We start from the raw sequence: 72,089 nt of genomic DNA, 5'->3' as shown, positions 1-72,089 counted from the left end.
GTTATAGTTCTAGGCCCAAAATCAGGAGGGGCCACAACCCCTCCCAGCCCTCAATATGGTCCGCCTTTGTACACGTGGTCTAAGTACCAAAACTACAACGTAAGTCCAAACTTATATACAAACGTAACACTGATCGTTTACATGAATGGGGGTTAAAATTTTGTCTAATTTTTATAAAAAAGACTAGAATACCCTAAGTTTAAAAATAAAAATAAAAAATTGCCCGCACCACCACTAAAAAATCCAGCTACCACCAAGATTAAACATTTGACCACAACCTGAACACGAACATCAAATTTTGCAAAAAGAGAGTGTAGTCATAATGTCTCACCTTTGGGCATTTAAGTATTACATTAAAATAAAAACATAAAGTACTCGTCTCCATCGTCACCCCTTCATCATCGTCTTCATCATCGATATCGTATTCGTATTCATCGTTGCCCTCGTTTTGGTTTTCATTTTCACCTGGAAAACGCCGATTCATCCAAAGATATTGGACCAAATCCCCCTTAAGTGTGTTATGTATTTCTCTTAACCGCACAAAATACACTTTTTCAAGTCTTTGCTCCATACTTGTTGGAGTTCGTGGTGGATCCGAGTCCGCTATAGTTGGACATATTGTTCTTCCCTCGTATTCGATGATCATGTTATGCATTATGATACACGCATACATAGCACTTTTAATTCGTTCTAACGACCATAGACGGCAAGGAATTTTAACAAAATGCCAGCGTTGTTGAAGAACCCCAAAACACCTCTAGATACCCTATATTTTATACAATTTATAAAATAATTAAATAAAGTAAACAAGTGATATAATTATTTAAAAAAATGAAATGATCCATAAAAAAAATACTCCAGGGTGTCCCAAGTTGTTTTATCGGCCATCTTTAAATACTCGTCGTTAATGTCAGACGTGTTTCCGTAGGCGAGCACGCGTATGGCTGACGTAACCTTATGAATAGCTGTGAATCCTAGCGTCCCTCAGCTATCAGGTTTTTGCTTAAAGTAATCAAGCTCACGCTCCAAATCTTTGGTGATGCGCATAAATCAATTTTTAGACATCCGAGAGCGACACCTAAAAGTCTTCGGGTTCTTCTATCTCGGCGAGTCGTTGAAGTAATCCGCCATTAACCGGTCGTTGGCGATACAGTCTCGTTCGATATATGTTCTTTTTAAAACGTCAGGTGGATGAGAGTTAATAGAATTCATAGAAGTTGTCGCAAGCACAATCGCACTCATAACCGCTTCTTCTTCCGCGTCATCTTCAACTTGTTGGTCGGGCCCGGAAAATTGGTTATATATAGAAGTGGGAGAATCCATAGATTAGGTTTATAGGGAATTTGAAAGGTTTATAAATTTGGTGAGTTTTGATTAGGGATATCATATATAGAAAAAAATTGTTTTAAAACAAAAGGAATATGACCATTTAAAACGGTCGAATATTCAAAAGGTTTAAAAGTTTGGGCCATGTTAAGCGTTTTCTACAAAACGCCTTGCCAAAATTTCCAAGCCAAAATGCCCCCCGGGGGGGGGGGGGGGGTGCCCCCGATATTTTCACCCCCAAAACGCCACAGCTTTCTTGGCTATTGATGGTCTTATTGTTTTAATTGAGGGTCGTCTTGGAAAAAGAGTTTTATAACAATCAAAAATATGTGATTGAGAATATGGTAAAGTGAATTTGTACCACATTGAAGAAATGGAAAAATAACTTATCTTACATTGCTAAAAAGATCAACTTGTGAGCTCCTTATTATAAGGAGGGTTCACAAGATAATGTTCTTGTATGACAAGACACACTTTGTGGACTTAGCGATGGTGCGAAGGCACCCCACGAGCATGCGCACGTGCGAAGTGCGATGGACGCAATGTGACGCTTTGATGATGCACTTTGCATGCACTAGAAACTTTTTCAGCTATCGTGCTACGCGACGGGCACTCAATTAACCTATCGTGGTAGCAACGTGCTAGCTACGCAGCTGTGACACGTTGCATGCCATGTGTCATGCCACGTGGCATAGCTAGGGCTGACTCGGCAAGGCTATAAATCCATCGCGTTATGCGATAACCTCCTTTTTAAGGCGTCGCAATACGTAATCAACTGCAAAGTCATAAAGGGGGAGCTCAAGGCCTGTTTTATTCGTACAAATTTTCTTGCTCTTTCTCACTTTCTCATGTATTAGAGTGTTGGTATAATATCACGAGTAGCTGAGACGATACCCTGTCCGATTGATCGAGGAATTATTACACGAATCCAAATTTCTTCCTAAACAAAGTGAGACTTTCTGCCATCGTGTAAAGTTTTTAATCTTGTGATTATCGTTAATGTTTTTTTGGTTTATACTAATACATGATATATTGTATTGAATTAGGTGCCTAATGATGAGCGGTAAAAGTCGTGTGTTTTATTATATTGACTGTTTAGTTTGAATATTGGGTAAACATTGGTACTTCAAGCGTGTTTATGTGTTTCAGACTTTCAGGATACAAGACGTGAAGGTTTCATATCGGGTTAATTTACGGGCTTGGAACGAGGACTTGGAAGAGCGGAATTGATCGGCACGCTTTCTTATGCAGAAAACAAGAAGAAAACAAAATCCATGTCAAGTGTCCCCTCGCGCGACGCGAAGAGATTCTAGCCTAAATTAAACCTAATTCTAGTATAATTAGTTTTCAGCCCCCATTCGACAGATCCTTCATTCCAGCAGTCAAGAGAATCCCTAGGAAGATTTTCCACCATCCCAAAGCTTCTGGTTCGTCAGTTCATCACATGCTTTCATCCTTTCATCATATAAGCGAATATTTCATGATGCCGATGTCATGCTAAACCCATTGTATTCACTTTAGGCTAGGGTTTTGTGTAAACTAACTTTGATCAGATTCTATGTGTTTGAATGATTATAAACTTGATTGAGTGTTCTTTAATCTTATTTTACATTATCAGTTGATTGTATAAAAAACTTACGCTTTTTACTATCAAACTTTGCATCACTTTCTGGTTGTGTTCATCAACATTAGGGTTAGCTCTTATGTCATTGAACAAATAATCGTTTGTCATTTCTTATACTTGATTTTCATAAATTAAACTGGTAATTGGGTAAACCGGGTTTAGTTGTGTCAACAATTCGGTTAGGGTATCGTTTGTCATCACAAACCCAACTATTAGGTTTAGTAATTACTACACAATTAATTTATCTGTATCTGTGATTAGTCGGTCATCACATTACCTGAACCTGAAGTGAATCGTTTTCTCATAATTGTTTAACCTCTTAATTTATAATCGTGTGTTTCCAAATCATATTTCTAAACTACTTGGCGTCGTTTGTCTGCCTAACAAAATAATCAATTAATATGAGTTTTACGTACACTTTCCATTGATTCCCTGTAGAGACGACCTTACTTACCCGTACTAGTTATATGTATCTAAGTTAATAAAATACTTGTTTTTTGTTAGAGCACGACACCTACATCACCTAATACCAGGAAACTTTTTATTTGTAAACTTTCAAGGTGAGACATTCGAGTTTTTATACAACTCACATTTGTGTGAGACAACCAGTTTTCCAAACCTGTCATTGAGATTTTCAAACATGTATAACTCATGAGAGAGTATAACGGTTAAAATGTTTTCAAAATGTTTTTAAACGGTTTTCATTACATCACAGTGATTAAGTCTTTGAAGACTTACAAGATGGTTATTACTGGTATTGCGGTGTTTTGTATACAATTCTTATTTATATTGTTACTTATTGGAAAAAGAGTTAGCCAATAAGTAATATAACCATAGTCACACATACGATCGAGTGACATGTACCGTTTGATAATTTGTAACCAGAAAAATGTAAAAGAATTTTAATGTTGTAAATGTAAAAATGTGTCATTTACAAATGAATGTGCTTGCCAATATTTCCCGTTAATCAAATATTTTTATACATATTTCAGGTGACTTGTTGAGCATGGAATAGAAACAGTGCTACATGGCACTTCTACCTAAATAAGTGGCATGTCACCAGAATAAAGAAATATGATCTTTTTTGTAAGTTAGGGGTTATCCCTATAAAAGTTATGTTTGTGTAAATATGGGTTTTATCCCCTGTTTGTGAAATAAAATTCACGAGGTTTTTACACTCTGATAATTTTCCTAACTACGGTCATGATGAATTTTGTTTCCCACTACCAAATATTTTAACAAAACATGTATCAATGCTTGCGTTCGTGGAACTTGCTTGGGATATAAGGTCGGGGGCTATGACAGATAAAGTGGTATCAGAGCCACCGGATTAATCAAAATAGGTATTTTAATAATATCTAGTCTTAAACATAAGAGTTATGAAATCAGTGTGTTAACTTTTGTGTTATTTATACAGATAATAATGTAACAATAAATATAATAATATGATTTCTTTTTAGAGTTAGTTGTTTTATTGTTTTTTTTATTAATAGTGTTTGTGAGCTGGTGGAAGCCTTCTAGAACATATATGTTACAAACACATATATGGAAATAGTTGACCAGATAGAGGACATCTAGTTTGAAAATGGAAATAAATCTATGGTATTCCAAGCTCAAACATCAATTGTAACAATTCGGATTTTTCAAATTAATATTTTTATTAAATAGTACTCGACCCATTTCGATGTTCAGGAAATTTTATCGCGTTTATCGAGTAAATTAACTATTATTATATTATTGTTTAATTAATTATATAATACATAATTATAACTTTCAATATATGAAATTTTAGCCCAAACTAAAACTATTACCCAAATGTGTTGCCACCTTCAACCCTTAAGGACTAAAATGCAAATGTTATTATTGTTATCATCTAACCCGTTTAACCCAGGATCCGACCCAAACCCATACCCGTATTACAAACCCGATTACAATATAGGATGTTTTGGATCTCAATTCTCGTAGCTTTTATAGAAATTGAATCAATGGATGTATTATACATTCCAAAATCGGCCTAACCGACGTTTTAATTACGTTAAATCGATCAATTTGATTCGTTATGCCCAAAATACTTGGCCGACATATCTCGTAAATCATTATACATCATAACAACCGATATAATACAATTAAACTTACAGACACCATTCTTATAACCTCACCATCCAAACCCTAAGTCTAATTTGATTATAAAACCCTGCAATTACATGTTCTTCACCTTATTATTGCCAGCTCTGTTCTTAATCGATTAACCATCATATAACCATTATTATAGGTTATAATCATATGTTTCTACTCGTCGTGATGCCTATTTCATTAACCCCAAGGTTAATAGGCCAATCAATTAACGAATTGGCGGATTGATCTTGTTAAGGATCTTAGGGTTTTCTGGTTATTTCACATGTTGGTTATAAATTTTCTTTCTGATTCATAACACGAGTTAGACACCAGCATAGTTGGCTGGTGCACTTGGTTTATGGCATAAGAGCATTCCCATCCAACCCCTTACCCCTAAATCCAAAATTACACTAAAACACACTACATTTTCTCTCTCATTTTCAATTAAATAATATTTTTTTATACCTTTATCATTACCATTTACTTTCAAAATATACTAAAAAATTATAGGGGGTAAATAGTAGTTTTTCAAATATACAGAAAAATCACTACTTTTTCTATAATATAAAAATTCTTTACTCACAATACCTTAAATCACTCTTTATATTATACAAAAAAACCTCACATAATATGAGGGGTTGGATGAGAATGCTCTAAGGGCGACTGGGGGCGCGAACTCCCCAGCCCATGTTTTGTTTCTTTTTTAGATTTTAATTCTTTTAAACATATTATTAATATATTTAATCAATTAAACTATATTATAAATATTATAAATATATTAAATTATGTTTTTTTTATAAAAACCGGCAATGTTACTTGTGTTTTTCCCACATCTTTATTAAAAACTTTATATATATGTGTATAAACATATATATATATATATATATATATATATATATATATATATATAACAAAAAACTTGTTTAATTACTTAAGATTTCTATAAATAAAAATGATTAAATATATTTAAATGATTAAATTTACTTTTATAAATATCACGAATATGCATTATATATATGTTTTAACTAACTAATTAATTTTTATATTGTAAAGATGTATTTAATAACCTTTTTATATTTATATATATTAAACAAGTATTTTTACATAATACGATATAATATTGAATAAATTAAAAGATCTATAAATTAATAAGACTAAGTAATATATATTTAAAAAAAATTATAATCGATCGTCAAACTCTATATCTATCCATCAAATCCTTATGTTTGTTTTCGCGCTTAACCTTTTATTAGGCTATATCGTCAAGGCTTGAATCGCCGTATTCATTCTTATTTTATTATTATTCCTGTTTGCTCGTCTGATAAAGTGAGTATCACACTCCCCTCTTTTAACTCTTTTTTTTAGTTATTTTGGATACATATGTGTCCTAGATATCTTATTATTATTTAATGCTCAAATTGCAACTGCTACATCATGTGTGTATACCAATTTATGTCTAACGTGTTATATTTTTATATGCTTTATATGATACGTATTCAGATAGGTCCATCATAATCACATAATAGTATGATCATACGACCGCAGTAGTAGCCATCATCTAGTTCATTTGGCATCGTGTTTACCGACAACTTATTTACTTGCTCATTTGGTTAAATTGCTTATCTCACTTGATACAGTTTTCACTTTTCTATACTTATTATATATTCTCTTATCTGGTGTTTTACTCACTCAACCTAGTGTTGACAAAATTATTGTATTTTTAACGCATATGCAGGTCATCGCATGATACGATTATCAAGATTTGTTTGAAAAAACTTAGGGTTGCATGCTAGAGAAGAAGATACAATAATTAAATTTTGGATTTTGTTTACTTGTTTAATTATGGAATTATGTAGTTTAGTTGTTTGAAATTGTTGGATTATTTGAATTGGAATAATAGATATTATCATTTTAATATTGCGTGATAGTACCTTGAGAGCTGTGAGCAATCAGCTCATGCCCCAGCATTTCCGCCGTAGGTTGGGGTATGACATCAACAAACCCGAATCCAAAGAAAAGAATATACCTTCAATGAAAAGGTGGAAAAAGAAAGAATAGGGGAAAGAAAGTCATTATCACAGAAACTTCACCACAATCAGAACCACAACCACAACCCCTTCTGACACAAGAAACTGCACCAATACCCCAATGTGAAAGATTGGATAGATGTCCGGCTAAATGTGAAATTTTCCAACCTATAATCAATAACATCAATGTAAGGACATCTATCAATCCTTCAGCCTACATCACAGCGGTCGAAAACAAGAAAGTTACAATTCTCCCAAACAAACAGTCAAACCAGGCCCAGGTGGACAAATGTAAGGCCCCGTCACCGGTACCTCACATTTGGACGTTGGATTTACTCATTCACATAGTTCTATTCATCAGAGTTAATAAAAACATTCGCGGAAAATAAAAACTTTCATAAAACATTTCATAACAATCTAAAACTTGTTTTAAACAAACAACTTGTCTTTCAAAAACTAAATGATTAAAACATAACACGTCTTGAGTCTTCCGATGCCAACTTCTTATTCAATGCCACGTGTTCCCCTCAAGCGAGCTGCCTCATCCTACGCACCTGCGTGCATACTAAAAGTCAGCTACGCTGAGTGAGTTCTAGTTAATCGCATATCATACAATACATATATACTTACATACTTTCATATTCTATTCCATACATACTTAACTTCATATCTTACGTTATAAAGAGCATTACGCCCTACTCTCCTCGAGTATTATAAGGGCCCGGTTCCCTCTTACCTCGAGTATTATTAGGGCCCGGTTCCCTTTTACCTCGAGTATTATTAGGGCCCGGTTCCCTCTTGCTTCGAATATTAGTAGGGTTCGATTCCCTCTCCGTTACCATACAACCATACATCATTTCACATATATACATATATCATGCATACATTATTCATAACGTTACAACTTGACAATACGTGCAATATCCGAAGATCGTTCACGTATTGACGAGCAAACATTTATATGTTTCACATAATCACATAATGCATACACTTATCACTTAGGATAAATGTATTAACAACACGTCGAGTATGCACACAGCCCCGAAAACATAACAAGGAATGGGGCTAGAAACTCACCTGGATCTTGTTTCTTTCTCCGTTTATCGTAATTCCCTTCTTTAATTGTGCCATGCTAACTGTATATAGGGTACACGTATTAATATTGGTTCTATGTCTGGAGTAATTTGTAGTCATTGCATTACATGATACTTAGATTATTTATATAGATCCTAGTGTATACGACTTTTAATTATTTAATATTCTATTTCTTTCTTTAACATTTTATTATTAATAAATGACTTTTAGATTATCTTAATATTATCTTTTCATTTCAAAATCCCTAATCATGCTTTAGCATTTCTTTTCTTTTTCTTGAACTCGAATCTTATTGTAAACGCGCTAGGATGGTCTCCGGGTTTGATCAAGAAGTTTGAGCTACGCCCAAGTGATTGAGTGTAAGGAGTAATGAGGCTCGGGTGGCATTTGGGCTTGGCTAAGCTTTGAGCCGGGTTTTGATAAAGCAGGGCCCAGCCTCTCTTAAACTATACCATCCGGTCCAAATCTTTAATCCCAAGTAATTGAGCCTGGTTAGGAATTTGGGCCGGGTTTGATGTTAATAATTAAGGACACAAGGCCCAACCTACACATTCTAATCAATCTGCTCGTTCTTCTTCTTATATTTCATTTTCTCCTTTCTCCTTTCAGCAGCTCCAAAGTAATCGAATCTCCCAAAATCGATTACAATGTAATCGAATATAACAGTGTAATCGATCAGGTGTTGTATGCTAGTCAGGTGTGTATGTATTCGAGTCAAACAACAGCTCCAAGGTATACAGTCTCTATTGTAATCGATCTATGATTATTGTAATCGATTTGCAACTAAGTTTATTGTAATCGAATCTCAATCTGTTCGAATGATAACGTGAACGAACTCCGTGTAATCGAATTGGATCTGAGATGTATTCGAGTTTAATTGTAATCGATTGTAAGTAGGGAAGATGTAATCGATTCGGGATTGTATTCGAGTTTGCTTATTTGTAATCGAGGTAGTATTGTAATCGAATTGGTTTGTATGCGACTTCTAATTGTAATCGATCTTCAATGTAATCGATGTCTGATTGTGAGCGACTTTCAGATTTGTAAGAGTTCAATTGTAATCGATTTAATTCAAATGAACTGCTGATTGTAATCGAATCCACGGTTGTGTTCGAGTTTGAAAGGTAATCGAGGTTTGGGATTGTAATCTGTTTCAATAACTGTAATCGAATTCCTGTAGGAATCGATTACAATTGTAATCGAGTGTGTTTTATAATGTAATCGAGTTTATGTGTAATCGAATTTCAGGTTTGTATGAGTTCAATTTGTATGCGACTGATCTGAAAACAACATCCCTTGTAATCGAGTTGCAGGTTGTATTATTCTAAGTACATGTATGCGATGTTTGTATTCAGCTGATTGTATGCGCCAGTGTATGTATGTATGTATCTGTTCGTTTTATTGGGTTTGGGGCTGGTGGGTTTCTCAACCCACTGCCCGTGTATTATTATTATTATTATTATTATTATTTTTATAAACCTTTGACTTAATACTATCTTACCCCTTAAGTGTCCTCGCGAACCATTTCCGGGTAAGACTTGACTCGGGAGAATCATAAAGTTTGGATCTTTGAACTTTAAACGTTCAAAACTAGATCTAGGGTTCATTTTAAACGAGCCGTTCATAGGACGAGTTCGTTAAGTTTCATTTTAACATCAAGTTTTCAACTTTAATGTTTGTTTAGACCCGATCTACTATTGTTTCAAGTTTCAAAGCTAAACATTAACGAAAACGTAATCTTTAAGGATTAAGAACATACATTTTCGTGTTCATTTGTTGTCGTTTGGGTTGGTTATGATCTTAAATCCTTGGATCTATCTTATATATAGAAGATCTAATAATAGTTCGCTTGATTTGATCTTGGATCTCTTTCTTTCTCTCTTGGCCGTTTATGTATAATAAGGAAGGTGTGTGTGTTTGGAGTGTGTGTAGAGATTATGGAAAGGATGGAATGAGAGTTAGGGTTTTAGGATGCTTTAAGGGAGTATTTATACCTCTTAAAGCCCATGAACCTAAAGCCCATTACTCTTTAATCCTTTTAATTATTCCAAGTCCATGATCTTTTCTATGTTTAATATTAGTTAGATGTTAACGTCCGATAACTTAACACGACTCTCTTTATTAAATACTAAAATAATTATTTAACACATGACAACTTAACGAAATCTTTACCTAATATTATAATATTTAGGATGTTACAACAAATGACTGGAAATCCCACACTATGATGAGTAACCCCTATGCATCATTTCAAGCCAAAACCTCCAACTATCCTAACATGACACTAGAAAATATGACGGAACTACGCCAATATGAAACAAAGTTAGTGGAGACAGGCAACCGAAATGCGAGATATTGAAATAAGCATACCTGGAAATACTATGACCGGGAGCCATATATATGAAGAAATACTAACATATAATAAAATATATATGTTCAGTATCGTATTTTCTATTTTGTAAAAAAATAGGTTGTATATATTAGATGTAGAATATAACGATGCATATAAATATAAAAGTAAAAGTCATAATGATCGGCGATTTTGACATGTTTTGTGCTTATGTGTTTTTAATATCTTGCCTATTTTACTATTAACTACGTTATTAAAATTCTGTTTCTTATTTATAATTCAGATGTCGAATGAAGGCCCATCTAACCAGACGAAACCTAACAATAATGAAAATTCCAATCAAGAAAATTCTCTGAATATGAACGTTATTGATAATATGATAGCTCAAAGAATTGCTAACGCAATCCCTTTGATTGCTTAAGCAATTAGAAAACTCGTAACTATAATTAAGGATAAGACTGAAAGTAACAAACGAAAGCCTGACACAAAGGCTAGTAATAGTGTAAATGGAGAAAATAGTAATGCAATTAAAACTCCATTACCCAAAAAGCTGAAAACGAAAGCTAACGGAAACATAATCTTATATAAAAACTAAAATATTCAGTACAAGTCTGACTATTATATGTTCAATAAAACAAAACAAGATAAAACATCTAAGCTCTTCCAACACATCGCAACTAATATTTGATCCTTACTTCATCAACCTGGAATACATGCTCGGGTAAAAATACGTCAGCACAAAGCTGGTTAGCCACTAAACAGATAAATTTAATAAACTGATACTAAAGCAATTTTATTTATCAAGTATGAGCTCATTGCATGTCATGCCACAATAACCCGCCCGTTTCACGCTAAAGCTGGGTCAGCATTATATATTCGCATATACAGACTTTACGCACGTCTACTACTATATTAAGTGCATGTCCCCCCAGGAAAATATAATGATCATTATAATATATATATATATATATATATATATATATATATATATATATATATATATATATATATATAACACCTTGGGTGCCACACCATATGCGCTATGCAAATACATGATCAATCACAATCCAAACATTATTATGAGCATGCATAAGAATTTTGAAAATAGTTTAAGTAACTCACATGAACAGACATTCAGCTACTTTGGGTACTCCCACTTTAACTGGAATCCATGATTTAATACACTAGGTTACTTATTTATAATATAGTAGGTTACTTATTTATATATAAGAATTAGCTCTCATAAACCCTTTACATAACAACTGTTGTTATCGTGCGCTATTACTCTAGTCCAAACAACATTATGATTTTAACAGCCAGGTGCAGTTCATGATTTATCTCAAAAGTTCCATGTTAAAAGGATCATACCATACCACAATCCCAGTTGTGCACATACTAGACAGGTTATGTTAGGTCTCACACCCTACTGCGCTATTACTCTAGTCCAAACAACATTATGATTTTAACAACCAGGTGCAGTTCATGATTCATCTCAAAATTTCATGTTAAAAGTGATCATACCATACCATAATCCAGTTGTGCACGTACTAGACAGGTTATGTTAGGTCTCACACCCTACTCTAGTGGGTTGCTACCCTTAAGTCTCCTTAATATTCATTATTAACATAGTTAAAGTGTACAACTTTTGCCCCTACATGTTACCTTCAAGTCCCTAAATTATGCCTAATAAAATTATATTTAAATATTTATTAATTTATCAAATATACTTAATTAATCAAAATATGAAATAAAAATAAAAGAAGGGTAAGACCATACCTGATTAGCACAGGTTAGAGAATTGCAAATATTATATGTAATCATAAATTGAGTCGCTTAGGAGAGTGATATTTTGAGAACTTGATAAGTTGTAAAAACTTTAAGAATTTAATATCAACCACACATTTAATTAAATGAGTATATAATATGTTGCTGAGATTAAATTTGATTAAAAAATGAATCAGGAGAAAAAATAAAGATTTTTTATGATTACACAAGTTTGAATGTTAATTACATATGTGTAAAAAGTCGATTCGATGTGTAAAAAAATACTGTAATTCTTTTATGTTACTTACACTTATCCATCATTCAAAACCCTAATTTCATTCAATCAATTCATATTCATTCAATCAATTATTATTTTTTTTTTAAAATTTAAAAAAAAAATTGTTATGTTGAGTTCTTTCGAGTTCTAAAACTCAAAGTGGTTCTCAAAATAAATCAATTCGAGCCGCCTATTTATAGAGTCTTTAACCGATGTTGATGTCGGTTTAAATCTTTATAAGACTTTGATAAGCATCCACAACCTGTGTTAAAGGAAGTTTTATTTACAAAAAAATATTATTATGACTAGCAATGCACTTTCACACGAGCAATTGTAAACATATTAATAATATCTTATTATTATTATTATTATTATTATTATTATTATTATTAATTTAACAAAAATATTATTTTTGTCTTATAACTTATAATACATAATGTTTTATAAAATTACAAATATATCGTTTCATTAAAAACAGAACAATGTTAAATATAATATTTTCTCTACGTTTCGACCTAAGTTTCATTAAAAACGGAACAATGTCAAATATAATATTTTCTATTATTGTGAACGGTATCTTATAATACTAACCGCTTGTCTTAATTAGGACTGTTCAAAGGGTAAGACCCGACCATTTTACCTAATACCTTACCCGGACCCTTAACCCTTTTAGGAAGAAATTTGGACCCGAGACCCTACCCTCTAACCAATAAAAGGGTCGGGTATAAATTAGGGTTTCAAGGGTCCAACCCTTTACCCTTTAAGACAGTAATCACATCTCATTTTTCTGCATTTACAAGTTGCATATCTCATAAATGACTTTAATATATGAATCATAGAACAATTATACTTTCATTTAATAACATAGTAAAATTTAACTTCGAAAATTTATCAATCATTTGAATTGATGCAAGCAATATTCACATTCACAAATTACTTGTAGAGAACAATTCCGTGATTTTCATATATGTGTTTCAATTCAGTAGTATGACCCTTTATTTATATTTTTCTTATTAGTTGAAAATTTCTGATGAATCATATATGAAATACAAACCTCTCATAAATTTTATATTAATCGTGAATCTGATGTATATCTATCTAGTAAAAGGGTCAAGGGTTTGAAAAAGGGTCGGACCCTTGTAACCCTTTTACCCTTTAAGGTGAAATTTAAATACCCTTTACCCTACCCATATTATTTATTCGGGTCTAATTAAGGGTTTTAAGAGTCGGGTAACCGGGTTTCAAGGGTCCGACCCTTATCTTGCTCACCCCTAGTCTCGATATTTCTCACTTCATATAATTGTTTTACTCATTACTTACTCATTTATCAATTTTAGATATTCGTCTAACCATCTTATTTCTTAAAACTTCATTATACCTATCAAGCATATTTTTAAGTCAGTTTAACCACCCTTAAGTAGAATGCCCGAAGCTGACAAAGGTGCTTGATAATAAAGTAAAGAATACAGATAGACTTAAGAAGAATGCATAATCTTTTGTGTTTACTACACAAGAAGCAGCAATGATTGTTGACATAATTGTGGGTACATTTTTATTCATGACATTCACGCTAAAGAATTTTTTGATTCCTGTGCAAATCAAAGTTTCATGACTTTTAGTTAAGCCCTCAATCAATCGTTAACCAAACATAATCAAGTCTGCATGGTAAAAACGACCAATACGAATTCCACTCATATTAGTGAAATACTTCAACAAGAAAATAGAGACTTACTGGGTCATAAATTTAAGGCTAATTTACTTCCAACGAATTTGGCTAGATTCGATGCCATACTAAGGATGGATTGGTTAGCGGCCAATTGTGCTCGAATCCTATGTAATAAGAATTTTGTTGAGATTCGTACACCAACAAGAGAAATGTTCATAATTCAAGTAGACAAGGCTTCTAAACCTACAAAGTTCATATTTGTGATGAAAGTAGCAAACTATCTAAGGAAGCAAGACGTAGTGTATATGATTTATGTAATCACTATCGCCAAAGGAAAGGAGCTAAAGAAAATTCCGGTAGTATCGGAATACTCTGACGTCTTTCCAGAAGATCTACCTGGACAATCTCCTGACCGTGAAGTGGAATTTAGAATTCACTTGATACATGGAACAACGCCAATTGTTAAAGCACCATATTGATTAGCGCCAACAGAAATCTTAGAGTTGAAAAGACAATTAGATGAATTGCTAGAAAAATTATTCATACGACCAAGTTAATCACCATGGGGTGCCCCAGTGCTTTATAAAAAAAAAATGGCTCGATGCATATATGTATCGATTATCGAGAACTGAATAATGTCAAAATTAATAATCGGTATTCACTACTGATAATTGATGATCTATTTGATTAACTTCAAGGAGCTCGATATTTTTCTAAAATCCATTTATGCTCAGGATACCATAAACTGAAAGTACAAGAAGATATTCCTAAGACTACTTTCAGAACGACATATGGTCGTTACGAGTTTACAATTATGTTGTTTGGTCTAACCAATGCCCCAACTGCATTTATGGATACGACGAATTGGATATGTAAACCGTATTTGGATAAATTTGAATCATTTTTATAGAAGATATACTTATTTATTCAAAAAGTAGTGAAGACCATGTCAAACATCTTCATATGTTCTTAACACTATTCAGAAAAACGAAGCTTTATACTAAATTCTCGAAATATGAGTTTTGGTTACAAGAAGTGCAATTCTTAGGACACTTGAATAATCATGAAGGTATTCATGTGGATCCTGCCAAAATAGAAACTATCACTAAATGGGAAATTTCTAAAACTCCTGCAGAAACTTATAGACGCTTCATCCATGATATATCTCGGATAGCAGTTCTGTTAAAAAAGTTAACGTGTAAATCTGTTAAGTTTGAATGGGAACCTAAGCAAGAAGAAGCTTTTATAACTTTGAAGCAAAAGTTAACAAATGCCCCAATACTTACATTACCATAAGGAACTGAGGATTTCATAATTTGTTGTGATGCTTCCAAATCATGATTGGGATGTGTATTGATGCAACATGAGAAAGTAATTGCATATGCATCCAGACATCTGAAGAAGCATGAAGAGAATTACGCAACACATGACTTATAATTGGGATCGATACTTTTGCCATATATATAGAGACATAATATGTATGGTAGTAAGTTTACTATATTTATAGATCATAAAAGTTTAAAATATATTTTTGGGCAAAATGAACTTAACATGAGGCAAAGACATTGGATGGAAACTTTTAGTGACTATCATTTTGAAATTTAGTATCGTAAAGGCAAGGCTAATGTAGTAGCAGATGCCTTAAGTCATAAACAACATGAGAACCCAAAGCGAGGTTGTGCTTTTAAATTAAATCTACATATTGTATTAATAGAGCAATTAAGAAGCGCTCAGGAAGTAGCTATTACTAATGATATTAAAGGACTAAAAGGAATGATAAAAGAATTGGAGAAAGATGAAAATAGAAGTTGAAGGTTCCAGAAAAGAAGAATCTTGATACCTATCCAATGAAATCTACGAGAAATGACTCTCGAAAAATCTCAAAAAGCTATATACATGATGCATCTTGGAAGTGGTACAATGTATCAAAATTTGAAGAAAATTTATTGGTGGATAGGAATGAAAAAGGACATAGCTAGTTATGTTTCGAAATGCTTAACTTGTTCGCAAGTTAAAGCCGAACACAAAATCCATCAGGATTACTTCAGCAACAAGAGATACCAGTATGGAAATGAGAACCAATAACAATGGATTTTGTTACCAAATTACCTAAGACAAGAAAATGTAATGATACAAATTGGGTGGTTGTAATAGATTGACAAAATCGGCTCATTTCCTACCAACGAAGGAAAATTCTAAAATAAAATAATTAGCAAAGTTGTGTGTGGACAAAGTAGTCTCATTACATGGAATCCACATCTACCATGTCTGATCGATATAGTCGCTTCACATTTTATTTTTGGAAGAGTTTCTGAATAGCCATGGGAACAAGATTAAACTTGAGCACAATATACCATCCACAGACTCATGGTTAAAGTGAAAGGACCGTACAAGTCACACCCGACCCAGGGGGGAGGGCTAGTCATGACCGACTGGTATCAACCATGAGCAGCGGAAAATAAATAAACTTAAAAGGAAATTCATAACATGCTAAGAGTTTGCAAATTCAAAGATACAACTACAGCAAACGGGTCAACCATGACCCATAAATTGTCTTAGATGCATAGCACCATTAATTAGTCTAGGATGTCATCTAACGATTACATCTTTATTTATCAAGTAGTCTTCCATGACTACATTACTTTATTCTTGAAAACCATGGCTTCTACGGTTCACTAAGGCGACTAAGGCGTAACCTCATTCCCTTCCCCAATGGCTAAGTTACCTGAAAAGTATATACTATAATACGTCAACATAATGTTCGTGAGCTCGTGAGTTTAAGACACATAATAATAAAGTTGACACATCATGGTATATCACATATCAAGTCCACAATCAAACCTGCAACTAGCATAAGTATCCCCCAACTCATACTAGAAGTTATACCATCCCAGACTATCGCCCTGCTAAAAGCAATAATCAAACACGTAGGTTATATGCCGCAACGATCCGCAAATCTCAGTGTGGTTTACCCAACATAATGTCACTGTGCGTGGGGTCTCCCAAATAGTACTACCCATACAAGCCTCCGGCCCATCACCTCGGGCTAATGATTGTGTAAAATTTGGGACAAAATTTAGCAGTAAAACACCCCGATAGTTCCATACCATATAAAAAGTTTAGGAGTATGTACTAGTTCCCAAAAATTTAAGTAAAAAGGGATTACACGCGAGACTCACCGAATGCTCCAAGTAAATCAACGACTGACTTCCCAAAAGTGGTGGTTCCTATGGTAAATAACGAATTATAAATACTTAACTCAACTAGTTTTAACCTCAATAACGATTGAATAGTGAAACGGGTATTTATCTCTAAGCGTTGGCCCAAGTGTTAAGTTCCCGGTGGATAAAGTTTCCTTTTATGGAAAGTTTACTCTTATACAATTTATAATATTGATGATGTGTGTTCAAGTATTTAGTTTAACATCTAAATGTGTTAGATATCTCGTTTTACTTGGCCGAGTTTTAATAAAGTTTCTATATTTTGAAAGTTCGGCCTTATGTTCAGTTGAGGTTAACCGTACGACCATAAAAACAATATAATTTATTCACATCAGTAGCATGATCATTTCTGGTTGGAAATGTCAGGCCTCGGTTTTCAAAGTTAACAATACATGTAGTTATTAGTGTTGTCGGTTTTTATCGACAACCCTTTAAAGTATGGTTTTCGTAAACAAATTCCCTTGTAACTAAAATTCCAAATTTTCCAGAATATTAAGGTATACGAAAACATATTATTTTCAGATCTGAGATTTCAGAAAGTTTGGTTATGTAAGGACCTTGTTCCCGTATTTTCGTTTAGCATTCGTTTTGGTGAAAACCGGGTTTAAGACTTGTTTGATTTTTAGAAAATAAGTAAGTACTAAAATTATAACTTTATTAAAATATAATTACTGTAAAAAAATCAGAATGTTCATATTATTGTATTTTTGAAACTGTCCGTTCGGTTTATGTCGGTTCACCGCAACTAGCGGTTAAATGTCGAATCTTGACCAAAGAGGTGTTGTTTTTTCATAAAATGTTTTATAAATTTATATTAAATATTTTAAACAAAAATTTCTGGAAAAATATAAATCTTACCTTTCTGTAGCGTTTTAGTCTAAAAAACTGGCCCGTTCGGTTTTAAACGAAACAACACTTTAAAGTTTGTAAACGGGCCCGTTTAGTAAATCCGATTTTCCTTATCATATCTTAGCTTATATTTACCTTTTTAAAATTATAAGCTTCTGTTTTAAGGGTTCGGTTTCATAATATTCGGAAGTAACGGTTTTAACTTGATTCTTTGTTCCAAAAATACCCTTTTAAACAAAAACCCACTTTTGGTCATTAAACCACTTAAGACCAGTTATGATATATAAAAATAAGTTGTTTTTACATTCCATGGGTTTTAAAAACATACCCTTGGCTGTATTAATGCTAACGAACTCGGTTTCGGCCCGTTTGGCTTCTAGTTCGATTTATAATGCGAGGTTTCGCGAAAACAGTTTCGGGTCAGCTTATTATCTTTCAAAATATCATTTTTAGAGCTGTAAAGTAATGTTGTATTTTTATTTAGGTTTATGGGTTAATTTTTCTTAGTTAAACGAGTTACAAAATACGGGTTTTAGAATGTTTTTAACAAACGGTTGATGTTACTTTTCGGGGCTGAACTTGTGCAGGTTTCTGGGATTATTTTTACTGTTTTACACTTCTGGAAATTATGTTAAAATACAGAAGTTAAAGTGGTCACTTGTCGGTGCGGTTTTTAAACTAGTTTATCTATTAAACGAGTTACCGGACGGTTTTATTGTTAGCTTTTGGGTTTGGTTATTTTCCAGGTTTAAGGACAAAAATAAAATGCTTTTAACTTTTGCAACCTATGTCAACAGTTCAGAAGTTAAAAAGTCGCATATTTATCCGGTTTTTGAACTAGTTTGCCTTTAAACGAATAACCAAATGGCCATTATTTTGGCCACGGTTTTGGTACTGCATGACACGTGATTTTTACGGTTCCAGGACCGTATTATATTCTGTGGATTCTGGTTATTTAAACGAGGTCTTACTGTTCAGTTTTTAGCCCGATTTGTTAGTTTGAAACCATAGTTTTTGTTTACAAATTCGAACTTATTCAGAAAGTTAATTTACTGATGCTCTAAATCAGATTTATTATTATGTTTGTTAACAATGTTTAGATAGATTTTAAGCAAAGTTATTTACTTGTTTGTTCACGGTTTAACATGCGGGTTTAACACGGAGCGGAAGCTTAGAATAATATGCAGACAGAAACGAATGTTAGCTATAGTGGTATCTGGTGCAGGTTAGGGTTTCACGAGCAATCTGATTCCTTGCTTCTGGACTGATTCCACGAGCAAGCCAGAGACAAACACGAAGATGAAGGCTGTTGTAAGTGACAAGAATATTAGAACAATCGAGTAAGGTTCGAATCAGAATAGAACAATAATAATAGAACACTGATTACCAGATTATGGATGCTCCTTGGCTGGTTCAGAATCTTCAGCAGAGAGACAGAAAGATAAGCAGATAACTGATAGTTTATTTTGAAGATGTTGTAAGAATAAAGATGATAACATTGATTTAAATTGAGAAGAGGGAAAGATTTGATTAAAGAATTTCTTGGATACTGAAGGCATGCACAGGCTCTGATTGGGGAAGAGAATTGGTGGAACGTGAATGGGGGCAGAGATGGTTAGCAGATTTAATTGGGCTGCAGGAGATTTGTTTTGATTTTTGGTATATAATATCTTTTGTTGTTATTATTATTATTATTATTATTATACATAAAATGTTCTAGATAATTAACAAAGGGGCTAGTCTTTGTATAAAAATCATGGGTAATATATTGTAGGTGATTGTATTACAAATCACGATTCTCGTTTATCGGTTTTTGTTTCATTTTATTCGGTCACCGGACATAACATAGAATGTCGTTTGGTGTTTGAGTTATATGTTTTGGATAACCGGTATGATTAAATAATTCTTGGAATGTTTCTTAAAACTTTCGAGTTATCGGGCTCGGGTTCGTTTCGGTTAAACAAGTGCTTGTTCGTTTTGTTTTTATTTGGCCAAGCCTATCGACATACGGTTCGGTTCGACCAACACTATGTTCGGTATCTATATTAAAAAAAATTAGCCCTATATTTGGGGTTGTCACAGTACAAATATTGGAATACATGCTAAGAGCATATAAATATATTTTGGAGAAAATTGGGATGACCATTTACCACTAATAGAATTCTCCTAAACTAATAACTATCATACAAACATTAATGTTGCCTCATTTAAAGCACTTTATGGATGAAAGTGAAGAATCCCAGTATGTTGAGAAGAAATAAGAGGAAAATAATTATCAGGTCCTGAAATTGTACAACAAACTACTGACAAGATAATTCAAGTCAAGGAAGGATTGAAGACCGCATGAGATAGTCAAAAAGAGTTATACGGGCCATCGACGTAAATCATTGGAATTTTAAATTGGAGATAAAGTGCTACTGAAAGTGTTTTCATGGAAAGGAGTAATTCGGTTCGAGAAAAAAAAAGGAAAGTTGAGTCCAGGGTTTGTTGGAACGAATTAGACTATTAGTCTATCAGCTAAAGTTACCAGAAGAAATGGTTAGTGTACATAATGTATTTCATGTAAGCAACTTAAGAAATTGCTTAGCTGATGAATCACTAAAGGTAAACCTTCAAGATATAAAGGTAAATGAAAATTGAAATTCGTTAAGAAACCTTTACAAATTGAAGATAGAAAAATCAAGAATCTGAAGCATAAGAGACTTAATTTGGTCAAAGTGAAGTGGGACTCAAGATGCGGACCTGTATATACTTGGGAATTGGGATCAGAAATGAAATGGAAATATCCACACTTATTCAAATAAATATCGAGGATGAGATTTAAAATAGGGAGAGGAGAATATAAGAATCCAAAAATATGTGATTGATAATATGGGAAAGTAGATTTTTCCCACATTGGAATAATGGAAAAATAATTTGTCCACATTTCTGGAAAGATAAACTTGTGAGCTTCTTATAAGAAGGATGGCTCACAAGCTAATATTATTGTATGACAACACATACTTAGTGGGCACACGGGCTTAGGTGAAGTGCAATGAGTGTAATGTGGCCCTTTGATGACGCAATTCGCCTTAGTATTTTTTGTGGAAAATAAAAACTTATATTCCCATTGTGCTACGCGGCAGGTGGATAAAAGCTTTATCGCAATACACAAAAACTTATAGTTATCCAAAAACTTTTGCGGTGCTACGCGACGGACCCTTGTAAGGCCCCGTTACCGGTGCCCTACATTTGGTGTTGGATTTACTTATAAACGCAGTTATAAATATCATAGTTAATTAAAACTTTCGCGGAATATAATAACTTCAACCATAATATATTACATAACTTCCAAATCTCGTTTACCAAACATTCATAGTCATTTAAAAATAAAACATAGTCTTTAATTCATCATAACATTTTCTTGAGATGCCAGTATCTTCAATTTCATGCCATGTGTCCTCATCAAGCGAGCTGCCTCATTCTACTCACCTGCGTACATACTAAAAGTCAGCTACGCTGAGTGAGTTATAGTTAATCATACAACATACAATACATTCGTTACTACATACTTTCTCACATAACTCATATTCTCATACCTCATTCATAGTATATATATATATACACACACACACACACGCACACACTTACCTTCATACATTATTCAAATTTCTACTTTACATTATTCTATTCTGCCTCGGATATTACCAGGGTCCAGTCCCTTTTTCTGCCTTGAGTATTATTAGGGCTCAGTCCCTTTCTGCCTTGAGTATTATTTAGGGCTCAGTCCCTTTCTGCCTTGAGTATTATTATGGCTCAGTCCTTTCTTCTGTACCTGAATACCTCTTACATTCATTCATAACATACATACATATCATTCATACATTATACATAACATTCATCTCCATAGGTATAAATTGGCAGTACGTGCAATATCCGAAGATCGTTCACGCATCGACAAGCAATCTCTATACTTTTCACATAATCACATATGGCATACACTTATCACTTAGGATAAGTGTATTAACAATTCACATCAAGTATGCAGACAGCCCCGAAAACATAACACGGAATGGGGCTAGAAACTCACATGAATGCGGTTACGTTCGCCGTTTGTAGTTATTTCTTTCTTGAGCTGTGCACGGCTAACTGTGTAATAATTACATGTATTAATTAACTAATACTACGCATAACGTATTTCTATCTTTATATAACCCACAACGAAAGGGGGCCCGGGGGCAGCGCCCTTGGAAGTGGAGTTCTAGGGGCGGCAGCCCCTAGCAGGGTCCAAGTCCATATGTCACACCCCGACTAGGTAGTTGCGGAAGCGTAATACGGGAATGTAACAGATAACACTAGTATCAACCACATTGTTTATAAAGAAATTCAACAAACTAATTTACATCATATTACATTGGTTGGTACTAAGTTTACAAACTAGATGAAAAACACATAACCGGTTCACGGGCTTCTTATTTATTACTATGTATTTGCGTCTATTCACAGCTATTCAACTTTACTTCTAACACCAAGCACGTAAGCAATTCATTCCAACTTTGGTTTACCTGAAAAGTGCATGATGTTTTTATACTAAGCCATAAGTGAAACCAAGACAGCTCGCACGCATGGCCACCCTTGCCCATGTACTCCCGTTGGCATTTAACAGCCACTTTGCCCCAAGTATGTACTATGTCTAACACCACATAGCAGAATGTAATAAGTTTAAATGACAATGTGAAACTAGGTTAACATGTTCCGGCATACCCCTCCGGCCCTGTCAGTTGGGTTTGTCAAACCGATAGTACTATCCACACGTCACCGGCACGAAGTTAATCACTTGTGTTTGTGGGGACTTTCAAGTGTTAGTACTTAGATAATTCACATCATCACACGTTTTCAAGTATATAAGTATATGTAAACATGCTTTCCACCCCAAAAGTTCGTAAAACAGTTTAGAAAGTGGGTTCGTGAAACTCACCTTATCGTAGTTCAAGCTGGTAATATGTATCAGTAAGTAATGTTCCTCGATTATAGCTTGACTACTATAACCTGTATAGTACTGTTAATTCTAGTACAGTGTTTAAGCTAAATCGGGTTGTATAACTAGTCTGGGTATTGCTGTTAAGCCCAGAACATGACCATAGTCTTAGATTGTGACGTTGTACACTATGAAATGTTCAAAACCAAATTTGGCTCAGTTTCACCGTTTTCCAAGCCTAGCCAAGTTGATCGTTTATGCGTTTCGGGATTAGGTAAGATCACATAAACTTAAGTAAACATATTGATTGATAAAGTGATTTAATTTATAAAATAATTTTAAGGTTTCGGTATCTGGATTGATCGTAGGGTTCGTTTTCGTTTTCACACGGGTTTGATTATACAAAACGCGTACAATCCACCCAATTTGTCCGGAATTCTCGTAAAAAGTTTGTTTTTATCAAATTCATTCGAAACTATGATAATTGACCACTTTTGATATTTTGATATACCAGTAAGTTCGTTAAACATAAAACTGTCGGTTTCGTTAAAACAATATATAGTTTAAATCTTTGATTAATCATAACTAATTATGTACTTATATATAAATTATGGAAATTTTTGTAAAAATTAATTAAAATATTTAAAATTTTATAAAAATATTTTCAGAAATTTTATGATTAATTATATATTTATAAAAATTCATTTAATGTGTTATAATTAAGTAATAAATAGCCCGTTTATACAAAACGATATCCGAAAAATCCAATAATTTTTCCAAGTGGTCTCAATATCATCACATAGCTCTTGAAAAATCTCCAGAATCTAAATCATTGGCCAAAATACCGTTTTGTGCATTTTTCGGTAGTTAAAACTCGATATAAACACCCTTGCACAAACTATACTTAGACATATCAAATTGTCCCCAAAATGTACCCGTGATCTTACCATCACATTTCATGTTCGCAAACCAAATTTAATAATTTTTCATAAAGTTTAACTATTTTTTCCAAATAAACGCCAATAAACGGTAATACATTCGCCAAACATTCTCCGTTTATCGAAAAATTACCAAATTTTAACAGGGACTTGCTTATATGATCCCTAATGTCCTTGAAAAGTTTCATAACCTAAAAACAAGCACGTCACAATTGAAGCACAAACAGCCCCTAAACGAGTTAACTGGTAATACCTTGTCGGTTTTCGGTAGATTTTGATTGTTTTAGCGACTCTACAGGTCTTGGGTCACAAATTCAGTGTATATAAATATTATATAACATCAAACCAAGCATAAATCATCAATGTAACAGCCTTGTAAACTAGGGTTTCGGTTTTGGTTTCAAACCGAACTTTTGAACCGTAAAAACGTCGTATTCATGTTCTAATCCGTGTTTTTGGTCAAAAATCTATATGTTTCTGCTTTGTAAACATTTTAGCATCAAAACATATTTTTAGTTGATTTTTAGGATTTTTGGATGGTTAAACATGATTATCACTAATCAAGACTTAAATTTCTATGTTTAAATCATTTTAATCAAGTCCAAAACTCATAAAAATAGAAATTACCTTTACGTTTTTGGCTGCTAAATTGAAGAAATCAGCTGAAAATTTGAGTTGGTGTGAGGTTTGTGAGAAAAGGGACAAAGGAAATATGTATTTTAACCAAAATATCAAAAGGGGGGTTTTCAATAACTTGCGACCGCAAAAGAGGGAGGCCCTTTGGGCCCCTCTTTTGGCCCATCTTGCCTCGATTTGCATGCCGGGTGAAATCTCGAGCCCAAAATTTAGTTCGGGACCGGTTTTTCAATAGAAAAATATGTTCGGGTGTGAAAAACAGCGCGAAAACGAACGCTTTTCGACTCATTTTTGCAAAATAATAAATATATATTAAATGGTTGTAAAAACCCAAAATATTTGCACGGATTGCTTAAAACATGCCATATAAGTGTTTTATAAATCTTTTTCGGCTTGACGGATGCTACAATGCTCGTTTTGATGTTAAGGATTGCGTTTAAACTTATAGCGTATCAATAAACGAAACCTTTTTCGTTTAAATGGTTTTAAACGTACTGGGGCCTAAATATCAATATGTTAAACTCTATAATATATGCATAAATTATGTATGACCCCTCAATACATATACGGGTCATAATCAGTATCAGTCGGTTACTTGTTTATTCGCTACGAATTAACCGATTTATCGTTTACTGACTACGTAAGGAATAAGGTATACCTCGTTTTGTCACGAATGTCACATTCTCCCCCCGTTAAGAAATTTCATCCCTGAAATTTGATGTGTCTTAGGTTTTCTTTTTAGGGAACAGGTGTGGGTATTTCTTTTGGAAGTCGTCCTTTCTTTCCCAAGTAAATTCGGGTCCTTGTTTTGAATTCCACCGAACCTTTACCAATGAAATTTTATTGTGTCATAACTGTTTAGTTTTTTTCCCATTCACAATCTCTACCGGTTCCTCTACGAAATTGAGCTTTTCATTGATATGGACATCTTCCAGTGGTACTATTGTCGTTTCATCAATCAGACAGTTTTTCAGATTCGATACATAAAACATATCGTGAATGGTTCTCAATTCTAGGGGTAATTTCAATCGGTAGGCTACGGGACCAATTTTTGCAATAATTTTGAAAGGTCCGATGTATCTCGGGGCTAACTTAACAGTCTTTCCAAACCTTATAACGCCTTTCCATGGCGATATTTTCAGAAATACCTTGTCGCCTATTTCAAAAGATAACGGTTTTCTGCGAACATCAACATAACTTTTCTGTCGGTCACGGGCGGCTTTCAATTTTCGTTTAATCTTATGAATCTTATCGGTTGTTTCTTGAATTTAGTCGGATCTTGAAATTTGAGTATCACCCACTTCTGTCCAAAAAGGTGGCGATCTACATTTCCGACCGTATAATGCTTCATAAGGTGTTGCTTGTATACTACTGTGATAACTGTTATTGTAAGAGAATTCAATGAGTGGGAGGTGTTGATCCCAATTCCCTTTAAAATCCAGTACACAAGTACGAAGTAAATCTTCTAAGGTTTGGATGGTTCGTTCGGATTGGCCATCTTTTAGGGTATGATAAGTAGTGTTCAGGTCTATTCGGGTTCCCAAAGCTTCTTGAACTTTTTGCCAAAAATGTGAATTAAAGTGACTATCTCGGTCTGAGATAATCGAAAGTGGTACTCCGTGTCGCGATATAGTTTCGTCAATGTAAATTTGGGCGAGTTTTTCGGTAGTGTAGTTGTTACGAATTGGAATGAAGTGTGCAGATTTGGTTAATCAATTTACAATTACCCAAATTGCATTATGTCCTTGGGAGGTTTTGGGAAGGTGTGTCACGAAATCCATGGTAATTTGTTCCCATTTCCATTGTGGGATTTCGGGTTATTGTAACATTCCTGAAGGTTTTTGGTATTCGGCCTTAACACGAGCACAAGTAGCAAATTTACTTACATATGTGGCTATATCCTTCTTCATACCAGGGCACCAGTAAAACTCTTTAATGTCTTTATACATTTTATCGGTACCTAGATGAATAGAATATTTGGACTTGTGCGCTTCATCAAGAATCAACTCACGAAGTTTATGAAGTGTTGGAATCCAGACCCGGTTTTTGTAGTAATATATTTCATCAATTTTCTTCTCAAAATTCTTTTCGTTCCTGTGTAGTTCTTCCTTTTCTAGCCGGTCTGTTTTTAAGGCTTCGTCTTGTGCAACACGAACTTTTTCGGTTAGGCTACTTTGGACAATCATTCCGAGTGCCCGTACCCTTAACGGTATAACTCTGTCCTTTCGGCTTAAAGCATCAGCTACTATATTGGCCTTACCCGGATGGTATTGAATTTCACAATCATAATCATTTAACAATTCTACCCATCTTCTTTGTCTCATGTTTAGCTCCTTCTAATCAAATATGTGTTGTAGGCATGTGTGATCAGTATAGATGGTACATTTGATGCCATACAAGTAATGTCTCCAGATCTTTAATGCAAAAATAACCGCTCCCAATTCCAAGTCGTGGGTTGTATAATTCTTCCCGTGTACCTTTAATTGTCGGGAGACATACGCTATTACTTTCTTTCGTTGCATCAGTACACATCCTAAACCTTTACGATATGCGTCACAATAGACCACCAATTCATCAGTTCCATCTGGAAGACTTAATATTGTTAAAGGTTGGGCAATACTAGAAAAAGGTTTTCAATAAATCATCGGTAATACCCGGCTAATCCCAAAAATTGGCGAATTTCTTTTGGTGATTTAGGTACTTGCCAATTCTTAATAGCCTCAATTTTACTTGGGTCTACTTGGATTCCTTGTTGATTCACAATGTGTCCCAAGAACTGTACTTCTTGTAACCAGAATTCACATTTGGACAACTTGGCATAAAATGTTTCTTGCCTCAATAATTCCAAGATTACCTGAAGATGTTGTTCGTGCTCCTCCTTACTTCTCTAATATATTAAAATGTCATCGATAAACACTATCACGAATTTGTCAATATAAGGTTTGCAAACTCGGTTCATGAGGATCATAGGCACATTGGTCAATCCAAACGGCATAACCAAAAATTCATAGTGACCATACCGAGTTCGGAAGACTGTTTTTGGGATATCTTCTTCCTTAATTCTTACTTGATAATAACCCAATCTGAGATCAATTTTTGAAAAATAATTTGCACCCTAAAGCTGATCCAACAAGTTGTCAATCCGGGGTAATGGGCATTTATTCTTTATAGCCAATTTATTCAATTCCCGGTAGTCAATACACATCCGAAAACTTCCATCCTTCTTTTTCACAAATAACACTGGTACTTCCCACGGTGAATAACCGGGTCGGATAAAACCCCTGTCTAGTAACTCTTGCAATTGGTTAGACAGTTCTTGAATTTCAGAAGGTGCAAGTCGGTAAGGTGCCTTAGCAATGGGAGCTGCTCCCGGTATCAGATCAATACGGAATTCAAGTTGTCGGATCGGTGGTAAACCAGGAAACTCATCGGGAAATACGTCTGAATACTCGTATACCACTGGGATGTCTTCTATTCGCTCTTCATCGGGAACTAACTGTTACGCTCGCCAAGTATAATGTACAACCTTGGCGCTAATATTTTAATGCCTTAAGTTGGGATACGAGAGGTAATACGGTACCAGATATCTCACCTTGAACAATCATTGCCTCATCATTCGAAAGAGGTATCCTAACAGTCTTATTCTTACAAACAATTTCTGGTTTAAACTTAGATAGCCAGCCCATACCGACTATAACATCGAAACTTCCTATTACTACTTGTGGGTCTTGTCGCGCTTCGCCCGATCCATTTACGGAAGCACATCCCCTAGCCGGATAGGAAGTTGATGTTTGCCCTTGATTTTGTCGTTTTACTACATCGGGATTCAATTTGGGGCAGTGTCTCCTAAAGTGTTTCATACTACCGCACTTATAACATGTTTGGAGGTTCATTGTAGATGGGTTTTGCTGATTAGATTGTTGTCGAATTGGTTGGGGACTAGGTGTTTGTGGACAACGAGGTTGGGTTGTTTGGGACTGTCGCTTTGAAGTATTCATTATAGTTCTACAACTTGGGGTATAATGCCCAATCATTCTTTGACATATGTTCGTTCGACATTCACCAGTATGATGCAAATTACACTTTCCACAATTTGGCAACAACCCTCTGTATGCATCTTGTTTCATGTCGAAACTGGTCTTAGCATAGTTCTGAGTTGTAGGGCAGATTCGTTTATTCTGAGATTTCACTTGTGTTCTAGAGATATAACTAGTTCGTTTCAAACCGGACGATTCTCCTGGTACTCTTAATACACCTTTTCTTGTAAGGTCAAAAGTACCGTTTCTTGTAAGGTCAAAAGTAACGACGCTGGCTTGTGACACGGCACTATCTAAAGTTGGGTGGGCTGTGGAATTGACTATACTTCTCACGGCTGGGGTCAGTCCCCAAATATAACTCTTAATGCGCTTGGATTCCGGAATAATTGACCATGGTACTAAACGAGTCAATTCATTGAAACGATTTGTGTAACCTGAATGATCAGCGACTCTCATTTCCAAATTCCGAAGTTCGTGTTCTAATTTCAGGATCTCATCTCTTGGGCAAAATTGTTCTAATACGAGGGTATTAAGTTTAGTCCATGTTATACTGTTAATCGCTTCTCGTTCCCGAGTTTGTACAATCATATTCCACCACATTAAGGCATGATTAATAAACATGCTAGTAGTATACTTAACTATACAATATGGTGGACAGTTGCTTATGTTAATTACGGATTCAGCTTTTTGAATACATCTTATCAATCCGTTTAGTTCCTCAGTACCACTGAAATTTATAGGTGTACAACATAAACTGTTCATACGAACATTCTCGACGCGGGGGATTCGTGTTACTAGAAATATTAGTATATAGTGGGGGAGTTATATTCGTAACATTATTTGTATTTAACGGGGAAATAGTATTCGTAGCTGCATTAGTATTCGGCGGAGGTGTAGTATTATCGGTTGTATCGGTGCTCGACGGTTGATTAACGGTTATATTTTCAAGTATGCCAGCAGTGACTAGCGCTACAATATTCGGCATCACTGCTTGAAGTTGGCGAGCAATCATTTCGCCCACCTCCACCTCAGATATAGTATTAGTTTTCTCCGGGGCCATTCTATAACAATAATCATAAACACACAGCTATGCAAAAGAACACATTTGTATTACCCATAACTGTTACTGTACGTATTTATTCCAAAATCAACGCATAGGCTTAACCTGGTATAGGTCAGCGCTTTAAATTGACATACTAAAATTTGTCACTATATAGAGAGTTAACCCGGTAAGGGTGTCAGTGCTTGTAATAATAGTAGATTATTAACATCCTCCATGTCAGCGTAATATACTACTGCTAGTGCTGCATGAGGTATCAAATACTACGTACAACCAACCAGACTATTTTTATTTTTGTTTATTCATATGTATATAACACAATAATCACACACAAACAATCATTTAGGCTGCAATAACTGCTTGAGAACCCCATAACTAGGTTGTCACTCTGTTCAAGAGCCGTAAAGAATGAGTATCGGATCAGTGTAAGTTAATTACTACTTGTTGTATATTCAGCATGTAATCATATAGCTCGTGTCTTCTCTGTAAGTTGGTAATTATAGCTATTAAGTGCCCTAGTATCTGATCAGTCAATACAGCTAACCAGGCTGGGTCGGCAAAACGGGGAGGTTCTTGATTGGGTATAGGGATACTCCGTGTAGGGAAAGTTAACCAGGATTCGGAAGGTTCTTTCCCTATGATAAGTTAATCTGGGTGGGGAAGGCATACTATAAGGGGTGGTACTCTCGTATAGTCAGTCTGACTAGCTCTATGAGTGGACGCAGTCACCGTGGTATGATGTGATAATGGTGTGGGAGATCTAGGAGTTCTAGTGGTAAGTATTGGTGAATCCTACCTTATGCTTAGGTGATGTTCTAGGGGAATAACTGTCTCATCAATAGCCTGATAAGTAAGGCTTATCAATGGCGCCTCATATGGAATCGTCTCATTTCTCTCATTTCCATCTGTTTCTACATATTTGTTCTCCTCTGAGTCTTTTTCTGGTTCTTCCTTCTCAGGAGATAGTGTTGGTACTTCATCAGTTACAGTTTAGTACTTACACGTATTCGCATTAGCACAAATAATCCTTTATATAGATATATATTTATTTAATATTATATTTTATACACATATGTTGCTATTTTTACCTATTAGATTGTTCAACGACTCCTTCTCGAATTCCCTCATACAAACAAGTCCGTTATTACGTTCCGGACCATAATATCCCACTTGTTCATTCGCGTTCATCACGAGAATCGTCAGTATATATTATTTAATATTATTTAATTCCCAGAGCTAATCGAGCCTACGGTTATATTAGGGTATCCTAAGGGACATCCTAATTCTTTATAACCAATGGCTCTGATACCAACTTCTGTCACACTCCGACTAGGTAGTTGCGGAAGCGTAATACGGAAATGTAACAAATAACACTGGTATCAACCACATTGTTTATAAAGAAATTCAACAAACTAATTTACATCATATTACATTGGTTGGTACTAAGTTTACAAACTAGATGAAAAACACATAACCGGTTCACGGGCTTCTTATTTATTACTATGTATTTGCGTCTATTCACAACTATTCAACTTTACTTCTAACACCAAGCACGTAAGCAATTCATTCCAACTTCGGTTTACCTGAAAAGCATGTTAAAACGGGTTAACTACGTCTAGTTGGTGAGTTTCAAGTTTTACGAGTACGAACAAAATCAGTGTACGAGTTCGTAAAGTTCACAGTACGTATGTATATAAGTATATATGTGCATGGTGTTTTTATACTAAGCTACAAGTGAAACAAAGACAGCTCGCACGCATGGCCACCCTTGCCCATGTACTCCCGTTGGCATTTAACAGCCACTTTGCCCCAAGTATGTACTATGTCTAAAACCACATAGCAGAATGTAATAAGTTTAAATGACAATGTGCAACTAGGTTAACATGTTCCGGCATACCCCTCCGGCCCTGTCAGTTGGGTTTGTCACACTGATAGTACTATCCACACGTTACCGGCACGAAGTTAATCACTTGTGTTTGTGGGGACTTTCAAGTGTTAGTACTTAGATAATTCACATCATCACACGTTTTCAAGTATATAAGTATATGTAAACATGCTTTCCACCCCAAAAGTTCGTAAAACAGTTTAGAAAGTGGGGTCGTGAAACTCACCTTATCGTAGTTCAAGCTGGTAATATGTATCAGTAAGTAATGTTCCTCGATTATAGCTTGACTCCTATAACCGGTATAGTACTGTTAATTCTAGTACAGTGTTTAAGCTAAATCGGGTTGTATAACTAGTCTGGGTATAGCTGTTAAGCCCAGAACATGACCATAGTCTTAGATTGTGACGTTGTACACTATGAAATGTTCAAAACCAGATTTGGCTCAGTTTCACCGTTTTCCAAGCCTAGCCAAGTTGATCGTTTATGCGTTTCGGGATTAGGTAAGATCACATAAACTTAAGTAAACATATTGATTGATAAATTGATTTAATTTATAAAATAATTTTAAGGTTTCAGTATCTGGATTGATCGTAGGGTTTCTTTCCGTTTTAACACGGGTTTGATTATACAAAACGCGTACAATCCACCCAATTTGTCCGGAATTCTCGTAAAAAGTTCGTTTTTATCAAATTCATTCGAAACTATGATAATTGACCACTTTTGATATTTTGAAATACCAGTAAGTTCGTTAAACATAAAACTGCCGGTTTCGTTAAAACAATATATAGTTTAAATATTTGATTAATCATAACTAACTATGTACTTATATATAAATTATGGAAATTTTTGTAAAAATAAATTAAAATATGGAAAATTTTATTAAAATATTTTCAGAAATTTTAATATTAATTATATATTTATAAAAATTCATTTATTATGTTATAATTAAGTAATAAATAGCCCGTTTATACCAAACGACATCCGAAAAATCCAATAATTTTTCCAAGTGGTCTCAATATCATCACATAGCTCTTGAAAAATCTCCAGAATCTAACTCTTTGGCTAAAATGCCGTTTTGTGCGTTTTTCGGTTGTTAAAACTCGATATAAACACCCTTGCACAAACTATACTTAGACATATCCAATTGTCCCCAAAATTTACCAGTTATCTTAACATCACATTTAATGTTCCCAAAACAAACTTAATAATTTTTCATGAAGTTGAACTATATTTCCCAAATAAACGCCAATAAACAATAATAAATTCGCCAAATATTCTCCGTTTACCAAAATTAACAGGGACTTTCTTATGTGATCTCTAATGTCCCTGAAAAGTTTCATAACGTAAAAACAATCACGTCACAATCGAAGCACAAACAGCCCCTAAACGAGTTAACCGGTAATACCTTGTCGGTTTTCGGTAGATTTTGATGGTTTTAGCGACTCTCCAGGTCTTGGGTCACAAAGTCAGTGTATCTACATATTATATAACATCAAACCAAGCATAAATCATCCATTGAACAGCCTTGTAAACTAGGGTTTCGGTTTTGGTTTCAAACCGAACTTTTGAACCGTAAAAACGTCGTATTCATGTTATAATCCGTGTTTTTGGTCAAAAATCTATATGTTTCTGCTTTATAAACATGTTTAACATCAAAACATATTTTTAGTTGATTTTTAGGATTTTTGGATGGTTAAACATGATTATCACTAATCAAGACTTAAATTTCTATGTTTAAATTATTTTAATCAAGTCCAAAACTCATAAAAATAGAAATTACCTTTACGTTTTTGGCTGCTAAATTGAATAAATCAGCTGAAAATATGAGTTGGTGTGAGGTTTGTGAGAAAAGGGATAAGGGAAATATATATTTTAACCAAAATATCAAAAGGGGGGTTTTCAATAACTTGCGACCGCCAAAAGGGGGAGGCCCTTTGGGCCCCTATTGCCTCGATTTGCGTTTCGGGTGATATATCGAGCCCAAAATTTAGTTCGGGACCGGTTTTTCACTAGAAAAATATGTTCGGGTGTGAAAAACAGCTCGAAAACGGACGCTTTTCGACTCATTTTTGCAAAATAATAAATATATATTAAATGGTTGTAAAAACCCAAAATATTTGCACGGATTGCTTAAAACATGCCTTATAAGTGTTTTATAAATCTTTTCCGGCTTGACGGATGCTATAATGCTCGTTTTGATGTTAACGATTGCGTTTAAACTTATAGCTTATCAATAAACGAACCTTTTTCGTTTAAATGGTTTTAAACGTACTGGGGCCTAAATATCAATATGTTAGCCTCTATAATATATGCATAACTTATGTATGACCCCTCAGTACATATATGGGTCATAATCAGTATCGGTCGGTTACTCGTTTATTCGCTACGAATTAACCGATTTATCGTTTACTCGCTACGTAAGGAATAAGGTATACCTCGTTTTGTCACGAATGTCACTCCATAACCCATATTCATTTAACCCAACACTAGCCCGACTCATAATAACTCGTATTTTCATTTATTAACCGAATTAGAAAACGGGATGTTACAACACTCAATAAACCCACCACAATGTGCTAGCTATGCATCCGTGACACATTGCATGCCATGTGTCAGGCCACATGGCATATCTAGGGCTGACTTGGCAAGGCTATGAGGCCATCGCGCTACGTGATGACCTTATTTTTAAGCCGTCGCGATACGCAACCAAGTCAATAGTCAGCTATAAAAGGGGGATCTCAAGGCTTGTTTTAGTCGTTCAAATTATTTTGCTCTCTCTCTCTCTCTATCGTGTATTAGAGTGTTGGTATAATATCACGAGTAGCTGAGGAGATACCATGTCCAATTGATCGAGACTTTTTTAAATGAATCCAAATCTATGCCTGAACAAGGTGAGGCTTGTGCATTTGTGTAATGTTTTCAATCTCGTGATTATCGTTAAAGCTATTTTGGTTTATACTAATACATGTTGCATTGTATTAAATTTAGTGATTAATACCAGGGTGCTCTTTATTTGTAAAGTTTCAAGGTGAGACATTCGAGTTTTTGTATAACTCTCATTCGTTTGAGACAACCAGTTTTCCCAACTTGTCATTGAGATTTTTAACCTGTATAACTCATGACAGAGTATAACAGTCCAAATGTTTTCAAACGGTTTTCATTACATTAAAGTGATTAAGTCTTTGTAGACTCATGGGAAGGTTACTACTGGTGTAGTGAGGTTTTGTATACAATTATTATTTATACAGTTAGTTATTGGACAAAGAATAAGTCAGTAAGTAATATGACTATAATCACATATACGATCGAGTGACAAGTACCTTTTAATAATTTGTAATCAACCAAATGTAAAAACATTTAATGTTGTAATTGTAAAATTTTGTGTTATTTACAAATGGATATACTCATTAGTATTTCCTGTTGATCAAATATTTTTAAACATGTTTCAGGTGACTGTTGAGTAAGGAATAAAAATAATGCTACGGTACATTTCACCTTAAAGAAATGGGTTGTCTCGTAAATAAAGAAATATGATCTTTTTATAAATTAGGTTTTATCACTATAAAACTTATGTTTATATAAATATGGGTTTTATCCCCTGTTTGTTAAATTAAAATCACGGTGTTTTTACACTCTTATAATTTTACCTAACTACGATCCTGATTAAAAAAATTTGCTGCCAAATTTTCTATAAACACTAGTAACACTGCTCGTGTTTCGGCTCCCACCTAGGGTATAGGGTCGGGGGTTGTGACATGTTTATACTTCTGGGTAGCCCTTGATGATATGGATTGTTTTTAAAGAATTTTGGGTCGATACGGATGGTCGTTTCTCATAGAACGAGTTCGAGTGAATTGACCAAGACAACTATTTTAAATGACACAGGCCATAATAGGTAGATGTTTTTTTTTTCAAAACATGTCAAAATGTGTTGTTATTTTTCAAACATGTGAGATCGGGTGTTTACATTTAACTCTCTACAGACCCCACCAATAACTTTTTTATGGGTAAGCTTTCACTTTATATGATTGATTAATGAGAATACCCATGTATTTTTCATAATGCCGATATGAGCCACTGGTTGCGCGTATTGAACCCTTGTTTTTAAGTTGATCATTAGTTGATCGTTGGTTGACCGTTTGGTTCAAGAGCACTTTAGTAATTAGATAAATAATAATAATATTTAATAATAATAATAATAACAACAACAAGAACATCTGTGTCATTCATTCATTTGCATCTCCTGCATCATTCACAAAACCCTAATAATAATAATAATAATAATAATAATAAGAACAAATCGATATATTCTGGATCTCAAAAGAATCAATGGTGGCGGCGGCGGCCAAATATCCCAAACCCATCAATCAATCTTGAACCCAACAAAATCAATGAAACCAGTACCAAGACTGAATCAAAAGCAAAATCCATTTGGTGAATTTATAAGTTTTCGGCGAGTTCTAGGGTTCCAAGTCGGCCGAATTTGGTGCTCGAGTGGTGGAAATGGCGTTCTTGATAAAGAGGTGCTCTTGGTAAAGGTATGAAGACGATGATGATTATGGTGTTATTATTATGTGTTTGTATAATGTATAAGATTTATGTGTTTTTTGGGTTTGGGTTTGGGTTAATAGTCGAAAATTTTCTTGGTTTGTGCTTGTGTTAGGGTTCTTAGATGTTGAATGTTGATGTTGAATATGAAGATGAGGATGAAGGGTATGTTGGTTCTTTAACCAATAATTACACGGTCGGGGTCATACTGAGCCCTCCAGAAAAACACATGGGGTCAATACCCGTAATTTAGTTTTTAGTGGTTCAACGTGCGCCCGCCAGTATTACACAGGGAGGCAAATCATAGTTTTTTCTTGATTAATTGATATTTTTGCAATTTAAAATTCATATTAAGTTTATTTTTGACAGAATTAACTTTTGTCATTTAGACATACCTAATTTATGGATTTGGTCATTTAAAAGGTTTAATTTCAATCTTTATCCTTTGTATGAAAATTGTCTCGATTTTAGTTCTTTACACTAACGACCATCCAAAAAGTCAGTTACATATAATGGGCATAATGGTAATTTCAACTCCTTAACTAAAATACCCTCTAATTTTAATATATTAAATTGTCTCTCATTCTCCTTCATCTTCTCTGTATATGTTGTCTTATCAAAAACAAATAATTCACCAATTTGTTTTTTAAACTCTTAAATCCCAAATCTTGAAAACCACCGAGAGAGAACATAAGGTGAACAATATGAAGAAAACGTGAAGATAAAAAATTACACAAATACCAGGCTAATACACTAATTTCAAACATAAATGGATTTACTTTTTCTCATGTTAATTTGACTTAAAATTCCAGATTATCGACAGGCAATGCACTCGGAGATTTGGTTTCACGATCTGTGACCTCATTTGGCATTCAAGGCAAATCTGACGGCTGGAGCGCCGACAGACTTAAAGGTAGCCGGCCAGAAAGACCATTGAGTTTCAGATCCTCTCTGGCGGCGAAGCCTATGGTGTTTAAGACGATTTGCCGATGGGGGTGGGCTTACTGTAGTGGTGGTGGTGGTTTCCGGTGGTATGGTTAAACGAAGATGAAGATACTCAGTGGTCTAGTATGAGCGAAAGAGAAGCGAGGAGAGAGAAGAAAACCAGACTTTTTTTCATTTGTGTTAAATAAAAGATAAAATGAGATTACCATTATACTCATATCATATTTTTTGCACATGATGTCGTTTAACGGATTTTTTGGATGACCGTTAGTGTAATTGATTAAAACCGAGACAATATACCATATAAAGTACAAAGAATGAAAGTAAAGTTTTTAAATGATCAAATTCATAAATTTACACAAAAACTGTATTTTTGTCTTCATTTTTTAACGGTTTCATTTCTTTTTCTGCTACCACGTATTGATCGCCATTCTGGTGTGAATTTTACACAAAATTCCAAATTTTGTCAACGACCTGGCCACATTACACAAGTTTCAGACGGTTTTGTTTTTCTATATTGTTATCAACAACATCAATCTTTGATTTTTATTATCTAAATTTCCTTATATTATAAGCGCCTCCTTTAACACGCTGTTTCGTTACCACGTTTTTACATTAACCTTTTCAAAGTTTCACGCAGTTACGTTTTGACTAGCTCACGGGTCTTAATACCAAGTGAACGAAACATCTCAAAACAAAATCATTTCTTCTACATAGATGTAATCTCTTTCTCAAGTCTTATTATGACAACAATACGAACACGAATAAAAATGACCACCAATGTACATCTCTATATGCATATAGTGTATAATAATTCATCACTACAGTCTACATAAAACTTTCTAAAATCAACAGTATTAGTATTTTGTTCTCAAATCCCCAACGACTCGTTTTTCTGCTGCACCAACTGCTGAGTATCCGACATCTCAACTTCCTCTTCGTTCCAGTCCCGATCCTTTTGGAACATCAACTCGATCTGCTCCAACGATTTCCCTTTCGTCTCGGGTACCAATTTATAAACAAAAACAACCGAGATCGCAGATACCACCGTGAAAATGAAAAACGTCCCCGCCATTGAAATCGCACGGGAAACCGATAAAAATGACATTGCCACTACTCCACTGCATACCCGGTTCCCAACCGCCCCTAATGCCGATGCTTGAGCCCGAAGGCGTAAAGGAAAGATTTCCGAGGTGATAACCCAACAGACGGGCCCGATCCCGATTGAAAAAAAGGCTACATTCGCGCATATCGATAGAATCGCCAATGCCACCCCAAGGGTCGTTGCTTTGAAAACCGAAAGACTGACTGCTAACCCGCATAAGCAAACCGTCATCCCGATTGTGCTCACGTATAATAACGGTTTTCGCCCAACTTTGTCGATTAGTAAGATCGCGACTAAAATAAACACGGTTTTTGCCATCCCGACCGCCACAGTTGCTGCCAAGAGTCTTGACTTTTCTTCAATCCCCGCGGTCTGGAGAATCTCCGGGCTGTAGTATACAGTCGCATCGATTCCAGTTATTTGTTGGAAACACTGGATTCCGAATCCGGTGATTAGCATTCGTCTTAGCGAAGGGGATGGACTCAGTAGTTCCCTCCAAACAGCTTTTTCTTCTTGATTCTCTCCGCCTTCGTTTTCGATTCCAGTTCCAATTCCAGCGGCTTTCAGGATTTCTGATAGTCTCTCCTCAACCTCGGCTTCAACATCGATTGTTTTCAGCAACACGGATCTCGCTTCATCGACTCGATTTTGCATCACCAGCCATCTAGGAGACTCCGGGATTATGCATAACGCAAATGCTATAAAAACCGACGGAAGGATTCCAACCGCGAGCATTATCCGCCAGTTTATGTGTGCGGGGAGGCCCGAAAACGCATAGTTCGAGACATAGCCCAACAGGATCCCGAAATTTATGAATATTTCCGGGAAGGAAGTGAACGAGCCCCTAGAAATCGTGGGTGAAATCTCGGCTATATAAACCGGGGCGATCATGACACCAAACCCGATTCCAACTCCGGCTAGAAGACGGCCAACCATCAGAATTTGGAAGCTGGGGGCTAATGTCATTATAAGCGCACCAACTTGAAACACAATTGCAGCTATCCCCATTGTCCATTTCCGACCGAGGGCATCCGAGGCCCGACCGCCTCCTAGACTGCCCAGTAGGGAGATCACACTCAAGATTCCGACGAGTATTTCTTCTTGAAACTCACTGATCTTTAGATCTTCTTGGATGAATATGATTGCTCCACTCATAACACCCACATCTGAAATTGGAATAAATCTTTTATTCAAAACGCCAAACAACATAATTACATACATGGAACGTGTAATAACAGCTATAGTCAAAACGCCTAACAAGAGAGTTACATACACTAATACAAGTTAGTGTAAGTAATTAAGTATGTAGCAATTATGGGTGCAAACGAGCCAAGCCCGAGCTCGGTTCATTTTGACTTATGAGAGCTCAATCTCCGCTCGTTTCGAGCTCCTTTTCTAAAGCTCGAGCTCGGGATCAACTCATTTATTATTTATTAATTAATTTATATACATTTCTATTATTTATATATCTAAAAAGGAAAACCTTAAATGAGCCAAAGCTAGGTTGTGCAGTGTGAAATTAATACCAAAAGAGTTAAAACATAAAAATACACTCGAACTTGATAACTAAACGGATTTTATTTGGGACTCAAACTCATTGGCTCAATAAGGCTCGGCTCATATATATTGAGCTTTTTACCAATTGGATCTGGAGCCGCTCGTTTGCATATTAGTAGCAATTAGGACAAAATGGATAGGAAACCGTAGTGGTGTACGTATGCAAAAATAGTTGTACCTAACAAGATTCCCAACGCATTTAACGTTCCCTAAAATTAGGCATTTATGTCCAGTAACTTAAAAACACCAATGCCATAAAACAGCTGACATTAAAAACACTTAGACGGCTTGAATATTTTTAGTTCGGATCAAGATCATGTTCCAAATTCAAAATCTTAATTTATGATTTTTGATATTTCAAAAAAAAAAAAAAAACCAATATAGATTTAGGGATAACGAAAGTCAACCTTAAATCCAGCCCAGAAAAACGGTTGTAGCATAGGCTAAAACAGTTGTACGTTCGGTGTCGGTTACAAATTAACTAGAGATAAAATAAAGAAATGAATCAAGGATCAAGTACCGTATCCTAGGAGAACATTGTTGAGAGATGCAAACACAGCACAAGCAAAAACATATTTCCTCGTACTTGAACTCCTCTCCTGTTGCGTCTGCTTGTACGGTGCAACCTCCAAATCATCATCATCATTAAACTCAGAATCCATCCTCCTGTATTTGTTTTTGGATCCGAGGGGAACACCGGACATACCCAGATCCCCACTCCCAGTTTCTTGGACGCCCATGCTATAAACGTACAGCTTAATTGATTGTTGGGTTTTTCGATTGCAAGATGGATGAGAAAAACCCAGAAACAAATGGGGTTTAATTCATCTCATTGGATGAGATCTGAACGTGGGGAAGAAATCGAGATGTTGTTGTTTGAAGTTTATGAGCAAGTGGGACCCTTTAATTGTAATAAAAGGAATACTTGTTTAGAGGGGATTGGGGGGAGAATAAAGACGGGTGAGACTTCATGTATCAAGTGGGAGGAGTCTCTGACCGTAAACCATAAATAAAAACATTTGAAAACTAAAATATAAGATGTAGGGGAGCTTTCGTGGAAACAAATTTGCTTTAAATAGGGAAAAGAAATTACTCTACCATAAATTGAACCTTTCCTTTTAACACAAAAAATAAAATTGATTCAGTTTCCTTTAAGCCTATTAACTATACTTAATTACACAAAAAGTTATTATGATTTGGGTCATTACTTGTTTTCGGGACATGCCTCTATAAATGCTTCCTCTTCAAGCAACTCAGTACGTGCGGCTAAATAGAATTGTTTAAATTCATAATATTGGTTTTCAAATCCCCTCCACTTTGAACAAATTTGATGTTCGTTACAACCAGCTACACCAAAATCTTGTTCAAAGCGACATTAATTGCTGCCCAAAACTGGTTTTTCGGTTGTGCGTTGTTGTGGTCCATTACGTCCATCCAAGCCATTGCCAAAGTGACCTCATCATCATCGCTCCATGGATCCAATCGTGCTCTCAGAGCCATTTGTTGGACTTGTAGGTGATTTGAAAAATTAAATGGATTTTCAGAGAGTAAATTATGTGAAAGTATGAAGTTGGTGTTAAGAATGGTTACATATGGATTAATTTATTGGGTAAATTATTTAACTGTTATTTTTTAAATTTGAAACTTCATAAGGGTCGTATGACCGATGAGGGCTCGGGAGACGCTGCACCATCACCACGCTCGAGAGTGTTTTTCATCGCGACCGAAGCCTAAGAGGCGGTGTTCTCGCATGTACCAAGGCGGCAACGCTCCCGTCTAGAGGGCGCTCCATCCACCTTAAGATGTTATTTTACTTTTAACTCATTTCAGTTTGCTTAATGCGATTTTAGATTTTGGTGGTGTTTATGTACATTCTTTAGCTCCTTGCAACTGTCATCGATATTTCAACCCAAGCAATACATTGTCTCAAGTAAGGATGACAAAAAAAGAAAAAAGAAAAAAAAAGCGTGAACAACGGGAAAACAAGAAACATCCGAGAAGGACATTCGGGCATGGGGTTGAAAAAATATGTTTCACAAGTATGGGATTCAGATGATACTCAACCCGATTGCCCAAAAACCACATATCATTTTGCTTGAACCATGTGCGAGACTCACTTACCCGAAACTTGTTTAGATAGAATTACAAATTTTGTCCTTTAAACAAAGCCAATTTATGGATCGTGTCCCCTTTTTTAGTTTGTTTATAGGCGGTGTCCTTTAAACATTTTTTTCTACACGTTATGTCTTTTACGCTAACTGGGTTAGAAAAGTTCAGTTAAATATCGTCACGTGAGTCGCATGTGAGGGCTTTTTGGTCTTTTCATCTATACCTGCAAATTTATTGTCAGTTCCCTCCTCCTTTCAAGGATTCATTTGTCGGTTTAACTGAGCGTTCAATACCCCCAAATTGAGTTGAACAACCATAAATTACCTCATTTTCAACAACATTCTCCTACGCCAAAATCAAAACCCCTAAATGGATGATACCCGATTTTTCATCCGTGAAGCCTTAGAACAATCGGATGTTGAGAAGTTTTATGGTAAGTTCGAACAAGCCGGGATAATCTCCATTGCCTGTTCACACATTGGTGGGTCACGCCATCCAAGAAAGGGGCAATCCGATGTCTGGAAAAGAGGAGAAAGATGAATGATAAACGATTATACTATAACTGAAATCGAATTACAGACTTACCATGTCCGGATAAGAGAAAAAGCGACGGCCAGGATTTCTATCGGTCCATGAAGTTCGAACAACAACTAGCTTGCTACAAACACAGTAAGTCATCCTTAATTGAGCCCTATTATTTGAAATTCGCATCGAGCCCTAATTTGGGTTATAGAATTGAAGCCCTAATCCGGGGGGGGGGGGTTAAAAGAGGAGGAAATTGGCAATAAATTTGCAGGTATAGATGAAAAGACCAAAAATCCCTCACATGCGACTCACGTGACGATATTAACTGAGCTTTTCTAACACAGTTAGCTTAAATGATATAACGTGTAGAAAAAAATGTATAAAGGACACCGCCTGTAAACAAACTAAAAAAGGGACGCGATCCATAAATCAGCTTTGTTTAAAGGACAAAATTCGTAATTCTGTCTTCTTTTATTGTATTTTTATATATTGTCTAGTAGTGTTTCATCCTAGTAACTTCATCACGTAGAAAACAAACTTTTCCTTTGGAGTATGTATTGTGAAGATATTATTTATATTTGTATGCTACTAAGTACGAAATTATTTGTTGAGATTCATATGATCATAAAGTTACATAGTTTAGATAATTCAAACATTTTGTAGACAATGTTATGTACGTTGCTTATTCTTATGAATAATTATTGATATAGTTATTAATACTTAAACTAGATTGATTTATTCTCCAAGTCTACTCATCTCTGTAGTATATATATTTTATTGTATGTTATTATATGATACATCTGATTAATGAAATCTCTCTCTTTTCTTCCTACATGTCCATTTATTATTATTTTGCTATTAGGCTAGTTTTAAAACACTTTATAAGCACGAAGTGCTTTTGGAGTAGGATGACGTTATTATTGGGTTTTTTTATTGTAAGTTTTTTGACCACTCGATACATAATTATGTAATCTATGCTCGTGTTTTAATCTTCTGCTAGATCTGGTATTTAATGCTCTTTACTTTTAAATTTGTATTTAATGTTTATTTTCCGATTCGATCCTGAAACTTCACGTGTGTAAACGCAGCCGCATGAGGAGAAACAAATAAAACCAGATATGGTGGGAAAACGTTGCCACAACTGGTCCGATTTAAACAAGTTGATCAAGTTGAAATTAGTAGCCATACACAGTCTAGAAATCATTCGGACCCTATGGTTGACTAATCTGCTTGGATTTTCACTGAAGGTAACCAAATCATACTCTTCTATTAATATACAACTAAAACTTGTTTTCTGGGTTATATTCGGGATAATGAGTGCTAAAATCATGGCATAAATTTCGATTTGGAATTTAAAGCTTTGGCCGACACTATGCTGTTCAAATAATAATAATAATAATAATAAAAATAATAATAATAAAAATAATAAAAGATGACTAGTAAGTAGGGTTTTCTCCTATACGTGCCTTGTCATCTATTATATATTTTACTAAAACAAAAATCCTATAGAATTATTATAATATATGGAGTGTAATATAATGTTTTTATAAACTTTTTGGTGCATATTTAGTAAATTGTTCTATCACTTATGCCAACAATTTGAAAAATAAGAATGTGATAAGCAAAATAGCTTAATCAATAATGAATTCATGATCACTTTTTGCTATATTCCATGCTAATGTGTAAATAGCGTAGTCAAAATATATACCTTTACACAATTAGATATTAAAAGTTAAATGTGTAGTGCTCATTGAATATTAATTCTTGTTTTCATAAACATTGACTGATTTCAGTATTAAATTCACTATAGAATATTTGATGCAATGCATTATTATTTCATTATAAGAAACTTATTAATTTCTATAATATGATGAAAATATCTTTGATATTATGCATGTGTTTCGGTTGTACTAAGATTTATATATAATTTTAATAATTTTATGTCTATGAAATTCACATAATATTTTACTATTGTTAGAATGCATTAACCTATCACTAAAGAAACTTATATGTTATTTTCCAGTGATGTTTGTACCTCATACATGCATTAGACAATTGATCATAATATTAATCAATAGTATTTAATATTAACTATTATTATTACTTTTATTAAATAGTGATTGCTGCTATTTTATATCTAGATGCTTTATGTTTATAGATTGATAACTTCAGGAATTGAATGATTTAATGGTGTGCTATATGTCATGCGGAGGCTATAAATTATTCTTATAAATAGCAGTGAATAAAGCAAAACACAATAGCAGAGTTATGTTAACATTTTTTGTGAAAGAATACAAAATTGCTTTGAGAAGACACCTAAGGTGTCATACTCTATGTATCTCATTGTTGGTTTCAAGATATGGTAAGATTTTTACATGACTTTGCCATGTAATTATTTCTCATTGTTTGTTATGTGAAGAGAAAGTTGTTATATTGAAAACTAGGATAACACTATTTTCATTTGTGATATCTCAAATATGCCCCTGAAGTAGCATATCACTAAATCGTATGAAATGTATGAAGTGATTTTGTATCCATGTCCAAAGAATATTATGAGTAAACCATGAAAAGAGTTTGGTTTTATATAATTCTCCGAAGTGAATATGAATACACATTGATCGTTACGATCATGGATGTAATTGATTATATTAATAATGAGATCAACCATCGGAATTATAATGATGGTCATGCTAATAATGAGATCAACCACCACAAGTGACAAATGGATTAATCATATATGAGAACAAAATGTGAAAATACAAAAGTGAAATCACATGATCGGTTAAAACGATAATACAATGTTCTCTTATATTTATAGTATTGTATTGAATAAGCATAATACATATATGATCATAAACTTGAAGTTTATGGATCATGACTTTCTAATGGCATGACCGGTTAGACCACACCGAGTCAATTATGTGAAATTTACTGATGATAATAAACATGTAAAGCTTGCTCTCAAGAGAAATTATTATTTACCAACTAAAGTAGGGTGTGAATCCCTAAATATTCTGAAAGTGATAAAGGATATATATATAAAATGATATTGTTTAGTGTTATAAAATTGATGTATCGTCTAAACGTTTATCGAATTCACAACTTGAAGTTTGTGAAATTTGCCACAACTTGAAAAATAAGTGAATCAATTACCAGACGCGTAAACTGACCTATGTAGAGTGACTAAGTTGCATAAATCAACTTCTTATGCTCCAATAATATAAGCATCCCGGAATGACAACCATACATTGGTAGTGACTAGTGAGTCTAAGGCATGCTTGAAGAGTGGTAGACTAGTCGATTCCAAGAATAATGATTCCTGAAAAATTGGAGCAAGTAATGAAGATGGTGAAGTCGAGGTACAGTAAAAGGTCTCTTGAAAGATATTAGACATGATGGTTTTCAAAAAACCTCAAGTACCTGAAAACAAAGAACTCTCAGTAATTATATTGTATCATGTCTACAAGATATATGGAATCAGAATAAAGTCGACGTCATTATACTTTTTACATATTATTAGCATTTGAAATGATGATGATGAGGATCAATATTTATGACCTGCTTATGAATGAAAACATATAAATGATTAGCCAAAATTGAAAGACGCAAGTATAGCAGATTTAAAATTCCCAAAAGAAATGGAACGACGATTGGGCTTGTAGTCCATACACATGAAGTTGGAAAATATGTTGGATATTAGCAAAGTGTTTTGCGTGAAAAATCATGCGAAATAATGAAAGAAAGATATAAAGCAAAATTGATGGCACACAGATTTTCACAAAGACTTATAAGTGATTACTACTAGATATATGTAATGCCAGGTCCCAGTGCCCTATTTTCGCGTTGGATTTACTCATAAACACAGTTCTAAATATCATAGTTAATTAAAACTTTCGCGTAATTAATAAAACTTCCAACATTCATTACAATCATTTGATACTTGTCTTAAAGCAGAACACACATAGTTTATTTAAAAGACCACGACAAAACATCTATGGATGCCAGTCCTTTCAATCCTGCCATGTGTCCTTCTCTCAAGCCAACTGCTTCAATCTATTCACTTGCGTGCATACTAAAAGTCAGCTATGCTGAGTGAGTTCTAGTTAATACAGGTACCATGCAATACATTCATATACTTACTTATATATGCATCCGAAGATACATTTAACATAATTAGATTTTTACTTTTCTTCGTACTTTCATACTTTCATTCTTTCTTTCATACATACATTTCGTCCTATAACCTTTGCAGATAATATTAGGGCTTGTTCCCTACATTTGTAGACATTGTTAGGTTCTGTTCCCTATATTCACAGATATTATTAGGGTATGTTCCCTACATTCGCAGATATTATGAGGGTCTATTCCCTACCTTCACTCTACCATACTTTCATACTAGCATTCATATAATTTCGTACGTACCCTGCTTTATCATTCATTCATACACAATTACATTTTCTGACACTTACCTCCCTTGGAGATACGTGCAATGTCACACCCCAACCTACGGCGAAAATGCCGGGGAGTGAACTGATTATCACAGCTCACAAGGTTACTATCATGCAAATTGATAAATGACAATATCTATTTAATTTATTTAAATGAAACAATCAGTTAAGTACATCAAGTATAAAGAAATTTCAACAATAATTAATTATGTTTGTATCCTAAAAGACATCTCTACGTGATCTTCATCTTGCTAAACAACCAAGCTGATAACCTACGAATGCGTAAAAAATATATTTTTGTCAACAACACATGTTGAGTGAGTAAAACACCAGTTTAAGACACAACAGGTGTACTATATCATAAATAAAGAAAGATGCAAACTGTTCCTGTGATATAAACAGTTAAACCATAGCACATACACAAACAATCAACCATAAAGAAAGGGCTAAACCGTTGCCATGCGAATGAGCATTGGTCACCAAAAATGAGGTGTCGGAGAAACCATTGTCAATGCGTCGGACGCCGACCACTACGACGGTCATATGATCATACTAGATTGAGAATATGTTGGACCTCTCCGAATGCGGTTCACGTAAACAAGTAAGCAAATAGCAAGTTAGACATAAACTGATATACACACAAGGATTAACAGTTGTAGTTTTGAATACTAGATAATAGTTAGATATATAAGATACGCACATGTCCCCATAAAGGTTTAATAATAAGTAAAATAGGGGAGTGATTACTCACCTGATCTGGTGAAAGAAATATAAGCGATGATGAGAGCAGTTAAACCCCCTTCGGGATTCACCGACAAGGATTCTTAATTAGATATAATACAATATGAATTAATTATAAAAGATATAACATAGTATGATGAATTAAGATTTCGATGTGATAGGAGTTAAGTTTGGGATTGTAATGTTATTGATTTGTATGATTGATTTATATAGTTAGAATCATTAGTCTTAAAAACTATAAACTCCCCAATAATTACCCATGATATAATATTAAATACTTAAATAATTTAATTTATATAAGATATGCTTAAAATAATAAAATCTAAATTAAATAAAATAATTTAATTAAATATAAATTGAGATATACCTTTAATTATATTAATAAATAAGATACTAATATAAATAAGTAGATAACCATAATAAATATAATATGTAGTAAGATGTAAATAAATATTTTGGATAAACCTTTTAAGGAAAATCTACTTAATACATTTATATAATATATATTTAAAAATAATTAATATAAACAGATTTATAAAGACGTTTAATGACGAAAAAACACCAATATTGGTGTTGGGTTTTAATAAAGTAACGTTAATTTAATATTATATATAAAAAATATACTTATAATACACACACACACACACACACACACACACACACACACACACACACACACACACACACACATATATATATATATATATAAACGAAAGTTTTTACGAGATTTGACAAGAGACACAAACTCCAAGATGTCGGTTTGAATAGAAATAATGTTTATTTGATAATTAATATTAATTATAATTTATTATAAATCATTTACACTTTAAAATAATTAATAAATAAAAACAAAATGGCCATATCCGGCCACTGCCAGATTCGAACCCGGGCAAGTGGCCGGCACAGCCCATTAACGCACAAGCACAACCATCTGGTCTGCAGCTTCTGATATTAAACATTCGCAACAAAGATTTAAATATAAAAACTATATTTTTCCCCAGATTGATAATAAACCCTAATTCTAAAATCGATCAATTCGTTGTATGTTGGTTTAAATCACCATAGGGTTATTGTTATAGAGCCAAAGATGACCTGAAAACAAATTGTGATTACCTGTAAAGACGATCAATCGATGGTGAATTAGATTCAAGAACGGACGACTAGGGTTTGATAAAAAACGACCTCGACGGGCAGATGCAAAGCAATTAGACATGGGGCCTTTGATCACGATGTGTGTACGAATGTATATACATGATTAATTTGGTTATTGTCGTCTGTTAATGATATATTATTCTATGCATTTAGGACAGTTTGAGAGTATATCAAATACGAAATCAATTTGATCCTCGTTTCCTAATCAATTGGGTCAGTTAGGCCGATTTTGGTAAAGAGATTAATATAAACAGATCGATTACATATTAGATGCGAGATTAAGTTTCAAGAAACGTATACGGGTTGCGGGTTTCATTCAAAACGGGTATATGGGTAAGGGTTGGATCTGGATAAAGGGTTTGATTAAAAGTTATATTATAATCTTTTGAAAATGTTGCAGTTTGGTCCCTGGAATTCTAAGATGGAAACAAATTAAGGTAAAACTAAAGTCTAAGATGTAAAATGAATATATATCAAGGTTATATTCGATATTTAATTAAATATAATAACGATAATAATAAAAATAATATTAGCTCGATACAAGCGATGTGTTGTTGATTGAAATTTACCTGAAAAACGAAAACGGGTCGGGTAATATGTAAATAAAAAACCCAAGTTGTTACATGCAATATCCGATGATCGTTCACGTACCGACAAGCTTTCATCCATATTCACATTATAATATCTAGCGCTTATATTATCCACGCATACACTTATCACTCAAGGTAAGTGTATTAACTAATCACACTGAGTATGCACACAGCCCCGAAAACATAACAAGGAAATGGGGCTAGAAACTCACCTGAACTCGGTTACGTTCACCGTTAATGGTTATTCCTTTCTTTAGCTGTGGGTGACTAACTATATAACAATTACACATATCAATTAACTATCGCTACCCATATCATGTTTCTAGTTTAATTATAACCCTCAACGAACGGGGGTCCGGGGGCAGCTCCCCTGGCAGCGATGTTTTAGGGGCGGCAGACCCTAACAGGATCCAAGGGGCTCTGCCCCTGGCTGGGGTCGAGCTTCTTTGTATGTAGCGATTGTATGTCGAGCTTCTTAATGAAAAATTTTATTTTCATTAACTGCCTTAACACGATTTTCATTAGAATTCTTAATTTATTATTGTATTTGCTAACCATACAGTTCGAGGGCTTCTTTGTAATTAATCCATTTTATTATAAGTCCAGGGACCTTTCTGTCATTCTTTCAAACTTAATTTGTTATCCAGTTCGTTAACGAAATAGGCTCCTTTGTTATTTCTTTACTATAACGAATTGGCATAGCGAATGGCTGCTTATTCGTTATTCTTCCTTAACGAATGAGCATAATGAATGGCTGCTCATTCATTATTCTTTCTTAACGAATGGGCATAACGAATGATTGTTCATTTGTTATTCTTCCTTAACGAATGGGCATAACGAATGACTGCTCATTTGTTATTCTTCTTTAACGAATGGGTATAACGAATGGCATAGCGAATGCAGCTAATGCGTTAGTTTTCTGTAACGAATTAGGGTTAGGTCAGAGAATGTCAGAAACATTCTCTGACACCTTTTTATCCTTGTACGCCATTTTCCGACGCCGTCGTCACCGGAAAACCGAGATCTAGCTGAAAAAGCGAGATATCACCCATTTTTCCACCGTTTTCACCGTTTTTCGTCCCGTTCGATCCAGATCCAAGCTAGGGTGACCCCTAAGCTCGTCTTTTAATCGGTTTATACTTGATTCCTTACGGATCTCGTGACTTTAACGGTTGAGTGTGTCGGCTCGTCGTTTCGCGACTAGATCTAGCGGTTTAGGATCCATATGATATCATAACGTTATTACCTCGGATCGATGCTCAGGTTTTCTTGATTATTTCGGCTAGAGAGTGAAATAAAGAGAGGGATCTTAAGTGTGTGTTTTGGATGGTGTATGGAATGGATGAGAATGAGAGAATTAATGGATAATTATGGTAGTTATACCATGGGTCATGTTAACCCCATGGTCTATCTTCCTTCCTTATTAACTCAAGTCCATTACTCATATTTATTTAACCCAACACAAGCCCAACTCTTAACTCATAACAATTAATATTATTCTTGTATTAACCGAATGTAAAACGAGATGTTACAATATATTCTCTAGTGGTGGATGCAATGATATTCCAACATCTTTCGATTATGGTAATACAAAAGGAGAATCGATATGCGTCTTATGTATGTGTGACTCACATGATACAAAAACATATAAGAAAACATCAGAAGGATTTATATTGTCTACATCACATAAAGTCAGTTCTCAAGAATACTATGATTGTTGTATGCATATTTAGATTTGAATAATTATGATTATATTTTATATGTTAAAAATTGTTGGACTCCTAAAGAGTTCTTAAGAAAGTGAATGCTTAGAAGGTTAATTTAAACATATTAAGAATATAATTCTTGTGCACCAATAACTATACATAGAGGATAATTTACATGTTGAGTACAATATTGAATAAATAGAAAATGGTACTATATGAATATTTGGTATGTGATACCAAAATTGATGTGTTAAATGAGCAAGTCTATGCAACAAAACTCATGAGGAGGATTGCACATAAATAATTGGTTATGATGGAAAAACGTTTGTGATGGATTGGAAAATGCATGAAGTTATGCTTATTACGTATGGACTAAAATAGTCGGATTGAGCATGGTATGTACAAATCAAGAGATATTTTGATAAAGAGGGAGATAAGTTGGATATAATAAGTCATGCTTTTATCAAAATTTCATTCTTAAAAGCTAATACAATCACAGTTACAGAGATGATGTACACATCATCGAGAGAAAGATAGAAACTGTCGAGGTTTTAGAGGGATGAATTTTAAAAGACCTTGACACAATATGATTGTTGCTCGAGCTGCAGCTTGAGTGTATATGTAATTCTGTATTTACGAATCCATCAAAAGACATCTAGAAGATGTCGAGAAATTTCACTCTGGATAAATTATGTCATTCGTTAAATGATGCCCGACAATGCACTCTATTTCATTTCCAATCACAATAATAAACATTATTACTTCGAAAGTACCATAATTTTAGTTATAAAATGCATATACGCATTAATATGTTTTGCTAACTACACAAATTTTTATCTCTTTTACTTATATTTATTAGTATATATACAACTAGGAGACATCAGAATGGGTTAAACGTATATTTCATGTATAAAAGATATGTGCTTATATTTTACCAACCCATAAAAACAAGTTTGGTTAGTCTTGTTTATGCAAAGAAACACAATAGGGTCATGGATATAATGAAATCTTTTCCAGATGAAGCAATAGAAGTTTTCACGTGAAGATTATGCAACATTATTCAACTAAAAGATTCACATATCAAGGAAGCAAGATGCACATGATTGACTACAAAAGTTTTGGGCAACTTTAACACAAAATAGATACTTATCATTTTAAATGATATATGAATCTGGGGGAGACAATACGCTCTGCACTCTTTTTCCCTTAGCTATGGTTTTGTCCCACCGGGTTTTTCTAGCAAGGTTTTTAACGAGGCGACATCTCTAATCGTATGAAGTTGATAACCAAGGGGGAGTGTTATGAATAATTATTGATATGATTATCAATACCTAAAATAGATTGGTTTATTCTCCAATTTTCCTGATCTCTATAATATATATTTCACTAGTTAATCTCCGCGTGTCGCTTTTAGTTTTTTTTTGTTTTCTACATAACCCGACTTACCTACAACAAAAATGTCATTATTATATAAAAGGGTTACAACAGAAAAATAATTAAAAATTAAATTAATATAACGATACTGAGAAGGTAACAAACAATAATCACCGAATAAGCAAATTACAGATATACAAAAATGTTCTTGTTATGGATTTACCTCTAGGTTTTCAAGCTCTTTAAAAGGGCCTCCTCTCTTTGACGAATTTTGTGCTTAACAATTAGTTCCATAACCAACCTAATAGAAAATAATGTAGTCATATATTATGTCCATTTGTAAATATGTAAATGGGCTACGTTTATTCCCATATAGAAAATTAGAAAGCGTTAAGAGGAAAACAATTTTTGTACTAATTGACTACTTCAGCATGACTTAATTTTAATTATTAGGTTGTAGCTGAAGTACCTTTCTTCTTTCGAATTTGCAACAAATTCATTTGCATCTTCCTGCAATACTTGCTAATATGCGAGTAACAGCCTTTCTTGTGCATCAACTAACAAATAGCATAATGCTTCTTTTTTTTTGTATGTGTCTGTTTCGTCCGAACCAGATTGACCATAACTAAACTGACACTTTTTTAAAAGGTTTAAAAGTGCACAATTTATATAAGTTCCTAAAACCCACACCGAAAGAATAAAATGACCTAGTTTGACTCAAAATAATTTTTACTCATAACCAGACTTAATCCGAACCCATTTTGGAACTGACAAATTTCTAGCTATAACCTAATATCAATAGATTGCACGTAATAATAATAATAATAAGATTATCATGCTAGATTGATAAAAAACACGTTTCTAAATAACAAAAACAAAGCTATTAACAAAGATTTTAGTTGACCTGGGCTTTGCTGAGAAACATGTATGAGCTGGTTTAGACCGCGCTTTCTATACTCTTACCAGAACAACAATTGTTTAAACACAATCACTTCATCCTCATCTACACATTTGCCTTCCGCATGACTTAACTTTAATTGTAGCACCTTTCTTCTTTCGAATCTACAACAACTTCATTTGCATTTTCCTGCAATACTCGCTAATATGCGAATAACAGCCTTCCGTGTGCATCAACTAACAAATAACATAATGCTTTTTTTTGGTATGTGTCCGTTTGGTCCGAACCAGATTCACCCCAACTAAACTGAGACTTTTTTAAAAGGTTTAAAAGAACACAATTTTTATAAGTTCCTAAAAACCACACCGAAAGAATAAAATGACCTAGTTTGACTCAAAATAATTTTTACTCATAACCAGACTTAACCCGAACCCATGTTGGAGCTAACAAATTTCTAGCTATAACCTAACATCAATAGATTGCACGTAATACTAATAATAAGATCATCATGCTAGATTGATAAAAGCATGTTTCTAAGTAACAAAAACAAAGCTATTAACAAAGATTTTAGATGACCTGGGCTTTGTTTAGAAACATGTCCGAGCTGGTTCAGATACTGCTTTCTACGCTTTCTATACTCTTACCTGAACAGCAATTGTTTAAACACAATCACTTCATCCTCATCTTCACCTTCGCCTTCCACATGAGATTCCACCGTCAAGTCGCATTTATTGAGCCCCGCTTCAAAAATAGGTCAATTCGCAAGAAGGGAAGGCTATTAATAACTATGGATAAATCTTCCACATAGTATAACTGTAGCACCACCTGGCACATCATTCATGTTCTCATCATATCCTAAAAGGTGTATAACATCCCTAGACCATAAAATAACTTACACAACCAAATGAATCAAATAATAACTTTTGTTTAACTATTACCATGAGTGTAGTTTTCCATAGATTGATGGTTAGGTTAGCCGAATCAGATGTTGTTTGATAAGCAACATATATTTCAAAGCATACAACAGAAGCAACTCCATTTAAATTTATGTACTGAACTATTAGAAGCTTAAAATCACTTGTTAAGCATTATGTAATGTTTTAAACAAAATATATTTTAATAATAACTTCCCAAGAGTAGCTACTTTTACAAGCGTTGTATGTGTCTTCCCACTAATGGTAATACCATAAGCAAACACAATGCCTGCATTAGCAGTCATACATTAGCCGAAAAAGTTGTTTTTCATGCATTAAATTGTAGTCATCACATACATGATGCACTGTAAGGCACCGTGATCGGTTCCCTACTTTGGACATTGGATATACTCATAAACATAGTTCTAATTATCAGAGTTAATAAAAACATTAGCGGAATATTAAAACTTTCATAAAACATTACATATTAATCCATAACTTTATTTATCAAACATATTGTCATTAAAATAAAAAACATAATTTATAAAACGTCTAGAGTCTTCAGATGCCGGTCGCTTATTCATCTGCCACGTGTCCCCTACTCAAGCCAACTACCTCATTCTACTCACCTGCATGCATACTAAAAGTCAGCTACGCTGAGTGAGTTCTAGTTAATCATACCACATACAATGCATTCATAACTACGCACTTTCATACATACGTCATACTTTCATACTTTGTTCATAATATACATACTTACCTTCATACTTTATTCTAAACTCTGCTTTACATTATTCTATTCTGCCCCGGATATTATTAGGGTCCGGTCCCTTTTCTTCCTCGGATATTATTAGGGTCCTGTCCCTTTGTACCTTGAGTATTATTAGGGCTCAGTCCATTTCTGCCTCGAGTATTATTAGGGCTCGATCTCTTTTTTGCCTCAAATATTATTATGGTCCGGTCCCTTACTTCTATACCTAGTCATCTCTTACATCCATTCATATCAAACATGCATATCATTCATACATTATACACATCATTCATCTCCATAATCATAACTTGTCAATACATGCAATATCCGAATATCGTTCATGTACCAATAGGCAATCATTCATACCTTTCACATAAATCACATATGGCATACACTTATCAGATAAGTGTATTAACAAATCACATCGAGTATGCACACAGCCCCGAAAACATAACAAGGAATGGGGCTAGAAACTCACCTGGTTCCTGTTTCTTTCTTCGTTAATCGTTAATCCTTTCTTTAATTGAGCTCTGCTAACTGTATATAAGTTATACGCATCAATATTTGTCCTAATTGCAATTCAGCCAAAATGGCTAAGTCTGGTCTAATCTAAAGGTGTTGTATTAGATTACTTTATACTTAGAATATTTTCATTTACTTTAATATTCCTTTTCTTTTCTTTGTATTAGCTCACATTTACTTAGAGTATTTTACCCCCCCCCCCCAACACCCGTCATTTCCAATTAGTCTTTGTTTATTTGATTACAAATGTAACCGAGTGTTTCTAAGTATAAAGGTTTCAGGTATTTTATGTATTCAATTTATGATGTAAACAATGGTTCGCTTGTAAGCGAATCACTCATGTAATCTAGTCAATGTAACCAATCCATGCCCGTGTATTCGATTCTAGCTATATGGGCTTGTAAGCGGGTCTAGAGGTAATCAGGCATATAAGAGTGATCGAGTCCCACTTGTATTCGAATATCCATATAACAGTATAATCGATTGGACATGATAGAATATCCATTGTATATGAGTATGATTGTAATCGGGTCCTCAGTGATTGTATGCGAGTCTTGTGTACAATCATCATTTTAATCAAGTTTGGGCGTAACCGAACACATTGTAATCGGTAATAGCCTTGTAAGCGAGTCTATTGTGATCGACTATATCAGTGTAAGCGAATATGTTCAGTGAATAAGTCCAATATACTCAAGTTTGGGCCATTGTAAGTGACCCATATGCGAGTTTAGTATAATAAACTCAAAAGTAACTGGGTTTAATTGTATGCGACTGAAATTATAATCGAGTCTTGTATGTAATCGATTTATCTTATGGTAATCGAACACTCTAATTGTAATCGAGTATGGGAGCAGTATTGTATGCGAATCAAGCTTGTAAGCGAGCCTCCATGGTGTAATCAGCTTTCTATTTGGTAATCGAGCTTCAATGTGTGTGAATTCAATGTAATCGACCTATTGTAATCGGTTTGGCATTGTAATTGGGTTCCCTCGTGTAATCGAACTCCATTGTACGCGAGTCCTTACATTACAGTCAATTATAAACTTGAAATCGATCCTTACACTTGTATGCGAACCATATGCATTCATTTCTGACCATGTATGCAACCGTGGCTAAGGTAACTGATGAGTTGCATGCTTCTTAGGTGAACCGTGGCTTCGGTTTAGCCCTTACGTCCACTTGTTATATCACGTTTCAACCTTTTAACCCTTATTAAGATGTTATTCTACCCCGTAAACGTTCCCGCGACTATTTCCGGCTAAGACTTGTCCCCGGGAACCATAAAGTTTGAACCTTTAGAGCTAAAAAAACGTTTAAGCTAGATCTAGGGTTTCTTAAACGAGCGGATGTCTACAAGTTTGTTAAGTCCATTTTTAACATCAAGTTTGCTACTTTAAGGTTTGTTTATACCCGATCTACTTTATGTTTAAGTTTCAAGGCCAACCGTTCATTAAAACTTAAACTTTAAGATCAAGAACATACCTTTACATGTTCGTTTGGTCTCGGTTAGCTTTGCTATGAACTTTGAATCTTTTATCTATCTTGTATATTGAAGATCTTTCAAGAATCAACGTTTGTTTGGTCTCGTTTCACCCTGTACCTCTCACGGCCGTATTTAGTAAGGTGTGTATGTTTTTTGAGTGTGTGTTGAGAATAAGATGGAAAAAAAATGAGGATTTAGGGTTTTAGGGAGGTTAAGGGAGTATTTATACTTCTTAAAGCCCATGGAACTAAGGCCTATCCCGTCCCTTAATCCATCTTAATTATTCCAAGTCCGTATTCTTTTCTTCTATTTATTCTAATTAAATATTTACACACAATAATTAAACACAATTCTCTTTAGTTAATATTTTAATATTTAGGATGTTACATGCACAATATCATATATGGTATATTATCAACTAACGAGTTGTACATCGTCATATGTTTTATTGATTAATAACAGATAAAGCCAAATTAGTACCAAATGCATAGGAAGTCAGATGATTGTACTCGTTGCGCACGAGATTGACTCCATTTGTATACCAAGCAACCTCATATCTTCAATGGCACTCCCGTTTAATGTCATTAAACCAAACAAAATATCAAGAATATTTTTCTGAAAACCTTAATTAAGCAACTCAACTCAAAATCAAAGTTATGGCTAAATCAAGAACCATTTCAATTCAAATGACATCGATAAATCAACTTAGATTATAGGTATTAACGTAATCGTCATAATAAACTATAACCCCCCCTTAACTCCAAACAAATAATTGACCACAAACAAAATGAACCTTAATTAGCACTTCAAATTGGCTCATTAAAGAAACAAATTAGATAACCCTATCACAATAGCTCACGACTCACCAAGCCGAGCATACCTTTAATTGCAACATTAACTAACATCCACTTTAACAGTTACGTTTATCATTGCGAGAAATAAAGCTTCATGAATAGCAAAAAAGAGGCAGGATTGTACATTCAACTATAAAACACCCGAATAACTCTCCACAAACAAAGAAAACCTCAATTAACACATCAACCTGGCTAACTAGCAGTTCTGGTAAGCTTCTCGATGTACATATCCGACCGTTGGAATCTGCACTTGACATTTTCGTCAATCGCTAGTGCGGCAGTGGTAGTGCCGTTGTCCGGTACGTCGGCGACCGTTCCGGTGGAGTGAAAGAAAGAGGGTGTAGAGAAGAGATAGGAGGAGTAAAAGGAGATAGCTAATTATCCTTTTTGTAATCAGAGAGACCAAACCAGCAGACAATAGCTTATTAAACAAAGACATACAGTAGCCTCAAAATCCATTAATTTTAGAGCCATGTATTGTTAGTGATCGCAAGGATATCGATGATGAGTGGAGAGTTCGCGAACCCTAGCTTCGTCGATTAAGATTTAACAAAGTCAGAAAAAGTGGAGGAGGGGATGATGTATAGAAAAATATACATCTTTTTAGCATCAAATAATCTCTAAAAACTGAAACTTCTATCGTATAATATAGTTAAAATAACTACTTATCATGTTAAAATGTATTTTCAGGTGAATCCAAGCTTCAAGCGAAGAAATGAAAGAAAAACCAAAGAAAACCACCCAAGAAAACAACAAAACATGGGGCTGTGCTTCTGAAAGCATGGGGCTGTGCTTTTGAAAACATGAGGCTGTGCTTCTGAAAGCACGGGGCCGTGCTTACATTTCAGAAACGACAAAAAGAATTAGCACATGTCACTAAAAAGCACCGGGCGTGCCTACGTAAGCACAGGGCCGTGCTTACCTTTCAGAAACGACAAATAGAATTAGCACATGTCACTAAAAAGCACGGGGGGCGTGCCCACGTAAGCACGGGGCCGTGCTTCACACTCCAGATTGCCTATAAATAGTGGCTCATGTTGCACTCATTTGGTGTGCCTTGAAAAGAATTCTATCCGGTTTTCTCTTATAAAATCACACACTAACACCCACCTAGAAGATTTAGTGAAGAGTTTGAAGGCTTGGAGGTCATCACCATCAACCATCATCATCATCCATCATCATCACCATTAAGAAGGAAGATTCTGCTACATTTGGTTAGATTGTTCTAAGTTTAATCATGTGTTTGTTATCATCATTCATCTTAATGTTTATCATCGTGCTAATTATGAGTTAAACTCCTTTTGCCATCTAGAATCTGTGAAGAAGCTTTGTTTTACTTGATAATTATACAAAACATGTGGTGTATTCTAGTAAAGTACATGGTTATATTACAATTATATTTTGATGTGAAATGTTTCACCATCTTAAATCACTAATTCAAAGTTGGTGGTTGTCAATTCTATTGGCAATCGTTCATGATCGGTTCATGTTCTTGAAAGATAGAAATACTTTGATACATTATCGAAACATGGATCCTTATATTGTACTTAGTAATGATGAGATATAAGTTATGATGTATTTCTCTAAGTCTTGGTAATCCGAAAATGGATTTGCTTAGGATATCATGCTAGTTAAAGAAGTCATATGTTAATGGAATGTGTAATTATAACCTACATAAATCAACCAAAAGGAGGTTGTGTGAGTTAACTACAACCAACCGAAGTTGTTAGAATTGGTATTTGAGAAGTCGAAGTCAATCCTAATCTTTCTACTTTACGAAACTACTTGCCAACTTAAATTGACATCATTGAGGTGGCATGACATTAGGAAAGGGTGGACTTTAAAATGCGCATGTTACCTCCTTAGTGCCAAAGATGCTCACTTAAGGTTTTAGGAGCTATCTATCATATATTGCTATGGCAAGTATACCACATGTTTGAATATTAATTATCAATGCTAAAATGGAGTGGATTCTTGATCTTAGATGGTAACCTTCACATAATTGAACTACTCGTTTAGAATCTCTCGTCTTGGTCACCTATATATATTATATACAAGTATTTATATTTTATAAAAAGTTCAAAATTTAACATCAAAATGATTAAAACCTCCGATTAAAGTAAAACAACAATTTATTCTTAGAAACATTTGTGTCCACGGATCGATACTTGGTTCTTACCAATACTATTCTACATATACGATAGGTACACTTGCCTATTTTGTGTGTGTTTAGTCTTTGTAGAAATCACTTTTATAAATTTAAAAAACGATATTGTGCAAAAGCAAATCATCCCATCCTTCATATTTTACACCCCACGCACACGCATCAAGTTTTTTGCGCCGTTGCCGGGGACACGGTACGTTTCTAAGAACGATCCAAGTTTTAATTTAATCATTGTCTATAATTGTACAAATTTTTAACTTCGAATTTATTTTATCTTTGTTTTTTTACTAAATACGAAAATATATAATTTTTCGGCTAGCCTACTTTTTACCTTTATTTACCTTTACTCTAGCTTAATTAATTTAGACCTTAGTTTAGTTTAAAATAGCTTAGCCTAACTCATAGTTTAACTTAGACTAACCTTAGCTAACTTTTACTTTAGTTTTCATTTTGATTTAGTCCCATGTACGTCCTCTACTTTTGAGCCTAAGCTTGTTTCTCCAATTTCTGAACCGGAACGACTCTTTCGTCGACGAGCACGTAAACGGACTACAGAGACCGCCGAAGCAATCAAATACGAATCAGTAGATGCCACCACATCAGGAGAAAATCAAACCGAAGAAATGATGGCGGCCCAGAACAATGAGCCGAACATAAGCCAGTATGCCAAGCCAACTCTCGAAGGTTACAGAAATGGAGTGGCACCACCCGAATCACAGAAAATTTCAAAATCAAATCAAGCACCATTCATATGGTGGAAAATTCAGTTCAATTTCATGGTCTCCTCGACGAAGACCCTCTTTCTCACATATCTCGATTCCTACGAATCTGCGGAACCTTTAAAATTCAAAACTGTTTAGACGATCAAATCAAGCTTAAACTCTTTTCTTTATCTCTAAGGGGTCAAGCCCTAGAATGGATAGAATCTTTTTCCTCTGGTTCCATCACCACTTGGGAACAAATGGTTGAACAGTTTCTCCTCAAATATTTTCCGCCCGATAAAACTGCTAAATACCGAGCCAGCATTACCGGATTCCGGACCGATGATGATGAGTCGCTACACGCAACATGGGAGAGATACAAAAGTCTTCTAAGAATATGCCCACATCATGGACTAAGCGTATGGTTACAAGTACAAACTTTCTTTGACGCACAATCCAGTCAAAACAAACAGGCCATCGACCAAATCGCTGGTGGAACCTGGGATCCAAGTCACCTAACGAAGCATTTGAAGTCCTGGAGAAAGCAGCAAAGAAGAGTTTCGCTTACAACACACCAAGATCTACACCAACCCATAAAGGAATACACCACATCAATTCCAACACTCTTGTCACAGCACAACTTGAAGCCCTTTTTAAAAAATTCGAACAACTTCAAGCCGAGCTATCAAAAACTAGACTCACCTGTGACATTTTTGGAGGAAGTCATAAGACGAGTGACTGTAAACAAGTCGTCATGGCTATGGAAGAAGTCGATTTCATCGCTCGACAGAACAACGCTTTTAGCAACAACTATAATCCAGGATGGAGAAACCACCCGAATTTCAGCTGGAAAGACGGAGGTAACACTCAACCCTTTTCCGGATTCGAAAAAAGACCGATAATCAACCCTTCCAACCAAAATCCCAATTTCTAGATCAATGTTCCAGTAGCCATCTGAATCCGAGCTACTCAAAAATTGAAGAAATGCTTATCCAAATCATGACCAAAATAAATGAAGTAGAGAAAAAGGCCGACTCAAGAGCCGTTCATATTAGCGGAGTATTGTTGAAGCATGAAGCTGATCTAAAAAGTCAACAAACATCACTGTAGAATCTAGAAACTCAGATCAGACAGATTGCCCGAATATTATCTGAAAGACCACCCGGCGCTCTTCCAAGAAACACAATAACAAACCCAAATACAGCAACCAACGCTGTTACATTAAGAAGTGGCACAACCACTATTGCCTCACCAACTTTAGAACCAGTTATGGAGAAGGAATCCCCTGAGAAAACGCAGGAAAGACTGATCCTGACAGGCACCGTACAACTTAAGGAACCAGTCCGAACTTATGTTCCACCTATTCCATACCCTGGACGGCTGAAACATGAGAGATTGGAAGCTCAGTATGTGAAGTTTTAGAAATCTTCAAACAACTCCACATCAACATCCCTTTCGTCGAAGCCATTGATCAAATGCCGAACTATGCAAAGTTTCTCAAAGAAGCGCTGACCAACAAAAGGAAGCTGGAGGAGCTCTCGCATGTCACCTTGAGTAAAGAATGTTCAGCTGCCCTCCAAAGCAAGATGCCGCCAAAAATGACCGATCTAGGGAGTTTTACTATCCCTTGTCTCATAGGAAATTTGTCTGTTAGCAATGCCCTGGCTGACCTAGGAGCTAGTATTAATTTAATGCCTTATACGGTTTTTGCAAAACTAGGGATAGGAGAACCAAAGCCCACCCACATGAGCATTCAATTAGCTGACCGATCAGTTAAATACCCTCGGGGCATTGTTGAAAACATGTTTGCCAAAATTGACAAGTTCGTTTTCTCAGTAGATTTTGTGATTCTAGACATGGAGGAAGACAAAAGCGTGCCTCTGATTTTAGGAAGACCCTTCTTAGCGACTGCAAAGGCTATTATTGATGTTTGCACCGGAAAACTCACTCTTAGGGTCAATGACGAGGCAATCACTTTTGATATAGGAAAATCTATGCAATATCCGCAACATCACGATGACGCATTATATTGTGTCGACATCATCGATTCTATCGTGAGTTGCTATGTGCGAGATTCCTCCATCACTAACCAACTCGAAACGAAAATCTTAGACAAAACCATCACCATACCCATTTTAGAAAACGAAAATCTCAATGATGACTATCACAAAGCATCGAAAGTAGTATGTGAGATCACCTAATGTAATGAAAAATCAAAACCATCAATTGAAGAACCACCAGCCTTAGAGTTAAAAGAACTACCAAACCATCTCGAATACTCCTTTCTAGAAAAAGACTTTCAACTCCCAGTAATTATTTCATCTCACCTTTCTAAAGAAGAGAAAGACGAACTTCTTAAGGTTCTTAAGAGCTATAAGAAGGCTATCGCATGGAAGATCATGTATATCAAGGGTATCAGTCCCTCCTTTTGTATTCATAAAATTCTCATGGAGGAAGAATACAAACCCGTGGTCCAACATCAAAGACGTCTCAATCCCAATATGCAAGATGTGGTGAAGAAGGAAGTAATCAAACTACTTGATGCCGGATTAATCTACCCAATCTCAGATTCACCTTGGGTTAGTCCAGTTCAAGTAGTACCCAAGAAGGAAGGAATGACAGTTGTAATGAATGAGAATGAAGAACTAATACAAATGAGGACCATTACAGGCTGGCGAGTTTGCATTGACTATCGGAAGCTTAATGACGCTACAAGAAAAGATCATTTTCCACTTCCTTTTAACGACCAAATGCTTGAGCGATTATTTGGAAAAATGTTCTACAGTTTTCTTGATGGATTCTCCGGATACTTTCAAATTCCCATCGCTCCTGAGGATCAGGAGAAAACCACCTTTACATGTTCGTATGGAACCTTCGCCTACTGAAGAATGCCATTTGGATTATGTAATGCTCCAGTCACCTTCCAATGTTTCATGGTGGCTATCTTTCATGAAATGATCGAGCACTCTATGGAAGTTTTCATGGACGACTTCTCAGTCTTTGGAGACTCCTTCGATCATTGTCTGAAAAACCTAGACAAAATGTTGGGTAGGTGTGAAGAAGTAATCTTAGTACTCAACTGGGAAAAATGTCATTTTATGGTCAAAGAAGGCATCGTTCTAGGTCATAAGATATCCCAATCAGGACTAGAAGTTGATAGAGCAAAAATCGAAACCATATCCAAACTTCCGCTACCAACTTCAGTCAGAGCCATTAGAAGTTTTCTAGGCCACTCTGGCTTCTACCGTCGCTTCATAAAAGACTTTTCCAAAATTTCTAGACCTATGACCAAACTTCTAGAGAAAGATGCACCATTCGTCTTCTCTAAAGAATGTCTAGAATCATTCAACATATTAAAAGACAAACTTGTTAACGCACCAATCATGACTACACCCGATTGGACCCTTCCATTCGAGATCATGTGCGATGCAAGTGACTTTGCAGTTGGAGCCGTACTCGGACAACGCGAAGAAAAACACTTTCACCCAATTTACTATGCTAGTAAAACTCTTAATGATGCACAAGAAAACTACACCACAACAGAAAAAGAGTTATTAGCAGTAGTTTTCGCATTTGAAAAGTTTAGATCCTACCTAGTGTTTTCCAAAACCATAGTTTACACCGACCACGCAGCCATACGATATCTCTTCAACAAGCAGGATGTCAAACCTAGACTTATCAGATGGATTCTACTACTCCAAGAATTCGACATAGAAGTCAAAGACAAAAAGGGAGCATAGAATGCAGCCGCAGATCATCTTTCATGCTTAGAATGCCCAGCTTCAAAGAACATCACAAAGAAATTATCGATGATAATTTTCCACTCGAAGTTCTCATGCATATCCAAGCAGCCATGCAGGAAAAGGATGAAAGTCCTTGGTTTGCCGACTTCGCAAACTATCTAGCTTGTAGAATCCTAAGAAAAGGGCTTACTCATCAACAACAGAAGAAATTCTTTTCCGACCTTAAGTTCTACTTCTGGGAAGATCCGTACTTGTTTAGGATAGGTGCCGATCAGGTTGTTCGTAGGTGTGTAGCAGGAAAGGAAGCCTCAGATATTCGCAAACACTGCCATGAAGGACCTACAGGTGAACACCACGGTACCGCCACTACGGTCAAAAAAGTGCTTGATGCAAGATTTTTCTTGCCCACCATATACAAGGACACACATGCTTTGATCCAAGCATGCGATGCTTGTCAAAGAGCCGGGAACATCTCAGCCAAGAATGAGATGGCTCAAAAAGGCATTCAATTTTGTGAGGTCTTTGATGTATGGGGAATAGATTTCATGGGCCCTTTTCCTAACTCATTCAGAAATAAGTACATCCTAGTAGCGGTCGACTACGTGTCTAAATGGGTAGAAGCTCAAGCTCTTCCCACTAATGATGCTCGGGTTGTAGTAAGATTTCTGAAAAAGTTATTTTCACAATTCGGTACTACGAATGCCCTAATCAGCGACATAGGTACCCACTTCTGTAACGCTCTGATGGACAAAGTCTTAGCACAATATGGGGTTCACCACCGACTGGCAACACCATATCACCCTCAGAATAGTGGGAAAGCAGAGGTATAGAATCGAGGAATTAAAAGGATTTAGAAAGAACTATAAGAATGAATCGTAAAAATTGGGCAGAAAAGTTAGATGATGCTTTGTGGGCCCTCGGGACGGCTTACAAATAGGAACAACACCATTCAAACTTGTTTATGGGAGGGGCATGTCATCTACCCGTAGAACTAAAACACAAAGCGTATTGGGCTCTAAGAGCAGTGAATTTTGATCTAATGCCCGCCGGTAAAAACCGAGAAGATAAAATTCACGAGCTCGAAGAACTAAGAGCACTGGCATATGAAAATTCCTGGTCTTACAAAGAAAATACTAAACGTCTGCACGACGCCCACTTAAAAGGAAACAAAAAATTTAAAGTTGGTGATCGTGTACTTTTATATAACACACGTTTACGTCTTTTCCCATGAAAATTGAAATCTCGTGGACAGGTCCACACATAGTTGAATCAGTTTTCGACTATGGGACAATTGAGATTTCAAATTCTGACGGCCACAAGTTCAAAGTTAATGGACATCGATTAAAACCATACATCGATGGACCATTCGAGACTGTCACGGAGGTACAAATTCTCCACCAGAACTAATGAACATATTGAAAGTAGGGTCTGGCCAAGACCCTACTTAAACTAGGCATTGTAAATAGAAATCGAAATCGAAATAGAAATAGAAATAAAAATAAAAATAAATAATAATAATAATATTCAGTATTATTATGCCTTGGATGTTTGTTTGCAGTTTTATCACTTAGGTACATTACAGGAAAAAGCACGAAAAACAGGGGATGCTCTGTTGAAATTTCGTTGGCCCGTAGGGAAGTTTCTTTCCATTTTACCCACCATACTTCATATGAATCTTATTACGAATCTTTTTATGAATCTTTTCACATTGAGTATAATGTGAGATTCAAGTGTGGGGAGGGGAATTACTTGACCAATTGCTTGCTCAACTAATTATAAGATTCTCTAATAACAAAAATTTTTGTAGCAAACAAAGACTAGCTTTATAACAAAACCTAAAGAAAAATCCAAGAAATTTTTTTGCAAATAACCAACTACTAACCTACTATAACCAAAGAAAAGTGAAAAAGTAAAAAGAAGTTTTGTAATACTGAGAAGAAATTTATGCAAAATATGGCGTTTATACCAAATTCCTACGTTACCGTGAGATAAACCTTATGCCATATAAATATTTTTTCGGAAGCTTTGAGTGAGTCATATGTTTCGTGTGATTTATCACAATTATTCATTTCAAGACCGCATGAAGCGTTGTATAAGGAAGAAGGTAATATTGTCACAATCCCATCAAACCATTCTTCAAATCACAAAACCCAAAAACCTTAACCAAAACCGTAACACTTTATCCATCTCACCGGTAAAATACAAACACTGGTCTTTTACCCGACAGACCCTAAAGAACTGTAAATGCATTCTTTCGATTTCAATTTCCTATTTTGCATACATTTCGCAAAAACCTAGGCTGCCTCCAGAAGTTAGGGAGAGAATCTTTCTCTTTAGCAATGAGATGAAGAAAAAGTGGCGCCAAGATGAACAAAAGCCACCATTTTGTGGAGTTTCCAAAAGCGCAATGAAAAGAAGAGCAAAAATATATGAACGATGCTTAGGATACGGAAATTGATCCCGCGAAGAAAGATATAGAAAAAGCCAAACTCAGTCTCACATGAATATACCGAACTAATGAGGGTGGGGGCTATTAGGCTCAAAGCCAAATGATTCATTAGAGTTGGGAGTTATGTTCAGAGCAGGAGTGTGGAAGAACTGATCGACATCCTCGACAAAACTGGTCTTGACGATATGACCTTAAAAGAGTCACTATATATAAAATAAAAAAAAAAATAAAAAAAATTAGCAATCGGGAGAAAGGAGCTAACCGTTGAAGACATCTTAAGACTCCCGACAATCAGTATAAGTTGTATTTACCATCATCATTAACATAAACCCTTGAACCACCACAAAATACCAAATCCCTACTCACACAAAACCAACCCATATTACCTTCTAATCTATGCAACCCTTCTCAAATGTGGAGATTTGAAATTGCTACAAGATTATTTTTCACAGGTTGCATTTTGACTAAGAGTGTTCACATACACAAATCACAGGTATGATCAGATATAAAACCGAGTGTTAGTGAACATTATGAGAACGTGACGTTTTGCATAAACGGAAACTCCTAAAAACAAAATCACCTTTTTATATATCAATATATATATTTCTATGATTTAAGGTTGGTTATTTTGTTCCCATTTTCTTGGAACTCTTTTGGGGATGTTTAAACAATGGTCCTAACTTGCTATTTTTAGAGAATATTTATAAGTAGCTTGCTTGAGGACAAGCATGGTTCAAGTGTGGGGATGTTTGATGTATAGAAAAATATACATCTTTTTAGCATCAAATAATCTCTAAAAAATGTAACTTTTATCGTATAATATAGTTAAATTAACTACTTATCATGTTAAAATGTATTTTCAGGTGAATCCAAGCGTCAAACGAAGAAACGAATGAAAAACCAAAGAAAAACCAAAGAAAACCCAAGAAAATAACAAAACATGGGGCTGTGCTTATGAAAGCATGGGGTTGTGCTTCTGAAAGCATGGGGCGGTGCTTTTGAAAACACGGGGCTGTGCTTCTGAAAGCACGAGGTGGTGCTTTTGGAAGCATGGGACCGTGCTTACCTTTCAGAAAAGACAAAAAGAATTAGCATATGTCACTAAAAAGCACAGGGGCGTGCCTACGTAAGCACGGGGCCGTGCTTACCTTTCAGAAACGACACAAAGAATTAGCACATGTCACTTAAAAGCACGGGGGGCGTGCCCACGTAAGCACGGGGCCGTGCATCACACTCTAGTTTGCCTATAAATAGTGGCTCATGTTGCACTAATTTGGTGTGCCTTGAAAAGAATTCTATCCGGTTTTCTCTTATAAAAACACACACTAACACCCACATAGAAGATTTAGTGAAGAGTTTGAAGGCTTGGAGGTCATCACCATCAACCATCATCATCATACATCATCATCACCATTAAGAAGGAAGATTCATATACATTTGGTTAGATTGTTCCAAGTTTAATCATGTGTTTGTTATTATCATTCATCTTAATATTTATCATCATGCTCATTATGAGCTAAACTCCTTTTGCCATCTAGAATCTATGAAGAAGCTTTGTTTTACTTGATAATTATACAAAACATGTGGTGTAGTCTAGTAAAGTACATGGTTATATTACAATTATATTTTGATGAGAAATGTTTCACCATCTTAAATCATTAATTCACAGTTGGTGGTTGTCAATTCTATTGGCAATCGTTCATGATCGGTTCATGTTCTTGAAAGATAAAAATACTTTGAAACATTATCGAAACATGGATCCTTATATTGTACTTAGAAATGATGAGATATAAGTTATGATGTATTTCTCTAAGTCTTGGTAATCCGAAAATGTCTTTGCTTAGGATATCATGCTAGTTAAAGAAGTCATATGTTAATGGAATGTGTAAATATAACCTACATAAATCAACCAAGGGGAGGTTGTGTGAGTTAACTACAACCACCCGAAGTTGTTAGAATTGGTATTTGAGAAATCGAAGTCAATCCTAATCTTTCTACTTTATGAAACTACTTGCCAACTTAAATTGACATCACTGAGGTGGCATGACATTAAAAAGGGTGGACTTTAAAATGCGCATGTTACCTCCTTAGTGCCAAAGATGCTCACTTATGGTTTAAGGAGCTATCTATCATATATTGCTACAGCAAGTTTACCACATGTTTGAATATTAATTATCAATGCTAAAATGGAGTGGATTCTTGATCTAAGATGGTAACCTTCACATAATTGAACTACTCGTTTAGAATCTCTCGTCTTGGTCACCTATAGATATTATATATAAGTATTTATATTTTATAAAAAGTTCAAAATTTAACCCCAAAATGATTAAAACCTCATATTAAAGTAAAACAACGATTTGTTCTTAGAAAAATTTGTGTCCACGGATTGATACTTAGTTCTTACCAATACTATTCTACATATACGATAGGTACACTTGCCTATTTTGTTTGTGTTTAGTCTTTGTAGAAATCACTTTTATAAATTTAAAACACTATTTTGTGCTAAAGAAAATCATCCCATCCTTCATATTATACACCCCACGCACACGCATCAGGGGAATCGGTAGAGGAGGAGGAGATGGCGGTGTGGAGGGTTGGAGGGAGGGAGAAGTGAAACGTAAGAATAGAATGGAGAAATTGGAGTTAGGGTTAGTATTGGTTTATGACCCGAACGCAGCACCGAGACCCATGGAAGAAAACCCATGACCCGCGAATTTTAAAGGAGTGAATGAATGAGAAGCAAGTATTCATGAATGGAGCAATCTGGTGGCACGAGGGGGGAGGGATGGGGGGGCGTGAGGCCTCCAAATGTAGAAAATTATATATATTTATAATGATTGTATATTATTGTATAATACAACTGATTAACGAAATCTCTCTTTTCTCCCTACATGTCCATATATTATTATTTTGCTGTTAGGCTAGTTTCAAAACACTTATCATATTTTCATTTATAATATTTGCTAAAAAGACATACAATTATATATAAAAAATAATTTAAAATGTACTTAAAAAATCCATTGGTTATTTTTCTATTAACAAAAGCTGAGTATACCCGACACTTGACAGGTAATTACCCAAAGAATATCCGATGAAAATTTGATACGGTTTTACAGTTTCTTATTAGATTAAAACTACCAATATCCGTCTCATTGTCATTCTTAATCTCAATCTCAAGCTCTAAGTTGGATTGGATTATTATCATCGTGTTACTATATCCTCCAACCCACCCCACCCCCACTACGATTTGAAATATTAATATAACTTATAAAAGTAAGATAATATTATTTGGTATGAGACAAATTTTGTTTAGTATATAATACATTAATAATACCGATTCAAAGTTACAACCCCGCATCCCAACCGTATTTCTTTTGGTTTCCTTCTTATTGGGCATGTTCGCTTGGGTCACTCGGGTGGTGGGATACAGTTCAGGAGCCATATAAGTTTTATGAAAAGTACAATTAGAGGTGCACACATAAACTGCCACACCTCAACCTAAGGCGGAATACCGGGGCGTGAACTGATTGTTCACAGATCTTAAGGTACTATCATGCAATAATTTGAAAATGGCAATATCTATTAAATTTAATTAACTATTCAAACAATTTCAAATAACAAAGTACAACTTATTAAACAAAACAAGTAAATTCAAATCTAAGTCTTGATAAGTTGTGTCTTGATAATATTCTTCTAACTTAAAGTAGCATCTAAATCTCTTCCAAACCTTGCATTAAATTCAGTCTAAAACCTGCATATGCGTATAAAATAGATATATTTTGTAAACACTAGGTTGAGTGAGTAAAACATCAGTTAATTCAATACAATATAATGAGAAAAATAAGCAAACTTTTCTTATGAGATATACAATCAAGCCAAAGCATGTAATATTGTAAGCAAATAATGATGAGCGGGCTAAACTGTTGCCATGCGAATCGGGCGTTGGTTACCATAATAGAGTTGTCGGTGAAACAATTGTTATGCGATCGGACGCCGACCACTACGACAGTTGTACGATCATACTAATATGTGAATATGATGGACCTCTCCGAATGCGTTTAAATAGACAAATTAACAAGTAGCAAGTTAGGCGCATAATTGATGCACACAAGGTTAACAGTTGCTAATGTGATTACTAATGGTATGTAAATATTTTAAGTACGCATATGTTCCCAAGAGTTAGGAAAAAAACAATAACAAGGAGGGGAGTGATTACTCAACTTAACAATATGCGAATGTTTGAATATATTAAGAATATTGAAAACTACGCGTCACGCTAGCCGAGGATTAGCAAAGTTAAATCCTAAGCAAGAGTAATATCGGTGATAATAGATGGACAAATAAAGAATCGAGATACAAACGGGTATTGCGCGTTTTAAATAATTTAATTAAGTTTATTTAATAAATGTTAGTAAAATATATATAACTAAAACAATCATAAATCATTTTAATTATAAGTATAATAGTTGAAATAATTATATAAATATTTCTTTATAAAAATATTGACTAATAATTATTTTTGTTATTTAATTATATATTTTATATTAAAACTTTATTAAAAACCTTTTGCAATTTATAACATATTTATATACATATATATACATACGTAAACTTTTAACAAGGACTCGGAAAAACAACATGTTAATTTGTCAGTTTTAATAAAATATCAATTAATTAGTAATTTTATGATATTTATAATATTATTTAATTGATTAAAGAATTAAATATAATACTTAAAATAGTTTCCAAAAATAAAAAGGGGTAAAACGGGCCCGACCCCCCAGCCATTTACAACCTTAAGGTAACCACCCTAGCCATCTGGGCAAGGGTGTCAATTGATTATAAACTTGAAACAGATTAATTTTAAACATACAACGCGAAACCTAGATCACATTAAGAACCCTAGAAAATTCAATCGGCCAATCGGTTATACGTTTGGCCGATTAACCTTAGGGTTAATGAAATAGAGTTCATGACTAACTG

General features: G+C 34.8%; 1 protein-coding gene across 1 annotated transcript; it reads right to left on the bottom strand.

Annotated features, from left to right (window-relative positions):
* Positions 1-37,912: 37,912 nt before the first annotated feature.
* LOC143599553 (putative polyol transporter 4) lies at positions 37,913-41,171 on the bottom strand. Its single transcript, XM_077077475.1, has 2 exons — positions 40,503-41,171; positions 37,913-39,591 (listed from the first exon to the last, which is right to left on the bottom strand). The coding sequence occupies exons 1-2, from the start codon at positions 40,720-40,722 to the stop codon at positions 38,192-38,194; spliced, it is 1,620 nt and encodes a 539-aa protein (XP_076933590.1). The 5' UTR covers positions 40,723-41,171; the 3' UTR covers positions 37,913-38,191.
* Positions 41,172-72,089: the final 30,918 nt, after the last annotated feature.

The sequence above is a fragment of the Bidens hawaiensis genome, unplaced genomic scaffold (assembly GCF_021521415.1).
Source record: "Bidens hawaiensis isolate Kalapana, Puna unplaced genomic scaffold, B.hawaiensis_p1.1 tig00052346_1, whole genome shotgun sequence".
In the NCBI taxonomy this organism is placed as follows: Eukaryota; Viridiplantae; Streptophyta; class Magnoliopsida; order Asterales; family Asteraceae; genus Bidens; species Bidens hawaiensis.
The sequence above is the reverse complement of the archived record's forward strand: the minus strand, read 5'-3'. Positions and strand labels throughout refer to the sequence as shown.

Bases quoted from the DNA above. Each gene is read 5' to 3' on its own strand.
- LOC143599553 (XM_077077475.1), bottom strand. From the start codon at position 40,722: ATGGGCGTCCAAGAAACTGGGAGTGGGGATCTGGGTATGTCCGGTGTT. The intron at 39,592-40,502 runs GTACTTGATCCT...TTCCAATTTCAG, and splicing joins CAATGTTCTCCTAGGATACG to ATGTGGGTGTTATGAGTGGA.